The 71010-nt window shown below is 44.3% G+C and overlaps 3 protein-coding genes across 11 annotated transcripts; 2 read left to right on the plus strand and 1 right to left on the minus strand.

The window, feature by feature from the left end:
• Positions 1-9604: 9604 nt before the first annotated feature.
• On the plus strand, positions 9605-19474 carry SLC24A5 (solute carrier family 24 member 5). The gene is made up of 8 exons (XM_044438774.1): positions 9605-9781; positions 11425-11508; positions 11600-11703; positions 12409-12509; positions 15460-15740; positions 16367-16573; positions 18527-18628; positions 19028-19474. Exons 1-8 carry the CDS (start codon positions 9715-9717, stop codon positions 19348-19350), a joined length of 1269 nt encoding a protein of 422 aa, XP_044294709.1. The 5' UTR covers positions 9605-9714; the 3' UTR covers positions 19351-19474.
• MYEF2 (myelin expression factor 2) lies at positions 15676-43331 on the minus strand. Of its 7 annotated transcripts, none has more exons than XM_044438768.1 (18): positions 43092-43330; positions 36650-36879; positions 35424-35476; positions 34160-34167; positions 33970-34063; positions 32655-32846; positions 31716-31869; positions 27251-27300; positions 27108-27171; positions 26805-26906; positions 26215-26265; positions 26065-26136; positions 25890-25985; positions 24808-24906; positions 24190-24261; positions 22803-23017; positions 22669-22720; positions 15676-16146 (listed from the first exon to the last, which is right to left on the minus strand). In XM_044438768.1, the coding sequence occupies exons 1-18, from the start codon at positions 43241-43243 to the stop codon at positions 16040-16042; spliced, it is 1863 nt and encodes a 620-aa protein (XP_044294703.1). In that variant the 5' UTR covers positions 43244-43330; the 3' UTR covers positions 15676-16039. The 7 variants fall into 7 exon arrangements, with proteins under 7 accessions (XP_044294703.1, XP_044294702.1, XP_044294701.1 ...); XM_044438767.1 differs by lacking the exon at positions 15676-16146 and adding an exon at positions 19671-20212 and having other exon boundaries at positions 26065-26109; positions 43092-43329; XM_044438766.1 differs by lacking the exon at positions 15676-16146 and adding an exon at positions 19671-20212 and having other exon boundaries at positions 43092-43329.
• Positions 43332-54394: 11063 nt separating this feature from the next.
• Positions 54395-60899, plus strand: CTXN2 (cortexin 2). Of its 3 annotated transcripts, XM_044439035.1 has the most exons (4): positions 54395-54521; positions 57255-57462; positions 58330-58380; positions 60462-60899. In XM_044439035.1, the coding sequence occupies exon 4, from the start codon at positions 60510-60512 to the stop codon at positions 60753-60755; it is 246 nt and encodes an 81-aa protein (XP_044294970.1). In that variant the 5' UTR covers positions 54395-54521; positions 57255-57462; positions 58330-58380; positions 60462-60509; the 3' UTR covers positions 60756-60899. The 3 variants fall into 3 exon arrangements, with proteins under 3 accessions (XP_044294970.1, XP_044294969.1, XP_044294971.1); XM_044439034.1 differs by lacking the exon at positions 57255-57462; XM_044439036.1 differs by lacking the exons at positions 54395-54521; positions 57255-57462 and adding an exon at positions 54930-55221.
• The last annotated feature ends 10111 nt before the right edge of the window (positions 60900-71010 follow it).

Genomic DNA, 71010 nt, shown 5'->3' on the forward strand with positions numbered 1-71010 from the left:
GTGGGATGGTAATATAGATACTGTCAGTTATGGACACAACCAGTAACGGGGGCTGAAGGGCAGCAAATCTTCAGGTTGTCAAAAGGCTACAAGAAATCAGTAAGTGAGCCAAATGCCACAGTGGGAAGGGTCACTGTCCTTTCATCAGGGGCCTGGATGGGGCTGTTTCAACAGGTACAGTTTTTCTCAACCCTGCATGGCAAAGCGCCCCCTTCCGCCCATCTAGTAAAGACTCTCGGGGCCTACAGGAGGGCCAGTTATAAAGCGGTCGAGCATCCCGAAAACAGAGTACCGAAGAGGGCACTGATCTACCCACCTTAATTCCTAAGCCTAGCTGTGGATGGAGGAAAGCCTCCTCATCATTCAAATCAAAACGCGCGGCATCTCATCATGGCCTGGAAGATGCAACCCGGGGGTTTCTCAGTCTGTTGTGCCGCTGCTCCTGGTAGGCCACTCCAAGGCTCTGCTGGTCTTCCAGGTGCTTTTTATTTGTTCTCAATCTTTCTGCTGGGCTTGGACCAGGAAAGGACAGACTTTGGGCTGCTCCTCCCATAGAGGTCTTCCCTCTGTAAAAGAGGGCATGTGGCCCTCCTAAACCTTCCAGGAGCTTCTTGGAAGTTTCTTGTGCTTGCTAAACAAAAGAACTTAGGAAGATCAAGGACAAAAAGAAAGCGACGGGCAGGGGCATGGAGAACCAGGGGAACCCGCTGCTCCATGTGGGCAGCTGCAAAAGGGCTGCCTGGTCAGACCTTCCACAGTTCACAGTTGGGAGTGGCTAAATGCATGAGAAGGGGGCTCAGGGGAGGGGTGTGTTCTGAAGGAGAGGCATGTGCCCTCTTTACCAGTCACTGCCTCTGGTGACACGAGGCCCTAATGCTCGGGGGCTTTCTGGATGGGAGAACGGTGGCTGAGAGTCGCTAGAGGCACGGCACCCTCAAATGGCCGGCAGTTGGTAGAAGGGTCCACAGCATGGGAAAGGGAATCTAGCCATATGGGAGAGCCGAATGGGGTCCTGCAAATACCATGTCCCTTTTGCTTTTCAAGTAGGAAAACGGGCTTGCATAAGGGACCTGCAAGGTCACACCATGGCTCACAATCCTTACTGATAAGGTGACGCAAAGTTCATTAGAGAGCCTGGCCATCCTCAGAGGAAATTGGATATTCTGGTGGATGTATTCCGCGTCCTAATGAACACAGCATCTATCCTTCCCTGATTTAAAGGATGCTATTCAGAAATACTCCTGTTTGCATAATGCGGCGTGACAGGAGTCCATCCAGTGTTTATGTGTTCCACCTATGATCAATTTCCGTGCTTTGTCCGCACCCTCCCTTCCCTGCATGAATTAGCGCTCCCGTGCATCCGCTTGGCTCGTCGCGTGCAGTTGTTGGCTGAACGATTTTGTTACAGCAAGTGGTGTCGGCTCCACGAGCCCAGACAATTATGACACCAAAGTGACAATGCAGAAGGCTGGGGCCGTGGCTAATTTTAGTGACAGATGGGAGGCTCTGCAGAACCTGGAGTGTGCGTGTGCTTCTGCTGGCAGAGTGCCATTCCTTGAGTCTTGGCCAACAACCAGATTTGTTGCTAATATATAATGATTTAAAGCAGCAAAAAGAGCAGCTGCACTTTGATTTGGTTCATGCTCACACCTCAGCTTTCACAACAGCCTTTCAGCCGCCCGGCCTCAGTGCTGAATGCAAAGCACTCTCTTTCATGCAGGTGGCTTTATTTATGTGGAATTAGAGCACGGCGCATTAGGATTCTGGAGCAACAGTAAAAGAGACATAAAGTACAGTGGCTGGAATGGAAGGCTCGGATCCAGGAACTGCCAAATGGCCAGGCCACCCTAGAGAATGGTTGGATGGAATCCTTTCTTCTCCAAGTGCTGGGAAATTTCAGGGAAAGCAATAGGAATGCCTGGCATGTTTTAATACCTTGCTTTGTTTGCAAAAGTAGGTCATAAGAGGAGACAGTGAGCAGCACACTTTTGTACAAGGTAAGAAGCCCGCTAACCCACATTCACCTCCGAGCAAGAGAGATGGTGCGCCAGGAGGTGTCCGCGATCAACTCCCATTGGTTTCCCAAGCAATGTAGACGTGGGCAAGGCAGTGCTAAGGTGCATGTGCAGTGTTTTTCCCACTAGGGAAGCTGTTTATGAATCTCCAGGCAAGGCAAGGCAAGGCAAGGCAAGGCACATCACTAAAAAAAACCAACAACAACAGGATGGGCAGTTGCATAAGAGGTGCATGGCTTAATTTAACTAATTATTTTGATTTAAAATAGTGTGGTTCTCATTAAAGTATGAAAGCCGGTGACCAGGCAAGCGGTGCGCTTCCCTGCTCAACCTGCTGTCCAGGGGCTCAGAGTTGATGGGCAACAGTTCTGGGGGTTCTTTATCTTTCATTGGACAGCACAAGTCTTTGCACAGAGGCGATCTTCATAGAATGACACAGCAGCAGCTCTGGGAGGAGCCAATAAGCCATCAGGTCCAACCCTCTGCTCAGTGCGAGGCTCCAAGTCCAACCATCCCTAGCAGATGGCTCTCCAGCTGTATCTTCGATGCCTCCGATGTGAGAGTACTGGTTCCATTGCTCTAACAGCCAGGAAACTTTTCCTGATATCTAGCTGGAATACAGCTTCCTGTAACTTGGCTCCATTAATCCGTGTCCTGCTCTCTGGGATGATTGAGAAGAGATCCTGGCCTTCCTCTTTGTGACAGCCTTTCAAGTTCTTGCAGAGTGCTATCATATCTCCCCTCAGTCTTCTCTTCTCACAGCTACACATGCCCAGTTCTTTCAATCTCTCCTCACATGGCTTTGTATTCAATCATCCTCGTTGCCCTCCTCTGAACCCCTTCCAGCTTGTCTACATCTTTCTTCAACTGTGGTGCCCAAATGGGACACAGAACCACAATGGAAGTTGTGGGCTCTCCCACACCAGAGGCGTTCAAGATGCAGCTGGACAGCCATCTGTGAGGGATGCTTTAACTTGAGAATCCCACTCTGAGCAGGGAGTTGAGCCCTGTGACCCTCTGGCCTTTTCCAGCTCTCCTCTTCTATGATTCTAGCATTCTAAGATTTCTCACTCCCACCTCTGAAAGTGCCTCATTTGAGAGGCTCCCAGGAAAGACAAAGCACTGCTCTTGTTCAGAGAGCTTGGCTGGAGTACAAAGGCATCCCCAGCAGGCCTCCTCCCCTGTCAGCTGCTCCAATTTAGGGTTCTCTGGAGCCAGCCCTAACTTCTTAACTCATAAAGCATCTGCAAAATTCCCTAGGAACTGCAGAACAGCTTCAGGATTTGCCCAATAAGTAAACTTATTACTTACTAAAGTGATAGTGAGTGTAGCTTCCCCTGGGAAGGGGGTAACTACCACTAAAGTGTAACTACCTCTGGGAAGGAGCAATTCCTAAAACGTGAGCAGAAGCGATACGTTTAGTGTCGATGAAGACTTCAAGGTGATACTATCCTGCCTGAGCTTCACAGAGGGGAAAAGAAAAAAGAACCAACCGATTGTTCTTTTACATTCACTTTCTTTCAGCGAAAATGCTTTAAGCTCGTTATCCTTCATTGTCCTCAAAATCAATCCCCCCTTTTAAAACCTTTTCTCTCTCTCTCTGCCAGGGGAGGAAGTACTTCACACACGCCTCCTGTATCACTGGGATTCCTCAAATGCTGCAACTTTCCTTTTCAGCTTTATAGGAGCCATTTCTGGCACTGAATTCCATTCTCAAAATACGTTCACCACCTGTGCAGCTCAAAAGAAAAGCTGCAATGTATGAGCAGTCCCACTGACATGGGAGTTAAAAGCATCCCCGTGCTGGTACTTCGGCAATGGGATTCTGCACCAGCCAGGTTTCAAAGGGGAGAGAGCAAGTGTAGGAAGGAGACCCGGGTCTCCTGTGTATGAGGCAGTTGTGGGGGAATGTGAGCTGAAGGGAGTTGTCATACTCCTATCACATTTGTGGGTTCCCCCGGTCCTCTAAGGTTGGCTCCGAGAGCAGAAAACTGGTCTGATTCAGCATGATTTCATGGCCAGTGCCCACAGATTTCCCAGTCACCATTATGATAGCATTAATATTGCATCAGCCAATGCCACCGAGCGAGAAAGGCTGCACCAGGTGATCTGGCAGGCCCAGCTTGAGAGGAGCGGGAGCCCAACAACAGGGGCTCGGGGCTCGGCTCTGCTGGCCAGCTGCAAAGCCGATGAGAACAGAAGCAGCCATTCCTAATTGCCTGGAGAAAAAACTAGTTTTCCATCAGCCCTGACCCTGGGCTTGGGCCACTCCTGTGCTGGGAACACACAGGAGATGGAAGGAAAGACGGTCTCTCACAGATCGAAGAAAAGCCTCCCAATCGCTCGCTTCTGGGACTGCAGCTGTAACCAACCCAGAGGTCCGTCCCCACCTCCAGCGCTTCCCCAGGGAGCTGCGGATTGCAGGGCCAAGCACACGCTGTAGAACTGGCTGGATGAATGGGGGTGAACCACTTTGGGGCACATCTGGGAAATGTTTCCATGCTAAAAAAAAAAAAAAGACCCAGCCGCTAGAAAAGCAGCAGAGCATGGAGGAAAAAAAATATTTCTTAATAATATGCCAGCTTTGTTTTGGATGGCTTTGTGGTTGTTTCAGTTTCAGGACATCGTTTTTCTGGAAGGATCATGGGATTTAAAAAATGGCAGCCTCCCACTTGCAGTCTTAAGTGGTACAGTCTATTTGCCAGGTGTAGAGTAGTCCTTATTCCACAGCTGTAAGCAATACCGAAGAACGCTTGGTTGGAGGAGCACAAAAAGGTCGAAGAGGGCGCAAATAAACTGGAGAAGTTTAACAGTTTAAAGAGAACCACAGCTCTGTATGTGCCCCCTTTAGATAGCTAATTGTTATTTTGAAGACACGTAAAGCTGGTGCACTGAAACGTCAAGCACATTAGCATTTAATCCTCAATTACATGCATACTTCAGTGTGTAAAGAGGGCATCTGAGCAAGCCAAGCAGAAAGAAGCCTGGAGCTTCTGCTATTCCTGCCAAATACTTCCTGCTTAATAGCACAAGAAGTCCCTCTGCCCCCGAAAGCTAAGACTGCTAGAAGAAGCTGAGCGATGCTTCATGTTCCAAGATTACTGAAATTCTCAAGCATGGGGCAAGCCCTCAGTACCAGTCCTTCACCACAAACTTACCTTTATTTACTTGTTTGAAATATAGATTGATTGCAAAGTCAAACAAAAACTTATCAAGTTGCTACCTAAAAAGATAGAACACTGGTAGCAGTCAAATCTTGTGAGTCAGCGTGCCACCATATGCTTTGATATTCTTACCAAAGACGCTTAGAGAAAAGCTTCATCTGATGACTAGAATACATTTACAGGATGGTATAGGAGGGAGAATCCCCTACAGTATTTGGACCCAAAGCTATTGAAGGCTTCAAAGTTAATTATAGAACCATACAGTGGCCACCAGGTCCGACTGTCTGCTCAATGCCAGACTCAAGTCTCCCATCCAGGCTCCAACCAGGCATGACCCTGCTTAGCTTCCAAGGTTAAGCAGGATCAGGCACTCCAGGCTATATAGAAACTACACACCTAGCATGGGCTTGGGAGCAAGGAAGAAGCCAATGTTCTCCTCCCAGAATTGGTGTGACTTGTTTCCACCCATGCAAGCCAGACACATCTCTGCACAGTTGAAACTTCTACACTATTTTCACAAATGAGGAGATAACAAAGCTTTCAAGTTGTACTATGGCTAGTCAGAGAATGAGGGAAATAGACAAAAAGAGGCTGGATGGTTCTTTCCTTTTCTTTGACGGGGTTCCATTTCACAGTAGTAGTTTAAATGGCAACATGCCTTTTGAGTATCTGATTAAAGGGTTGACTGTCTGGTAAAGCATTGCATTTTACCTTTTGAATATCTGGCAAAGGATTGCATTTCACCTGAGCAGCACAATGGCTAGAATGCTTTTATATTTTATATTTATTTTATATTGTTAATTTTAATTTTATATTGTTATTGTTGTGTTGTGTTGTGTTGTGTTGTGTTGTAAGCCGCCCCGAGGCTTCGGCAAGGGGTGGCATAGAAATGTTCTACTAAATAAATAAATAAATAAATAAAATGCTGGAGTGGGACTAGAGATCTGGATTCTAGTCCCTGACTTGTCCATAAAACTCACTGAATGACTTTGCAAGAGTCACAGATTCTTAGTCTAACCCATCTCACAGGGCTGTTGGAAGGATAAGATGGAAAGTCCTGCAAGTCCCAGCATGCCCTGGGCAAGCACCTTGGCTGGGTCATGCTGAGGCTTGTAAGACCTCCTTTTCATGCATAAGAACGCACAATTTTTGACTTGATCTCCTGTTTTCCTCCAAACAACGGCACTCAATAACAGTGAAGACTAACACTAAAATCTTAACCGAAACATGAGCATGGGGTTCAAACTGGTCAGTACTGAAGCTATCTTTGATGCTGCATCTCTTCTGGGGCTCAGACTCAGCACCATGGAGATTGCTTTGAAAATTCTGTTTCCACTCGGGACAGATGAAGTGCCCCACAGACACCAGTACCACCAGCCTCCACTGGGACTGGCTGTGAGCAGCCTCCTGTGCATCTTCTGGGGAGGGGCTGCTGGTCAGCTGGAGGTCACAGCAGCATCCCCAGTTCCACCCTGGCCTCTCCAGGAAGGCCTTGAAGAAGAGCCATGCCTAAGACCCTGTGCATCTTTCCACTTGACAAAATGAACCGGTCTTCCCCAGCAAGCTTCCAACTAAGACTTTCCCCAGCCCCACATTGGTGGGGGATGCTGACAACATCTGGGAGGCACCAGAGGTAGCTGGACCGGGCTTTTGATGTCTTTCTTTGAGCTTCTGCTGGCTGGAGCATCGCGGGAGGTGTCAGCCTTTCCCTCCATCCAAACATGCCCAGGCCGGCGCCTTTTATCCCTCCGGGGGCAGAAGCCTTCCAGAGCGCAGGGCAGGAATCGGGCGCACCCGGCCGTTCGGTCCCGCAGGCTCGGCAGGAGGCGAGGCAGGAGGAAGGAACTGTGGACGGGAAGGACGCAGGCGAGAAGGGCTCTCGGATTGGGCGCCGCTTCGCACTCTCCCCAAGCCCGGGGCCAGGGAGGCCTGCCCGGCCCGCTCACATGACCCTCGCCCAGCCGCTAATCCCGGCTCTCTCGGCCCCGGGCGCCCAGTGCGGGGCCGGGCACGATGCGAGCACTTTGCAGCCGGAGCAGCGGCCGCGCCCTCCGTGCGCTTGGGCTGCTGCTGCTGCTGCTGCCGCCGCCGCCGCCGCCGCCGCTCGGGGAGGCCACGGCGGCCCCCGGGGCCCTCGCAGCGCGGGACGCGCCCGCCCAGCGGCTCCTCCAGGATCCAGGTAGGCGGGGGGGGGGGCTGGCCGCGGGGCGCCCCCTTGCTCTGCTCCCTTTGCGCGCGAGCAGGTCGCGTGGGGACGTCCGCGCTGCCGTCGAGGCGGCCGAGCCGGCTCGGCTGCGATGGCAGCCCCACGCTCCGGGGAGGCGGGCTCGCTTCCCTGTACACGGCGGCGAGGATCGCGCGCGGAGCAGGCGCGGGCGCGCCCGGCGTTGCCCGGCGGAGAGACGTGCGCTTCTCTCTGCTTCGCGTTCTTTGCTCGCCGCGGGGACGGTCCGCGGATGGCTAGAAAGTGAACGGGACACGCTCCGCGAGACTCAAGGTCGGAGGCGACACGCTCCGCGGGGCAGGCGGGATGGCGCTGCGAGCGGCCGCGGCGAGAGAGAGGAGAGAGGCCTCCTGGAGCGGCCCGAGCCCCATCGCCGCCCCTGCTCTGTCCGCCCAGTGTCCGAGCAAGGCCGTTTCCTGCCCAGCAGTGATGGATACGGGCGCAGTGCCCTTGCAAGGTATTCGCCATCCGGACTGGGAGGACCCACGGGAGCCCTTCTCCTGGGTTGCCCCTGCTTCCCTTTTAAGGCTGCCCAAATGGGTGGCCATCAGTGCTGCTGGCGGGAGTGAATGCTATACTGCGTGTGTCATGGGAAGAACCCTTCCTTTCATCTGCCCTGAGTCCCCGAGTAGCCAGTCCACGCAAGGTTTGAAGTTGCGCGGTTTTGAAATGCATTAGCCTTGCGGGGGCAGTACAGAGGTTTGTTCTTTGCTCTGCCAGGCCAGGCCAGGTGCCCTTTTGGGATTGACATTTATGCTTTGAGCACAACATGGAGTGTTTTTATGTTGTTGGAATTATATATTAACATTACAATTCCAGTTTTTAAACTGAAGCTGGTCTCTTACCTGGAAAGGTAGGTGTGATGACTCACCTGTATTAAAGACCTCAGTTGCTCCTTAAGGAAATGGGAATTCGGGATTCTTTCCTTCTTTGACAATTGGATCCATCGGCTGCTATCAGGCCAGAACAGACTAGGACAATTTTGACCTCCTGCAGGATATACATCCAAATCCTTGGATTTGCAGGGACCCTCCTACCTTCATGAAAGGGAGACTTACTGCACACACAGGCCTATGTAAAGTGGCCTGAAATTGGATGGCATTGAATACAGTTGTTGTTGTTAGTTGCGAAGTCATGTCTGACCCATTGCGACCCCATGGACAACATTTCTCCAGGCCTTCCTGTCCTCCACCATCCCCCATAGTCCACTGAAGGTCACACCAACTGCCCCAGTGACTCTATCTAGCCACCTCATCCTCTGCCGTCCCCTTCTTCTTTTGCCATCTATTGTGCCCAGCATTAGGCTCTTCTCCAGGGAGTCCTTCCTTCTCATTAGGTGGCCAAAGTATTTGAGTTTCATCTTCGGTATCTGACCTTCCAAAGAGCAGTCAGGGTTGATCTCCTCTAGGACTGACCAGTTTAATCGCCTTGCAGTCCAAGGGACTTGCAGGAGTCTCCTCCAGCACCACAATTCAAAGGCCTCAATTCTTCTGCGCTCAGCCTTCCTTATGGTCCAACTTTCACAGCCATACATTTCAACTGGAAAAACCATAGCCTTGACTATACGCACTTTTGTTGGCAGGGTGAGTTGAATGCAGTATTTACTCCCAAATAAACATGCATCGGATTGTGCTATAACACAAGCTTTGGGCGTTATCAAGGCTGCCGTCCAATGGACACTCCCTTGGAAGTGTCAGCTCCATGTTCTGACTTAGGAGAAACATTCATAGGTCTGGGCTCTAAGACTATAACCCCAGTAGTACATTCCCCTGAACTTAGTTGGGATTAGCACAGGAAGACATCACCCAGCTGCGATGCTCAGCACTCCTGGGGCAGAATCCAATGCATGTTTAGGTAAAATCCTCCAACTTGTAATGTGTCTTGGCTAACTGTGCTAGCTGGTGTAATCCTTTGGGAGCCTTGCATTGCACCGTACCCTAAAAGGACTTACTCCTGAGCATCTTGTGAGTATATCAGGAAAGCCTCACAAGATATAAAATCAAAGGAAGAGTAGCCCATGAAATTAGCAGTTTCGGGTTTTTAATCCACAACTGTATCTAAAGGTATTCCTACATTTTAAAAATAACTAGCTTCGCTTTTTGTGAAACTCACAGCACATTGCAATAGTTTACAGACTTTCAGCCACAAGACAAAAAAGTGTTGTGTCAAATTAAAGCTGCCTCACTCTTGCTTTTCAGAAAACAGAAGCCAGTGTATACTCTCTCCATCCTCAGAATTCCCAGAAGGGTTTTTTACACAACAGGAGCGAGAAGATGGAGGCATCGTTATCTATTTCATTATCATTCTTTATATGTTCTTGGCTGTGTCCATTGTATGTGATAATTATTTCCTCCCTTCCCTGGAAATAATCAGTGACTGTAAGTTTTTCATTATTTATTAGATTTATACCCTGCTTTTTTCTTGCAAATAACTCAAAGCAGCTTACATCATTCTCCTACTGCTGCTCTCAATTGTGTCCCCATAACAACAACCCTGTGAGGTAGGTTGAGCTGAGAGTCTGTGACTGGCCCAAAGTCACCCAGTTGGCTCCATGGCTGAGCGGGGACTAGAACCCAGATCGTCTGAGTCCCAGTCCCACTCTCTTAACCACTATGCCACACTGGTCCTTTACTGCTTTTTTATCTGCATGTTGTGGTTTGTTTGTTTGCTTGTTTAAGGTAAATCTCTTCTACAAAAACTAAACCACCATTTGAAATTATTCTGTTCACATGGCAATTGAAGTCTTGAAATAACCCATCTCACTATGCAAATTTATGCAGCATTTTCTTGCTTTTTACAGCACAAACATCCTGCAAGTAGTTTTGAGGTTATCAAGTACCACTAACAAACCTTTGGTATACTGGTATATTACTTCATTTTATATCAATGTTTGAAACCATCATTTTGAAGATTAAATAAATGGCATTCTTATGAGATTTTTATATATGGATAGCAGTATATAAATCTATTAAAGAGAACAATGAATCGTTCACCAAGTCAAAGTGACACTGGCAAACAGCTAGAAAAACAAGTATTATCTTTATTCTATACCACCCAATAGTTAAAGCTATATGGGTAGTTTACAACAGCATGTAAATACTGATAAACAATTATAAATATTACAGTACAAAATGGAAAAACCAAATTATGGACAGGTCTGTATGTACTTCTGCTAAAAGAATATAAGTGTCTGGTACCACTCCTGTACAAACTGAGTTTCCAGGATGAGTTGCAGAGTTTGGCTGTAATTTGTGGAAGAGAAAGTGTGTCTGGGGATCTATCCTGCCATAGGAATTCAGCAACATAGAACGCTGCTTTAAACCAAGCCATGTTGCTTGTGTTCCTCTCTGTCTAGGCCAGCAGTGACTGGGTTCTGACAGTCTGAACCCTGGCCTTATAATGATTTACAACCATCCTTAGGGGTCACAGGGAAAAGCGCTTTCTCCCTTTTTGCTAACCTGATCCTTAAACTCGGGAGGAGAGTGGTTTCGGTCTGGGAGTGAAACAGGCCTCCACAGGCTCCAGATTACCACACTCCATTCCCTTCTTCCAACAACGGCTCCCTGGGTGGAATCCCAGTTTCTTTGCAATCCCCCTCACCGCACCCCAACCCCACAGCCTCAAGGTCATGATGGCCTCTCCCAAGGCACTAAAAGCTTAAAATGAAATCATGCTGGCCTTCTTGATCCTGCTTCTTTCGCCTGCACCCACTCTGGAATGCCTCCACATCTCTCACACCTTTTCCAAGGTGGAGTTCTGTTGTCTGACTGAAAGAATGTCAGCAGCAGCATTTTAACTGGAGAAGCCAAAGGGAATACAACCTGCCCACCCAAGGTGGGAGCAATAAAGCAAGTCCGCCACCTCCATTTCAAATTGACCACGGCCACGTTTTGCCGTATGTTGGTACAACCTGTATTCTAAGCCCTGGGTTTATTGCTACACTTGTTACCTCAGAGTTAGCCGCAGCCCTGATATTCAGAAATATTTCTCTTGCTTTTCTCCTCTTTGTTCCTTACCATAGCCCTGGGCCTCTCTCAGGATGTTGCAGGAGCAACTTTCATGGCAGCTGGTAGCTCTGCCCCTGAATTAGTCACAGCCTTCTTAGGTAAAGTTAAAACACACATTTGAACAAGAGTTCTTTGCATCCCACTTGCTAAGCATCACTCAACAGAATTAATTTCCACTTTCCCTTTTAGGAGTTTTCGTCACAAAGGGAGACATTGGACTCAGCACCATCCTCGGTTCTGCAATCTACAACCTTCTTGGTATCTGTGCAGCTTGCGGGCTTCTAACTAGTGTGGTACATACTGACTTTTATGATTCTCTCAAAACTGTTTTCTCATGGCCTCCTGCCAAAGCAAACTTCCTCTGAGGGCAATTAAAGTTAACATAGTGGCAAAATGGCATGTAATCAATTTGAAGATAGTAAAAACTTTTGGCAAGCCAGTCACTGTGCTTTGCTAACTGTTAAAAAGCTGAAAGCTAGAATCTGAAAGCTAAATACAGGAGTTGTATAATGACATTTCATTATGTGTAAACATTATTTATTACAGTTATAGACTGCACCATAGCCCATTTTATGTAGGTAAGAATAAATACAGTGTTATTGATATTTTTATGGCATTTCCAGATGAACTGGGGTAAGGAAGGGCAAACCTCAGGGTTGCAGGATCCATTTGACATTTTACTAGAACCGTGAGGTCCGTCAACTGGAACAAGATGTTGGCTTGGAAGACAAATCTAGTTAACTACTAAAGCCCATGAGCAATGGACCAAGTTGACCTGCACAGACAAACAGAAATCTATGTCTGAGTTGCTGTAAATCAGATTCTGTAACAATTCAACAATGGAAAATTGAAGAGCCTTATCTACTGTAAATTCCTCAGAGAAATAACCAGGAAAGTCTGATCTACCCAATAGCCCCACCCAATTTAAGAACACATCATGCAGAAAATGCCAAGTATTCGAAAAATCCATAACAGTATGTCTGAATTGTGTTCTGTAGGTTTTGAGACTTTCTTGCTGGCCGCTTTTTAGAGACTGTACAGCCTATGCAATTAGTTCAGCAGCTGTTCTTGCAATGATAATCGACAATAAAGTTTACTGGTAAGTTTACTGCCTGCCTAGTGTTCTGTGAATGGTCACCAGAAAGCTAGATATTTACATGTTAAGTAATGTGTGAATGTACAACCAGAGATATTGACCACTTACTAGTGAGTAGCAAGCCCTTTAACATAACCTACTACAAGCTGTTTGTTTTAATCTGTTGATTCATTGGTTTGATCAAGAATTAGGGATGTATTTAAGTTTGCTTATGTATACGATAGGTTTTTATTCTAAGTTCCTTCAGTATGTCAAAAGCCTCCTATGTTAAAGCTCTGGTGATAAGACTAATTTTATCAACTAGCCAATGATCAACTGGTAGGCAGCCCTAATTGTTAACTGTATTTTCTCAAATGCTTCATCACCAAAAACCAGTGTGGCATAGTGGTTAAGAGCGTGGGACTGGGACTCAGGTGATCTGGGTTCTAGTCCCTGCTCAGCCAGGAAGCCAACTGAGTGCCTTTGGACCTGTCAGACTCTCAGCCCGACCTACTGCACAGGGTTGTTGTTGAGGGAGCAAGATTGAGAGTGGGAGAATGATGTAAGCTGCTTTGAGTTCTTTGTTAAAAAAAAAAAAAGGCTGTATAAAAATCTAATAAAGAAATACATCCTATATATTTATCAATATGCAAGACGCTTGAGATTCCAATTTTGGCATGACTTAAGAGCAGTATAAAAAGGGCTGTGGGTGGCGCAGTGGTTTTAACTGCTGAGCTGCTGGGCTGGTTGATCGAAAGGTCGCTGGTTCGAATCTGCACAACGGGGTGAGTTCCCGTTGCCCTATCCCAGCTCCTGCCAGCCTTGCAGTTCAAAAGCATGCAAATGCAAGTAGATAAAAAGGAACCACTTCGGTGGGACGGTAACAGCGTTCCGTGCACTTCGGTGTTTAGTCATGCCGGCCACATGACCATGGAGACTGTCTGTGGACAAATGCTGGCTCCCTTGGCTAGGAAACAGAGATGAGCACCCCCCCCCGCCCCCCAGAGTCAGACATGACTGAACTTTAATGTCATGGAGAAACTTTACCTTTAAGAGCAGTACCTTGACAAATACAAGAAACTTAACTGTAATAGTTGCACGTACTTTGCTTTCCTGTAGGCAGGAAATGGCAAGAACACATCTCTAGTTGCATGTGATGTGGGACTGACAAAAATCACACGCACAGTATTTCAAAGGGGATACTGTCGAGCTGAGAAAAGTGCAGAGAAGGAAAACCAAAATGATCATGGGTTCAAAGAAACTCCATGAGGAAATGTTACAACTTATGAAGTGATAGAGGTGTATGAAATGTACAGTGCGGATAAAGTGGATGGAGAGAAGTGTTTCTCTCAACAGCCTGGGGCCATCCAGCGAAGCAGAATGAAGGGAGATTGAGGTCAGACAGAAAGTTCTTGTTCACTCAGTGTGGAAAAATATAAAATTCGCTACACTATGTGGTGGTGATCAGCAACTTTAAAAGACACATCCCTGGAGAGTAAGGCCATTGAATGACTTCTAGCAGTAGCAACTCCCCATTGCAGATAGCTTGCGCCTTTGAATACTTAGAGGGATCCTCAAACTTTTTAAACGGGGGGCCAGTTCACTGTCCCTCAGACTGTGGAGGGGCGGACTTTAGTTTGAAAAAAAATTGAATGAATTTTTATGCACACTGCACATTAAAAATTAATTTGAAAAAAAAAAGTAAAAGTAAAAAATGTTTGCTCTGCTCGCTCGGGCTGGAGCAGAAGCCCAAGATGACGCCACGCCACCCACCGAAAGGGAGAGCACGACACGAGGGGAAGCCATGAGGTTGAGGCCTTCCCACTCCTCGCTGCCGCCCTGCTTCCAAGCCGGAGGAAGGTCCCCTCACAGGCGCTCGGCCAGCTCCAGGAGGGGGAGGCTGGAGAGGCGAGCATGGGGTGGCGAGGAGAGGTAAGGGCTGCTGAGGCGGGGGGCCACGGCTGGCCAAGCAGGGCGCCTCCCGCCTCTCCACCGCGGGTGGAAGAAGCATGGCAGCCTCTCGATGGCAGCAGTGGCAGCTTGCCCAGACAAGGCTGTGGCGGAGCCATGGGAGCCACGGCCCCACTCCCTCGACCTGTCCACCCCCGGGCTTGGCGAGGTGGCCACAGCCTGGCCCGCAGCCCGGGGACATATAAAAAGTTATATTTTTCTTACCTTCTACCTTTTGTTATTGTCTTCACCTCTCTTCCCACTGCCCTCCTCTCTTCTGTATTCCCGCTCTGTATTCAGAGCCAACAAATGTGTGCAACAGGGGGGAAGAGCTGGTGCACACAGTTGAAGGGAGCTGTCACAATTTGGCGCATGTGCCAGCTCTCTGCTAGTCTCCAAAACTGAGAGTTTCAGAGAACACCTGCACTTGCTCGTTCAGAGATCGTTTTCTCCGAGCAAGTCCAAAAGCTCTGAGGCGGGCCGGGTAAATGACCATGGCGGGTCGTATCCAGCCCGCAGGCTGTAGTTTGAGGACCGATGACTTAGAGGCTACTGAGATAGGGGGAAGGTTGTTGCCATTCCTACTTGTGGGCTTGGTAGAAGCATCTGGTTAGCCAGCTGTGGAAAATGGGTTTGCCTCTGCTCGTTTACCAGACCCTGAATACCCACCAACTGCAGCTTAGTTGAAAAGACATTCACTTGAAAGAATGTTGAGCTGAGCATTTTGTAGGGTATCAGAACTGATTTGAACTCACAGTCCTTTCACACAAAAACTGTCAGCTTTCTTCCATTCAGCCATCTCTTGCAAATTAGCCAAAGACCAGATCAATCTTCTGCCCACTGTCCTCTCTTAGACTCTCATAGCCAAAGGCTACTATGAGAAATTTTGGAAGCATGGAATGGGCCCCAAGTATAATCCCTGGGATTTGCTATAATCAGGAAAATTTTATAATATAAAATGCTCCAAGTACAGAAAATCTCCTATGAAACTGTCCATTTTTTACACAAGTTATTTTTATTATAGGTATGAATGCACTTTACTCCTGCTAATATATGGAGTGTACATTTTGGTGCTCTACTTTGACATTAAAATCAACCAGTACATCATGAAGAAGTTTAGTCCATGCTGTACCTGTTTCACAGTAACTGCGGAAGAAGCTGAACAGCAGCCACTCATTGGATGGAAGGAAGAAACGGAGCCTCTTGTTCGACGACAGTCAAGAACAGACAGCAGAATTTTTCATGAGGAGTCCGATTACTCACAACTTTCATTAAGTTTACATGTACTCGATACAATTTCTGAAGGTATTCATGCACACTTACTAACAGTTCCTTTTTTTAAAAAAAGGCTCTTGTGGATACCGACAGCTTTAGAAATTCTGGTCCAAAATTAATTCTAGGATATTCCTAAGTTTCCTCAAGTTAGAATCCTGGGAGCTGAAGTGTTTTAAATCTCTGTGTGGCTCAGGTGAGACAAACTGAAACAGGAATGCACAGGTCCTGCATCAGGTAATACTCTCTCAGACATTCACATGCACAAGACACCTGGATTGCTGGTGGGACATACATGGTATGATCTTCCTTTTGCTTCCTGTTAATTGTTTTTAAAGAGAGCTAAACTTCACGCACCATAAAACTTGTACGTCATGTTTAAGTAGTAATTTGCAGGGTTTTTGAGAAAACTTGGGAGAAAATAATTTGGAGAAAAAACCTGGGAGAAAAAAAATATTGGAATGACTAATACGCCCTATAAATTTCATATGTAGGTAACCACGTACATGTCCAAACTGTAAAAGTTATGTTTCTTGCAAGAGAAAAAAGGCAGGATATGAAGAACATAAATCACAAATGCCATAAATATCATGCATTCTTTAAACCGTGGCTTAGTCCCCCCACCCCCATTTCAATTCTTGAATGGTTCTCTTGGGCAGATCCCCCAAGTGTGTTCACCGTGCCTGAGGCAGATCTGAAGAGAGTTCTGTGGGTGCTTTCCCTTCCAATAATTACCGTACTCTACTGGACAACCCCTGACTGCAGAAGACAGTTTTGGAAGAACTGGTTCATGCTCACATTCCTCATGTCAGCAGTGTGGATTTCTGCATTTACTTACGTTCTTGTATGGATGGTAACAGTAGTAGGTAGGTATTCAGCCCAGCAGTGTAATCCTCCCTTAGACAACCATCAGTAATGTTACAATGGAAATCTGGGTTTCAGTGATGCTTCTGCTTAACTATCAAAGATGACCTGTCTACACTCTTAATCTCTTGCATTTACCCAAGGCCAACTCATTCTATGAAAGGAAGTACCTGGGGCATGTCTCACACTAAAGAGTAGTTACAAATAAAGAACACTTCTGATTCCCCAGCACGCGTGCCAAGACGCTCCTTGGCAGGTAGCAAGGCACAACGCACTGTGACGCTGCCAAGCGAGCCTGCGTGGTCCAGCACAGGTGGCCCCCACTGAGCACTTTGTAGGAAATGATCCAGAGCTCACTCCTCTCTAGAAAGGAGGCTGCACTCACTGGACCTGCAGGTTCATTCTGTGCACAGCACAGCAAGGAAGGGCATTTTGCTTGAGATGAAAGATTTTTACACAGAGACTCAGACATCTCTTATGGGAAATGAACCATGGACCCAGCACTCTTGTTTTTTAGACAGACAGATGGGGCACAGCCAGAACATGTAGCTAACATTGCTATCTAAGCAGGAAATTAATATCTTAAACAATTTAACACAGAAAGCTTTAAGTCAGACCTGGTTTGCACATGGCAATCCATGGTTTAACTAACTATGGTTTGTTGGAAACCTGGGTTACATGCAAACCCAGAACTAAAGGCAATCATTATGTGCAGACCTAGATGCACAGTTTCTTTCACCTGACTAAAAGGCGGCAGGCAAGGGCTGTCAAAAAGCCCAGGCTTTTTACATGCCAGTACTGCAGTGCCACAAAGGCAGCTGGGATGAAGGAACTGGAAAAAACAAACCATGGTTTGTTGGATCACCTGCCAGGCAATCTTAAAGCAGGACAACAAACTGTAGTTTAAATAACGTATGTGTTAGCGCTGCATACAAACTAGATCTATTTATCTAGTCCTGCAGTATCTACTCTCAATCTTCTGTGTCCTGCTACACAATGCCTTTCACTGAAACATGGGAATGAGTATGAGCAAGGCATGTAATCCGCTATTGGGTTAGGGGCCCCTTCCTTTAAGTCATACTCACCTGTATTTATTATATATCAAAACGGAGTGTTTCTAAGGATAATCCAACAATCAACCTCTTTGGACTGTACTAGACTCCTTTCTTATATTCCATTTGCCAGTATGCAATTGCAAGATTAGAACAAACAAATGACAGTCATAATGTTAAACATGTGAATCTAACCTTTGATTATACAGCAAACTATTGTTGAGAAAGTTTAGTATTTAATTCATTTAATTTCAGGTGTCAGAAGCACCAGTCAAATCAGATCTGACATTAGTATTCAAATTTCAACAATATTAAACAACTGTTACAGTGATAAAGACTGTGCCCTTTCATCAGTTTCTGGAAACAAAAGGCTTAAAGTTGATTTCCCACATCTGAGCTTTCATAGTAATGCCATTTGAAAGTTTCAGACTAAGGTTTATCAGCAGACTTCACACCCTTCCTCCCATGGGAACTTGTGTTTCTTTCAAGAGTTGATCATTAAAAGGGGTTAGCTGTTCATATGACTGACTTCAAGAGCTCATGTGATAAATATACTGAAGTAACAGAAGAGATTATACTTGCTTGCAGCCATTCCAAAAGAGGGCTGCAACTGTCAAGAACAATCTGCTGCTGCATTTAAAGGAAGATTTTGCAGGCTTTCACGCTGCTTAGTTATTTTCAAACTTGAAAGATTTTAATCTATTATTGCTAGACTGACTGATGCAGCATAGTAACTCCTTCCAGAATATATTTACTTTCTCGATGTACAAATGACTAAGCTGCCATATTTTGTTTATTTTGATTTTGAGTAGTCATCCTTAAAACATTAGTATGACCCCATCTGATCCATTCTTTGACCACTGAAATAAAACTAAGATTTGTGGGGGTTTTTTCCTGCTTTAGGGGAAACTTTGAAAATTCCAGAAAGTGTAATGGGTCTTACACTATTAGCAGCAGGAACGAGCATTCCAGATACAATTGCCAGTGTGCTGGTGGCCAGGAAAGGTAAGCCACCGTTCATCACTTTCATACCCATACCATCAAGAAGTCACAGAGAAGACTGGAGAGGGGGCATTTCCCCCTTGTTGATATGTCAGCATAACACAATAAAGTCCCATATGCTCTCAGGGTTTGACATTAAAACAAACTCCTAAATTGTTAGCTTTTGGAATGGAAAGGAAGCTTCCCCCAAACTTTTTATCTCAGGTGCTAAGAAAACTTCTAAGAAGCCAGCTGGGTGGCAACCATTGCAAGACAGAATACTAGATCACCTCCAGGTGTTGGGTTTGAAGAACTGCCCAGACATATTATTACTAAAAAACAAGGCAGCCGTTCTTGTGATCAAGATATAGGAAACTTTAAAAATTGAGTATAGTGTTTCAACAAAATGTTTCTATCTTGCAGGAAGAGGCGATATGGCCATGTCAAACATTGTAGGATCCAATGTGTTTGATTTGCTGTGCTTGGGATTGCCCTGGTTTATAAAGACAGCCTTTGTAGACACATCAACTCCTGTGCAGGTGAACAGCAGTGGTCTGACCTACACTGCCATCTCTCTGGTTTGTTCCATTGCTTTTATTTTTTTGGCTGTTCACCTGAATGGCTGGAAGCTAGACAAAAAACTAGGGGCAGTCTGTCTAGTCATGTACTTTGCATTTGCAGTATTAACCATTCTTTATGAACTTGGAGTCATAGCAAACAACCCTATCCAGATGTGTGGTGACTAGTTTTGTTGCTGTTTTTAATACTGTAGTCAGCAATTAAAAAAATCAAAGATTAAAAGTCTAGTTATTCATTTAGTCAAATGAGAACTCCAGAATTCCTTTTGGGCTCTAAAACTTATTTACAGAAATTCCACATCATGACTGAAAAATCACTGTCAAGCTCAAAACTATCAAGAACTAATGAAAGTGTTGCTTTTCAGAGAAAGAAGCGGCAGCGGCCAGCAATGCACGTAAAACGAACGGAAAGGGAGGGAAGGCACACTATTTACATTACAGTTGCAATGTGGGGAAGTCTGACACAAAACAAGTCTTACTATACAGTCTTTGTTAAACAGAGAAAATGGCTTGTTTTATTAAAAACAGTAGAACCATTCATTTAAACTGAATGACTAGAGACACCTAGCATGATTTTGGAGAGGCACAAATCGCCACAGCTTCAGGACCTCGTGAGAAGATGTGGCCATTCATACCACCGAACAAGTCAGGAAAGTTCTCTTCAAAAACCAAAACGTAGTAAGAGTCAGTCCACAAGTTCACAGTATATTAAACACTATACTGTTAAAGGCTGGTGGGTTTTAAAAGTTTTGTTTTTCCAACTCAAGTAAAGCTTACAATGTTACTAAAATGACCTACTGGGGGGAGGTGGGGAGAGAGGGAAGCTAAACTGACAAAAGGAATGTTCCTTAACAGGTACTTATAAATTACGCAATGCGATCCAAACGTACGTCAATTTCTCTGCCACTGATTTTTATGCCGTTCATTATTCTACAAGCCTTTTCTGCCGATTCTGGTGAGTCAAATCTGACTGTTCCACAGCCTTTGGATTTTCCATTCTCCATTTTAATTTCTGCAAACATTACATGACCTGAACAAACAAAGTTAAAGTTTAGTTTAGCCTACAATGCACTCATGGACACAGGAATCCCACAATCTCTATACATAACTTTAAATTATCAGTAAATTGGCCACACGTGTGGGCCTCAGACGCACCACATGGCCTCGTCTCAAATCCCAGTACTCCAGCGGCCTACCCATCATTTCCTCCTATACATTAGCTGCCGACTGCATTTACTTCCCAATCCTCTGTCACTTGTCTGCTCCTTGAGTGTGTGTCCTATCCTGGAACATCCTATTTCCTGCTTACCCTCATTCAAAGTAAACTTTCTCTTGCAACGGTTCTGACAATGCTGGATTTCTTTACATACTCCAACATTTCCCCCTACCTACTTGAGTACAGCTGAACTGACAAATTGGATTATTTACAAGAAAAGCAGCAACAGAATAAGCTCAAGAAATGCTGGGGGATTTTCTCCCACCTGGACAACCTCAAGCAATAGAAACAGTAGTCATATTCATCAAAAACCTTGGACGGTTTTAAAATTACCCTTGAACGGTTCAGTGATATTTTTTCTTCAAACTGTGCTTACCGTTCCCCCCTTAAAGGCCCTTAAAATCAAGTGCATCCAACTAAAGCTCTCCTCATACATTTTTTGATCAGCCTTGAAGTTCCCACCTTACACTAGAATTGAACTCTATACTAAATTATAAAGAAACATAAACCTTAACTCTGTAAGCCACATACAGAGGTTAATATAAAAAGCACATTTCACACCAAATTATTTCTTTCTGTTGTTTGATTAAAATGGACAAAAACACAAAATGGACAAAAACACAAAATAGTTTCAAACAGATATGACAAGACACTGAAAATTGATGTTTTAAAAATGAGACATTTTTGTGAAGACTATGATACATCTAAGACTGAAGAAGTATGCAGTTAAGGAATGAAATTATAGCTTAAGCGAAGGGTGAGCAACTTGCAGCCCTCAAGATATTCTGGCCTAGAATACCCATCAGTCATAGCCAGCATAGCAAGTGGTGAGGAATGATGGAAAGCGTAGATCAAAACATCTGGAGTTATGGAACTACACATTGCCTACCTGTGACTTAACCACAGGCAGGCTTCCCTCTTCCCTTTTAAACAGATGGTTCAAACAGTACACACAATAATTATAATGATGGGAATTATATTCCCTTTAGAATTCTGTGAAAGCAGACTTTGAAGTTGTGAACATTAATTCAGATAATCATTTGCTTTGCAGAATGTAAAAACAAAAAAGCTACACTCCAAAGTGATTCTATACTTTAAAAGTATGCAAGCATAGCATCAAGCAACTTTCTGACATTACTAAAGAAAGACCCAGTTATCAAGGAGTATTTTATAAAATGCAGTTTACAGAATGCACGCCATGCTTTTCCTCTCTCAGGAAAAAAGAGACTCAAAATATATAAACAACAAGGTGGGGGAGGGGAATCAAGTTTCTAACTGTCGATGTAATATATTGTGGTCTCAAACCTAGGTGGGTTGCGATGTAAACCGAAACCATGGTTTGCTGTGATATAGACATAGCAATCAACACCATACAACCAAAATAGTATCTGAAACCATACAGTATGGGAAAACTGCTTTTATCACAAGAGGTCACACAAAATAGTTTTGGGCACTGCATCACCATGTAAGGCCCCTTTGGAGATTCTCAAGGAACATACACAAACCATGGTTTACCTCTACATGTGAGACACAATTCATGGTTTAGAGCAGCGGTTTCCAAACTTTTTCAGTCATTGAACCTGAACATGGCATTTGTTCCCACGGAACCCTAACTCTATCCCTGATTTTTACCGAGCATTGTGAACCCACAACATTCTTCCTTCTTTCAATCTGCTCCTATTGCCCGAGTGCTTTGCAAAATGTAGGTTTGGAAATAAAATCATTTTAAATATAACAAATTATATGGCAATGTCCCAAATGAATTCTTTCAGTTATTCCCGACACTACGCAATTGAGTCCTAGGAACCAAATGATGTGATGCATTTCCTTGTGTGCTGCTTGGACGCCAACTGACAATCGAATAGTTGGCCTTGTGAAGTTTCATTTGAAAATCAGTTTTAAATTTGATTTTTGAGATTTTTTTGCAGAACCCCTACAAGGCTTTTGCGGAATGCTCGGGTTCCGCAGAACACAGCTAGAGAATCACAGGTTTAGAGACTAAGCCACAATTACTGCAACATTTGGTTTGGTGTTTATGTCTGAACCAATGTATTGTATTCTGGGAAACCCTGGGTTTTCCCCCAAAAAGGACAAGTCCACTCAGTTCATGCACAGAGATATTAAGTCCCAATAAACCTGGTGAATTCCCTGTATGAGCTGCAGGACATTCACCAGCAATAAATCACTGCCAGACTCATTTCACCCTGCATCTCTGTTGTGGCTGGTTATCTTTATTTGAGTGGCAGCTACATTTATGCCCTAATACTTACCACACTGGCTGAATTTTTCCTTAAGCTTCTGCCAGGTCAAGTCAAAAGGAAGCTGAAATGAAGATAAGCATATAGTAACATAAGAGAAGAAGCAAAAGAACTCTGCTGTTAATTAGTTTAATTCATATGCTTACATTTCTGACAAATATTTGGTTGCCTTTGGAGCCTACACGATCTCTCACACCACTTCCCATTGGACCAGGCACAAACCCTCGATCCATATCAATATTTCTTTCTAGCCCAGTCCCCATGGTGGGGCCCATTCGATCAAAACTGGAGCTCATCCGATCCATTCCTATTCCCATTCCCATTCCTCCAGTCATGCTATTCATGCCACTTATTCCACTACCTGCCAACAAAAGAGAGAAAAAGAAGGGGTGGGGAACACACAGGCAAAGTTAGGAATCTGAGAAAAAAATGGGTAACCACCAGCAATTTTGCTTAATATTCTACATTGATAAAGTGATGTTATGCATGGAAAATGCAGATGAGGGTCAGCAGAGAAGACTAACTAGATTCTTGTGAAGAGGCTATACATGTGGCAACCACATTTTCCAGTTAAAAACTACTGGGTGCTGCCACCGCCAGTAGCACAATATTGTTTTCCAAGCATGGCAAGCTTTTGGGATACCACTGCTAGACCCAAATTTAGGGCAGCTCAAACTGACATGCCAAAAGAAATTCAATATGAATGACTATGCCACTGCAGGCTCATTAGGTCATGATTATCATTTATTGACTGTGTGATGGACTTTTGATATTGTTAGTTAGTATCAGATCCTTCCAAACAACTGAGAGATATTAAAATTATGGGATGTATTTGCTAAGACACTCAGAGGAGGGCCAGAGCTTGGGGGAAGGTACTTGGTTTGCAAGTTAAAGGCATCCACCTTTGACCACCTTATACAAATTCATTCATCCAAAACCTGATTCCTCCACACACAGCCAAAAGCATGATGTCTCATGAGAATAAAAATGCCTTATTAAATGGCATCAAGCCTTTAGAAGACAAATGGTAGTATATTCTATAGTAAGTAGTGGAAATATGTATTCTTACAGTGCAGAGAAGTTAGCATTCTTAACACATGCTTCCATTTATTTTGTAGCCATGCATGACTCTGTGAATCTCACTTCCACTAACCATTGTGTGAATTAGTCAGCAGAAATTCTGTACAGCTAATTACTGTCACTACAGTTTTACTTGACTCCAATTCCAGGATATGCTATGTTTATAGAAATACTACACCCCAGACAGTCTTAAAATGAATCTTAAGCCACAGGAAACACTTTATTCCTACATCTGTAACAACTAAACATACAGGAAGTTGGACAAGATACAAGTATGTATGTCATAAAAGAGCACAACTTAATAAGCTTCAATTAAAACTGCAGCAGCATAACCAGCGAAATACTGAAATAAATTGCTTTTTCCCTGTCACTGGCAAGTTTCCTGAGTTCACCTTAGTACTCAAAACCCTACTAAAATCAGAATTTATATTTGGTTGAAACAGGTCAACCTACTCATTCCAGATCCTACTGGGCCCATATTAGAAGCTCCCATTCCTCCTGCAAAACCACCAACCATTGCACCACCTAAACAAGGACAGAAAAAAAGTAGAGTTATATACTCTGTTTTACTGTAAGCTAGGGAATTCTACAAAACCACTTCCTTATGACCGCACCATTATATGTGGGTTTACTATCTTCTAAATATATTCATCTAAACAAGAACTAACCTAGACAGGAAAAAGAGCAGAAAAAAAGATGTATTAATGTTCTAAAAAATGCTTCAGTGTCGGAAGAACTGCAATGAAGCATCAAGTCCACAAGTTAGCATTAACATCTCTCAATATTCAATAAAGCTGTTAATTAACAGTCGTTAGGAATTAATTATACCACTGCTTCAAGTTACTTGTCAAATTTTATTCAATCTCAAAAAGTAACCTAGGAAAAAGCCCTGCATCCTGTTATTCTCCAGAAAGACAACACAGGAAACTCTCTTTGAGTGGGAAGGGGAACGATTATGAGTATGAAGTGATAATGTTGGTTTGCGCAAGCAGTTTGCTTGCTACATGCTTGATAATCAATTCCATGGGAGATACAAGTTTGCCAAGGAATTGCCAAGGAACGCAAGTTTACCCATTCTTCCAAATGAGTCTCCAAAGCCACGGTTCATAGCCATATCACTTCGACCGAAATCTCTATCGATACTGCCTCCCATTCCACCACGGAACATTTCTGCAAGAAACACAATATAAATATTTCCCTTTATAGCTTGGGTTATCTGTTGATGTTTAGGTCAACCATTTGGAGGAAAACAATAGCTTTAAGTAACTACTAGTAGGGGATTTCTTCCAAAAGCAAATTTCATATTCAAGGAGATCTCACTCAAGACTGAAAAAGGAGGACTATAGCCCTCTGCTTTGCTCCTTAATCACTAACCCATCAAACTGATTCAATTGGCTTTTTAAAAATCAACATCTTCTAATTTGACTTTAAGTATGTGCATGAGAAAAACCAACTTCAATTTTTATGCAGCAGTTTAGCAGAGTTTGACAGAAATTCTGATCTGGAATTTCATGATTTTTAAAGCAAGCTGTTTTAACCCTTAATTTTTATGTTGTATTAAGCTCGATGCATTTTCAGCACCTTTTAATAAGAGTGGATGTTGCCATCAATCAAGCTGCCTGGCTTATGATTTAAGTGAACCCTTAGGCATTCCTTTTGAAAGTTTGCTTTCCAATCTGTTTTGTAAAGTAGGAATTTCAATGAACACTGATAATGAAACTGAATTTCATATGCACACCCAGAAGAAAGTTCTGCATTACAAGTACAAACTTCAGTCCACAGACCATATTTCAAAGGGGGACAACGTTTCTAATAGATTCTGTGGCATTTGATGGAGGATCTCAACTTTCAGGCTTTATGAACTTTAAATAGCAAGTATGCAGTTTACTGATGTTTTTTTAAAATATTTTATTTATTTTTATTTTATTTATTTATTAAAACATTTTTATGCCGCCCCATTCGCCGAAGCCTCGGGGCGGCTTACAACATTTATTTAAAATTGAATCTGTAACCTGCATTAACTAGGCAGGAGGACTGTCCAGGAGGACTCTCTGGGCAGGTTAATTAAAAGACAAGACAACTTCCATGTAATTTTAAGGATGTCACTTCAAGGAGCAGTGGCAAATGCAATACAAAGCAAAAGCAAAGCTTACCTCCCATCCCTGTGGCCATGGCCCCCATGCTTGTCCCAATTCCACCAGTCATTCCACTGCCAATATTCCCTCTGAAATCATCCACACTGCCCATTCCTAGAAACAAATGCATTTATTTTGCTAACATCACAAGACACATTAAAGCAGTTTTACATTTCAACAGATGTTCCCCTACCTCCCATTCGACTGACTCCACCAAATCCTCCCATGTTGGCCATTCCTTTCATGCCACCAAATCCACCAACACCTGAAATATAAGCAAAGAGCTTTTGACTAACTTCATAAATTCTGCACAGCAAGAAAGTTAACTGGAAGAGATCCTCACCTCCGGTCATTCTGTTTATTCCTCCAAAGCCTGGACCATCCACTCCCATTCCTTAAAATACAAATACAGATTTACAGGTATTTAGCATATATATTTCAGCCAAATGCCTCCCAGTGAAGTTCACAATATAATCAATACAACACCAACAATAAGTATAATAAAACTGACAGTAAAACAGCTGTTAAAATAGCTTAACATATGTAAGTATAAAAGTTTGAAAGAACAAAGTAGTCTTTGGTGCCTAAAAGGTAATGGAGTAGTCACCAAGCCAGCCTCCTCTAAGAGGGAGCTCCAAAAGGGGAATACCACCACCAAAAATGTCCTTTTAAAAGTGCCTTTTAACATTTACTAATTCATTTTCTCTCCATCTGGCCAAAATTACGGGCTTTGTAGGAACTACATTTACAATGCCAACCTAACACATGCCTACTCTGAAGTAAATCCCATTAAGGCCAATGGGACCTATGCCAGTTCAATACGTATATGATCACAACATTAAAGATTTTTATATGCATCTCCAGAAAAATGCATCCCCCACCTGAGGGCAAGACAACAGTGCTTAAAAGATTTAGGATTAGAAACATACTGACCTCCTGGAGCCACACTTCCCATTCCACCACCCATACTCAGTTGGGTTGCACTTATGGGCTGGCCACCAGGCCCAAGTCCCATTCCAATGCCTCCAAGGCCACCTTAAAAAGCAAAAGATCTTTCTGTAAGTCTTTGAGGTGTATGTTGCTCTGTGGCCACATTTAGCAGAAGATGGGGCAACACTAAGGCAGTTTAAAATGGTATCAACATTCACATTACAATCGATCAAATAATCTTTATTGTACTGTCACAGACCTGACAATACATCTACACTTATAGGCAGGACAGAAAAGGTCACTCACGGGGTAACTGCGGTGTTTTGCTGTCTGCCACACGGAAATCATCATGAGGAATTGATTTGTCGTCCTAACAAGAAGACAAAGACTTGCATAATGCTGCCACAGTTTGTTTCAGGCATCATGGGCAAAGTAAGTGGACAACTCACCATTTTCACATGCATGGGCCTATCAAACAGAAACTGTCCATTGAACATAGCTGAACACATTAGTCAAGGAATTTTGCTTATACCAGTGACAGATGTTAAATTACTTTTTGGACTATATACACCACACACCAGGCTATCATGAAACTATAATATTCACTAATTCATTATATTAGCTTATCAAAAAAATCTGCATCTGCATACACAAATTAGTTCAGAAAACAGTATTCTTTAGGCACCACAAACGCAATCTTAGAAGAGAAAAATTTACCTGAGTATGGGAAAATATGGAATAGCTTTTCTAAGTTGGTGATCTTTGCCTATGGTTTCAATAAGGAATTACATTAACAAATAATTAAGAATTTCTTTAAAATCGACTATGTTAAGGGGTGGAGAGATAAAGTTTTTATTCTATCAAGCAACTGAAAGGAACTAGTTCTGTAATACCATGAACAGCTACTCTTTCTCTGAATTTAAGCAATGGTCTTCGAACTCTACAAATTGCACTCATTTTTATATATGCTATCAGTTAGGATTTTAACAGGAAAATTCCATAAAAACAGCACAGGGCAAATTATCTAACATTTTATACTCTGCCTTTTATTTGTGCAATATACTTCACAGCCTCCTTTCAGGACTGCAGTTGTCAAAGTATATATACTTATTTTCAGAAACAACAGCCAAAAAATCATTAGTGCAGCAGTCCATATCTTTCACAGGGAGTAGTTTATACCCCCAAAGGTTTTGCAAATAAATCTTCACCAGCTAAGTTAAACTTGCAACTGTGCTAGCCTGATGAGTCTCTTTCAACAAAGAATTCTACGGAGTAGATACCAAACAATCAAACGTTAAGCTCAGATGGCATGGAAACAGGGACAGAACGCAGGATTATCTATCCCTACAAAACACACAACAAAGCATGCCAAGTTACATATGGAAAACAGAGTTCTTTCTAATGTTTCATTTATTGAAAAATTAAAGAAATGAAAACAAACATTTGGAAGCATACATTTAACATTATCTATATTCCTTTCCTGTCCTACCCCTAGATCAAGTTACATAAAATAAAGTCTAGAAGTCCTTCAGTATGCTTGCGGGTTGTACACCAACCATGTTGATTTATAACTTTGCTGGTACTGTCCCCTCCCATATTCAATTACATTAGTATATTCAGTAAATGGTAATCAAACAGTCTCAAAATAAACATTCTTTGGCCTCTCCTAACCTGTAATTTGTATGAGAGTTTCTCCATTATTGCTGTCTTCCATACCAAATTATGCCAATTATACAAATGCATTATGACACTATTACTTTGCTAGCAGCAAATAAAAGATATGACATTGGCTCCTTACGTTTCATATTTGTATTCTTTTCAACAAATACATTCAACAGGGCCAATTCAGAGTCAATAGGTACATCTACTTTTACAATCTGAATAATCTCAGTAAAACTGCAGTCCAGAATTTATCAATTTTTTTCATCACATTCCCAGCAGTAAAATGGGATTCGTACTAACAAGGGGATGACTTGAGACCTGAATACACCCTATCTCAGTCCTGCTCAGCAACTGCAGCAAAGAAGGGGAAGCCAGTAAATAGTCTATCCTGGACTGAGCTTGATGACTTGCAGACTGGTAGGTGAAGCATTTATCTCTAAAGTTCAATTCATCCCACACATGTTTTAACCCCACACCTCAAATCCTTTTATGAACTTCAACTAATCCTTAAAGTATCATTCATCACCCTATAAATGAGATTCTTGTTTCTATTCATTAGAATACAAATCAGACCCTGCATGTTCCAATTTAAGTCCCTCCCCAATATCAAGTCCCCCTCCATAAAGCCTCTCAACTTTTTAAATACTTTACCAAGGAACTTAAGCTGTCCAGTTTGGTGACGCTACTGATCCCAATGGGAGTTGCTGTTGTACCTTCAAATACACCTTTAGCAGAGATAAACCTACTTTCCCTATTAATTCTTTCTACTTTGACATCAAAATTTGCATGTAATAGAAACAGCTGCATCCCTTGATTTAGCAGTACCAGACAGAGTTGTTGACTAAACATGGGGTGCTTCAAAACTCTCTCTCCCTTTTTCATCTTATGAATTTCTTGCAAGAAACAACCCCTAAACCATTTACATTTAGCATAAAAGCTCAAAGTGCAAAGATAAATAATTTCATTTATTTATCTACCTATCTATCTGATCTGATTGTATGCTGCCGCATTAGCCATAAGGCTCTCTGGGCAGATTACATGTTATGGTGATTACATGTTATATGTTTACCAAAGCAACAACCCCCCGCCCCCCAAAAGCATCCTTTTCCCAAGGCCATGCCTCATAACTTTCCCAGTCTTTTGTTTTCCCTCCCTTTCCCCACTCACGAAAGCCCGCTGTGCTGAACCAGTGCACCCATTGTCACAGATGCACTTTCTTGCCCCAAGAACAATAGGAAATAAATCAAACCTGGACAGGAATGCCCACCTAGTAGCATTCATGTCCTCAGGTGGGGAAAAATACTGCTAGAAAAGAGTCTTAAAAAAAAACTCCTAATATACAAAGCTCTCCTGTTACCAACTTGGAGCATTTGACTAAATATGATACAATACACATACAAACTTCTAAATTTAACAGAAATTGCTCATTTATGTTTCCATACCCTTCTCAGATACATTAATTCGCAAAACCATAGATAACGCATCAAGGTATTCCCAATTCCAACAACGAGGGATCAAAATTAAATTTATTGCTTTCAAACATTGTAGAATTATTTTTCATAAATCCAGACTGTCTAGAAAGGTCATACAGTCAACGATTTCTGGAGGCTAGGGTGTGTAAATTCCTATATGGCCTGGGGGCAGAGGAGGATTCCTATGCACCCCTTTTCTTTCCCCCGTGACTGGAACTCCCCCACTATTTCCTATCCTAGTTCTAAGATAATAACTCCTTCTCCATTATTGCCATCTTGATGCTCATTCTTTGGTGTACCTTCTATCTCTAATACCTTTAGTATATCTGCTTATTCGTAGCTGAAAATGTTGTATTCCCCTGAACAACTGTCAAAATGGAAAGTCCCATTGATACTGACCTCCTGCTTCCTGCGATTTGCTAGTGTATGGGCACAATTCTCTTCTTTTGCACAAAGGCTTGGAGGAAAGATCTTGCAGTACCATAACCAGCTGAGTCTCATAATTGTTACTAAGTGGTGAAACCCTTGAATAGCCTCCTTTTTCCTGTGAGGCAAAAGACAGAAAAACGTCCCAAGGCAGGGCTGGTTCTCAGCTTCGTCAGGATGATCTGCATGTTCTGTGTCATCCACTTCAATCACTAAGTCCAGCATTATGGATCTGAACCATTCAATTAAAAAGAAGTAACTATCTCCACCTTCCATGACTTCTTCTACCCCTCACATACCCAAATTAAACCTACAGATCCTGTTCTTAATTTGCTCCATTTTGTTCTTAATTTCCATGTTCTCTTTTGGTCATAGCTTTATCATAAGCAAAACCCAGGCCCATAGCTTTCAAGGCGGTCTCTGAGGCTTCATCTAGCTTTGTTACAAGAGTAGCCAACTTCTCTTCCAAGGTACTCATCAAATCTTTTGGTCTCCACTAATGTTTTTATTGAGAACAATTGTGCCTCAAACTGTACATGCAGCTGTAAATCCTCTCCCCTACCTGATTCAGTGTTTTCCTCTTCTTGAAAAAAGGCCTCAGATATATGACAATCTTTTGGATGTAAAAAACGCAGTTAAATCTCCAGATTTTGATTTAGAGGCCGCAACAGGCATTTTACTCCCTCAGTTTGGGAGCAGAAATGGTTTAAAATTTTCAAGAGGCTGTGGTATAAAAACAAACTTCTGTGCTGGAAAACAGCGCTCTGAATTCAGGTGGCCGTTTCCTAGCTCACAGCCTCCCACACCCCCACCCCAGCTCTGAGGAAATAATTCTGTGGTCCCTTTTCCTCAAAAGACCAAGCTCTCCCCATGCCAAGTCTATTTTTAACTTCTCCCTCCCCAGTTCTCGGAAAAAGACTTGGTAGTTATTAAATCGGGACCCACATCCCCCATGATTAGGCTGGAAGGTTAGTTTTATCTCCTAAGAATCAATCCCAAACTAATATGAGCTACTTTGTTTCAAAGGAAAAAAACAACACTAAATATTCTCCAATGCTGCCACAATTTTATAATCACCCCTCCCTATAATAAATTACAGTACAATAGTTACAACTGTATCAAGTGTGCACCACTTCAAATATTTTAGAAACAGAAAGGGTTATTCAACAACTGTTGCAGAATCAACTGTTGCAGAATTTACCTACCCTCAGGAAAACTGACAAGTCAAATACAGTGAACAAAGGGTTCACTGGAGATACACATGAACCCTTTTATGGTTGTCACATTTAATCTACATTTGACAAAAGATTCCCTTAAATTGCATCCAGGTACCCTCCAACTCTTGCAAGGATACATATTGCCTGAACAGCTTCAATTGGCTGCTCAAAAGTCACTGTTCCCATTCCTCGACTTTTGCCATCTTTGTCTTCTTTAATGTCTGCACGTTTTACAGTCCCAGCAATGCTGAACACTTCTTTTAGTTTCTTCCAGCCAACTTTGAAGTCAAGCTTGAAAAACACAGTTTCCATGAGACAAACCAGCATTCTTTGGCCTTGCGGAATAGTGGGAGGATTTAGGACAAGTCTAAACTCTAACACAGCTTAAAAATAACAAATCTTTGGATTATGTGCACAGATGCATAAAAAGCTCTACAATGAAATATTTGGATCTAATACAGCTAAATGCTAAATCATCGGGGGGGGGGGGCAGTTTAATATATTAATGAACCAATTCATTCTCACAAAAAGAAGAGAGACTTGACTCACACATTTTAGTTAGAAGCTTCCAGAAGAAAGACACTTTGAGTGCAATCTTATGAATGTTTAGACAGAACTCCTGAAACACACAGCACGTCCCGGCCAGAGCAGCAGTTTCTTTTCACACATGTCTAAACATGCAGGGGTTGTGCTTTTAGCAAACAATTTAAGATTTGTTTGTTAAGGAAGAATACAAAGTTGCTATGGCGGACAAGTCCATCCATACAAGTAAGCAGCTCTCAAAAGCGCTTCATCAAAAAAGTGTTCAAGAACTGCAAAGCAGCATAGACAATTGAGCTCTTCACTTACTAAAGAATTCTGAGAAATGCTTGCATCCCACTTTAGTCACACAAAACCAGTATCAAATGAAATACAACAGTACTTAAAGCCCCATCAAAATATGTATTAGAAGACTAAAAATCCTTCAGAAGAGTAACCCATGAAATATGTTTTACTCCCTTTATTCTGTCCCAAGAAAACTTGATGCTGCACTTTAAAAAATTAGTAAAGTAAATCCTGTGCATTTTCGTACTTACATTGGCAACAAATATGGTTGACCCAAGCCTGCCGGCTTGCAGATTGCTGATAATCTCAGGAGGAATGTTTGGATTATTAAGAATGGAAGGTGGTAAATTAATCAAGCCAGGTGCTATGTCTGGGCCATGTCCTCCTGTGAATGGCCCACTCCCACGCTGCAATGCTCTGCGAGCATGTTCACCGTCTGGATCCTGCAACACATTTAAGAAGATAACACGCACCTATTAACATAAGCTCAGCTCCAGCAAATGATACAGCACTTCTGGAATTCCACAGCCCCCCAAAAGAGCAGTTAGTGTCCTTATCCGTGGCAGCAGAAGGAATAACTTCATGTGCATGGAGACCTAGCTCCCTCACCTCCAGAGGTGGTCCCTTCAGATGGAGGTTGAGACAGTGTGCACTGCCACTTCACAAGCTGTTACCTAGCCTATGAACAAGTAGAAATCTGTCAGACTAACAAGTTCTTCCAAAAGCTGAATTCAATGTTCTTGGCATTATCTCTTACTATAAGCAGAAGACATTGTGATAGACCCATGCAGAAAGCAAGCTACACACCCAGGGAAGACGTTGACACATTTATTCTTTCCCACCAACTCCCACAGCTCATTAGATGCAGGTAAGAATCATATTCTGATTCCACAGAACTTAAATTGTTTGTCCAATATAGATTTAATGTTGCAGATAAATAGATACACTAAAGTCTCACCAAAGATGGATAAGGCATATATTCACTAATGCAAACACTTCTGAATCAGCACAGAAATCTTATTGGCATTTATTACATATCTTATACCACCTTGCAGGGCTCTCTGGGCAGTGAACATGTAGAGAACAAGTTTATATAACAGGAACATCTATGACAGAACTTTGCTATCCTTGTTTCCTCTCTCCCTCTCCCCACCACCACGCAAAATCTTGAACCCAAACTGGTCCCAAACAGGTGATGCCCTTTGGCACCACTGCACAAGGCCACTGCCCTGTGCACCAGGCCCTTAAGTAGACCATGTGAGATGGAAGGCTTTGATTTAAAGAAGCCTTGGAAGCTTCCTAGGCCATCTGACTATGCCTACAGTTTAAGCAATCAGTCAGTTTAAAAGCTACAGGTAAAGTAAATGAGAAGTAATAAATGAATATATTTGCCATTTTAAGAGAGAACTGGGATTTTTTAAATAGAGCTTGTCTGGGGAAATAGTAGGATTGCTGTTAGTTAATAAAAGTATCCCTGAGGGCATTTATACATTCTATCAGTTTCTCTCTTTTTTTAAAGTAAGAAAATATGTTTATGGTAATCACCTGAAAAAATACAATCCATACCTCTTTTATGTTCAATGGTCTTCCATTAAGGTCATATTTATTCATAGTTTCCAGTGCCTTCTTGACAAATTCTTCATCTTTGAATTCAACCACACTAGATGAAAATAAATTAGATTTTGGTTTGTTTTTCCAAGTATTAAAATATGTTACTAAAATATCAAGTATTAACAAAAAAATCCCACACACTTACCCACAACCCTATATCCATGTGAAGATTTGTCAACATGGGAGAAGGAAAATATAAATAAAACGAAATCAGTAAGTGCAATTGTTGCAGTAAATTATGTTTTTAGACAAAATGAACAAAGAATAAAAGTTCTGGAGTGGGAAAAGCAACATTTAACTAGTAATTTCTCCTACAACCTTTCACACAAGGCACAAAGTTTACTTACAGTTAATTTAAACACATAGGTGATTCTTCAAATTTGTGTGTATTTGTTTTTAAAGAATCCTTTCCACTATGTTTTCTCTGAGCCAAACCAGAATTAGGATGTGAAAATGACACACAGATCCCCCATGATCAACTAAAGGAAAAAACTGAGCAGGATAACCAAGAACATCACTGGATGATTATCTTGCCATACAGTACTCAGATTTTCCATAAATATGACTACAATTAACAATTACTTAACAATTGTTGGTTTCCGGTCCATATTACAAGTTTAAGAAGGAACAGTTTTTGATGGGGTGGGAAACACATTACTATTCAATAAAAATAAAGCAACCAGCTTAGGTCTAATTTTATTGTATTCGTTTTAAAAAAGAACATTCCCAAAGGGCAAACAAAAATAGCATTTAAATTCAAATCTTAAGGGGAAAAAAATCAAACACCCAACAGGTTTCATTGCTTACGTTCGATTCAAACCTGCATTTCTCATGTTCACACAGCAGGCTCAAGACTTACTATAGTTTGAACATTTGACCTTTTTAAGAAGAAAGAAACAAAGCAGCTTTAACATTGTTTGCACTGAACTGCCTCCCTCATTGATGGCATCCACTGTCTAACAACCAACTCCTTCCATTCCTTTTTTTTAACCTAACCAAGTTCAATACTCCAGAAATAGTCCTGCAATCTTTAGGCTCATCAAAACATAGGTTTATACCCAAACTCTAATTAGAATACTATACTTAAATTTGTCATTTCAGTGATTTTTTCCAATCCTCAACTTAAAACACATCTGAACACAACAGAAATCCTAAAGTGAGCTGCTGTTTAAGTGAATTAGGTACATGCCATTTATTTAAAGCACATATTAAAAGAACTTTTCCCTTGCATCCAGCTACACTGATTTATGGACATTGACAAACTTTAGCTGATACAGAAACCTCAGTCTGTAATAACATCAATGTAAAAAAATGAAACTTACTTTCCAATTACTGGTACAAGTATTATACAAAAGTAAAACTGCTGAGGAACATTAAACCTCTAGCAGATGATTGCCCACAGCACTTACCCTTGATTTTCCTTCTGCATCCTTAAACAGCTCCACGTATGTAACCTCACCAACTACATAAGACATACAAAGGGAAAATACCAAGAGACAATGCATTTAAACACCAGTGTCTTGCTTTGCTGTGTCCCTGTGCACAACTCTACGAAGCACCTATTATTCACCAACAATCAAAACCAGACCAACATACCTCCTGTCAAGGGCTATATAATTTAGCTAGTTTTCAGGAATATGCAGCAGCCACATTCTCAAAAGCTAAAGAAAAACAACTATATTTAACCTAATTCATACTAAAGATCATATTTTGGCCAGTATGATATAGTTGGTGAACAAATTCAGATATACAAATAGTCCCTTCACCTCTCAATTAGGGCATCAACGATAGCACTTTTCAGTGACATTTGTCGTCCTGCTCACAACAGCTGTTTTAAGGTGACTTTCTACCTGAATAGCTTCAAATAGTAAAGAGGTTGCCTTCAATAGAATAACCAATTTACAAGCATCAAAAATTTCACAGCAAGCCACACACTTTCTAAAGTAAGGTTTCATTGCATAAACCCAATCATATAGTCACGTCACCTTACAACAGATACACCTAGCACAGTTAAAGATTTGTTTTGGTTTTAAAAAACCTAGAAATCATATGTTCTTTGCATGATTTTGAAGCAATCATTTTTCCCAAGTTAATACAAAACTACCTTTTGACAGTTGATGATTAGGGTTTCTCCTGCCCCAGACCTGCCCATGGCAAGACATTTGGGACAAATAGTTCTGTCAAACTACAACTGTAGTAACACACTTGATATAGAGCTCCAGACAGACAAGTCATGGCAGAAATGACAATACAGACAGAAATAATTCCACAGCCAGATTCCACCAAGAAGAATACAGAAACATCTTTTGGAAGACATCCTTTGTCATTAGAACACACTAAGTATTGCTGATATTCAGAACTACAGCTAGACGTAACAGTCCCTTTAAAAGTTCATGAGGGCATGCATATTCTCTAGGCTATCTACTGTCATACTAGAATGGAAGGAGACTGTGGACACTTCATTCATTTACCCATACTACCCTGCAATGCAAACAGCTCCAGTGAAAGAGAGGGGGGAAAGTAGGTATCTCAAGCAGAAGTCGGAAAGGACAAACCAAATCTGTATGGATCATAATACTCCAGACATTTGTGTTTGTCCCACTCCTTGTGAAGCAGGCTGTAAAGAGCGAGTTACCTTTCTCTCTCATAAGATCTTTAATAGACTGCCATTTCATGTCATATGGGATGTTGCTAATGAACACTCGGTTACGGTTAATGGTCTTCTTTTCTCCAGTGCCTGCACTCTTCTCCTTTGCATATGGATGAAATCTATTTCTGTGCCCAAGAGATGGGATAGCCTTCGGTTTTGAAATGTACTTGGCTTTCACAGGCTGTGTCTCATCTTTTACTGTTTCATCGTTTTCCCTGCATTTGGAAAATAATAGGAAGGTTATTTTTACTCTGAAATGTTGTTATAGCATGACAAACTCATAAGCATGGACATTGCCCTGTTAACACACAATCTTCTGCCAACGTTGGAGAATGTGCCTAAGTGAACTGCCCTAGTAAGGCAGCATATGCTGCCTGGCCAGTGCACCCATTCTCTGCTTAGTGACAATGCATGCTCCCTAAACAATGCACACTGAGGGCTTATCCCAGGTTTGTTTTTAACTACCCATCCGCAGCAGCCTTTCTGTGCTGGTGGGAAGGAGTGTAATTTGCTTCCTCCCCACCCAGCAGAAATGCCAAGCAGACTTCGAGATGAGACATGGAACACTAAACCCCTTCTCTGGCAGCAGTTGTGCTTCCATTTTCCTACGAAAATTCAGAGGTCGGTAGAGATATGAATACTCCTTCCTTCCCTGCCACTCTGCTGAGTTCCTTTACTAGACATACAGAAGAAAGCTTCCTGAGTGCCTAGAACAGAAACCAAGCTGAGGGAGGAGAGAGGAATAAGCCATGCCCTTTGCCAGCCCACTTTTTTTAATACCATGCAGGAGATCATTACGAATCTTCCTTTTGTTTGTACAATTGCTGGAAAAGGAGAGTGCCCAATCCATCCTCCACCAGCTCTTATTATTAAATTAAAATTTAAAATTAATTTTAAAATGTCCCATTTTTAAATTAATTAAAATGCCCCATTTTTTAAGGCTTGTAACTTTTTGGAAAAACTTGCAAGACTTATACATATTTCCTAAGCAGAGTGCAAGGCATTTCTGATAAGCATATTCCCTGACATCTGCTTGCAATTATCCAAGTTATCTGGGAATATACATAATCCCCTGCCCATGCTGTCAATCTGCACACCTTCTCCACGGCTTCCTGTAAACATCCATACCAGGCAACCCATGTTAACCCCATCATGTACACATAAAGAACAAGTGCTCACAGGAGAATATTTCTGAGTAACAGCATGTGATTGATAAGAGAGTGACAATCTGGAAAAGTCTGTTCCTGCCTGAGCCAGAGAGGATCAAGAGGAATTTAAGCAAAAGGAACAGCTGCAAACAATGTCTAATGGTGAACATAAAATAAGGGCCACAAACCCACAAGAAAGTATCATGTCAGTAACTACTGCTTTCCCACTGTCAGGTAGGGAACAATGTAGATTTATGGTGGGGGACAATTTGACATCCAGCAATAAGCCCAGATTTTTCATGCAGTTAACTGGGCTACTGCTGAAATTAAAATCCATACAGATAGATGCTCAGAACATCCTAGTAACTATTTCTGTCCTACACCTGAAATAATAATTTCAATATTTGTAACAACTGCATGAAATATAAGCCACATTTACTAAAATGAATAATGGTAAGGGAGGTGAGTTAGCTATCCAAACATTCTAAAACTTGGGAATCAGGGTCAGCTTTGAGAGCTTTAAGTGATCTCAGTAGTTCAGGAAATAATTGCCCACTAGACATATTATATGAGGAACAAACTACTGTAGTGCAACTGTAGTTTCTGTACAAGAAATGTACAAGGCAAAGATTAACTGAAAATGCTTTATGCACACATTAGCCAGCAAGAAAAGAAGCACTGGATAACAGGTTACATAAAATCCTATGTAAAATTTCCTCCGGTATTATTGGAATAATTGAATAAAACAGAGAAAACTCAAAACCCAAAAATGTATAATTCCTGAGGTTGCTGTTCTCTTTAATAGTAACTCCAAGCTAGGCAAAAGATGCTTTGACTATATACTCATTGATATCTGAAGGAAGAAGAATATTGGTCATTATGTCCTGCCCTTTTCCCTTCCAAGGAACTCAAAGTGGCTTACACATGTCTCCTCCTCTCAATCTTATTCTCACAACAAGAACCATGTTAGGTAGGTTTCACTGAAAGTCTGTGGCTGGTCCAAAGTCACCTAGTTAGCTCTATGGCTGAGTGAAGACTAGAACCCAGCTCTCTTGAGTCATATTAACAAAGTGCATAAGGTTTACTGGAGCAAATACTTAGAAATTAGCAAATAGTTTTTAATGAAACCACAGTATTCTTCAACAGAGAGCACTATTAGATTCATGCCCTTGTTTGAGGACTTCATACAAGCATCTGGTTGGCCACTGTAGAAATAGAATGCTAGACAAGATAGGCCTCTGGTCTGATTCTGCACTGTTTCTTATGTTCTTAAAAGAAGAAAAGAAATATTAACCAAAAAACTCTTAAGTCTTTTAGACTTCTTACACAGCATTTGGCTAATAATTGTGGTCAATTAGGTATAAACTAGGAAAAATCAGATAGATTATTTCACTGGGATCTAAATATTCTCATAATTACCATAGATTAATTAAACATAAATTGACCAATACTTCAATGACACAAATCATTTAAGCTTTTTATAAGAAAAAGCATGTCCTAACATTTTATATTTTAATTCAGTTTAAATCAAAATCGGATACCAACTGGGTTTATGCAACACATTAAACAAGGTGATTCATAAGCCGTGGTGTTTTAGAACATTGTTTGAACCCAACACTCTGCTTGAAGGGTGGCTTTTAAGCTTATAGTGTTATGTTAGTCGTGAAGTCGTACTCAACCCATCATGGCCCCATGGACAACATTAAAGGTAAAGGTAAAGGGTTCCCCTTGACATTACGTCTAGTCATGCCTGACTCTAGGGAGTGGTGCTCATCTCCATTTCCTAGCTGAGGGAGCCAGTGTTTGTCCGCATACAGTCTCCGTGGTCATGTGGCCGGCGTGACTAAACACTGAAGTGCACGGAACGCTGTTACCTGCCCACCGAAGTGGTACCTTTTTATCTACTTGCATTTGCATGCTTTCGAACTGCAAGGTTGGCAGGAGCTGGGACGGAGCAACGGGAACTCACTCCGTTGTGCAGATTCGAACCAGCGACCTTTCGATCAACCAGCACAGCGGTTTAAACCACTGCACCACCTGCAGTCCCTGGACAACATTAGGGTTTAATAAACATGCCATTGCTTATTCTGCTCTGTGAACGCAGACAATAAAATAAGCCATTGTCAAATTAAAAAGACAGAAAGGTCTTTGGCAAGAGCAGCAAAAAAGTGAGAACCTTTCCCAGGTACCTGAAAGAGCTAAAGTAGCCCTTAGGAACAGCTAAAAAAGGCTAGTAGCAGTGGAGAAGACTTCAAATCCTGAAGGAACCCACATGCAGGGAATTAGGCTTTTCCCTTTAAATCACAAGCCTCAATCACAAAGTTTTGCCAAAACTTCCAAAAATATTTCACATTTGCAGTAAACTGCAAGCCCAAAAGGGCAGTTGGGGCTTCTTAGGATCCCCCCAAATTTTAGGGGTACTTGGGAGGGATTTATGCCTCTGTGATATCTATACTTAGGGAAGCCCTTCATACCCAGTAACTTGTGCGCTGATGCTTTGTCACTGCAGCTTCTCACACCGGGGAGTTCAAGGGCCAAATGAATTCCACCGAGGATTCTGATGCAAAGGGTGCTTTCCCCTCACATGCCAACCCCTCTAGGAAAATAGTTAGCCCTGGGCTACAAGGCTGAAATTTGACATTTGGACACTTTGTCCAAACAAACAAGAATCCATGCCAAACTGCAACTCCGTAGCCCATTGCTAACTATGTGTTTCTTTTCTTTTCTTTTTTTTAAAGGTGAGATCTGTGATAAGCACGCTTTACAGCAGAAGCCAGTGGGTTGGGGGAGGGGTCATTTGGTCCTATGTTGCCCTCATTTTTCCAAATGTGGATAACATGAGAGACATTTAAAAATGTCAACCTGCAGCCAAAACTAAATGGTTAGCCATAGTTCAGAGGACTTCTCAGCTGCTGTGTGGATTGTATGCAAGACACTGAGGAATTTGAACCACACTGCATGGAAAATTCCCAACAGGGTTAACGTGTTGTGCAAACCCAGCCATTTAGAGCAGAAGATAGACCATAGCAGGCAGCAATGTAAAGAAGCCCACACAGTTGCCAACCCATGCTTTTTTCTTTTACTAAGTTAACTATGTATGCCATTCTGTGTTTGAAGAACACAAAACAATACATTCCTGGTAACAGAAAAAATATCTGCCTGTTTCCTGCTTAGAAGCAGCCTTACTTACCAAAGATGATAATGCCTCAATCCTATGCACTTAGATAAGAAAAAAAGCCCTACAATTCCCACCATTCCCCAACCAAGGAATTGTAGGACTTTTTCTGTCCAAATATGCATAGGATTACACCCTAAATTATTACCAGGTAGTAGTTATTTACAAGCCTGAAAAAGTAAGCTGTATTCTAAGAAGCCATCACTCTAAAGAGGAGTTGAGGGCCAGAGTCAATCAAGTTTTCTGGAAACAAACAAGAGCAAATATGAATTTCCATGAACAATGCAAACACTGGAGTACTTTATTCTAGTTTGCTTTTCAACATAGGCATTGAAAAAGTGACTTGACTGGCATACAGACATTCCTTTTCAGCAACAAGTTATACACTGGTTAATGCAACAAGGCCCCTCCCTGGTGGATCAAACTGAATGGTCCATCTGGCCCAGAACAGCCTTTTCAACAGTAGTAAGACAGATGCTACCAGAAAGCTTACAAATAGGGCATGAAGGCAACCAGGACACCATCTGGTATTCAACTATATGCTGCATTCATATCAGGAGATTCCATGGAGATATCACAGCCAATAGCATTCAGCAGATATATCCTCCACAAATGGATCTTTTTAAAATCCTTTTGCATTACGCGGCAATCAATGCATCTTATGGTAATATATTCCACACAATAATTGTTTATTCAAAATGTGTCTGTAATAAACTTCTATCCAAACAATTTTATCAGGCAGCCCCAAGCTGTATGGTTACAGAAGAGAATTTACAGGTACATAATTCCTAAAGGAATTGGAAGGGCACAGTGACACAGCGAACTCTATTTCATCATAATAGTCCTGCAACAAACTGATACAGGTGAATATTAAGTGCCTTGGAAGGGCTCTGTGCTTTTTTTATATTAAATTTATATCCCACCTTTTTCTACTTGCAAAGAACCTAGGGTAGTTTACATAGTTCTCCTTTGCTTCATTTTCTCCTCAAAAACATACCCCCTGAGTTAGGCTGTGAGTGGCCCAATGAGTTTCACAGCCAAGTGTGGAGTAGAACCTGGATACTCCAAGGCTCAGTCCAACACTTTAATATGCCACACTGGCTTTAACCAGAACTCATCCAAAAAAGATTAAAAACATGACCAGAACATTAATATCTTGCTCTGCCACTGAATAGAGGAATAGGCCTATTAATTCCCAAGTGACCCTCATGAAGGAATCACTGAGTCCCTCAACAAGAAGGAGCAAGAACCCATGCTGACAGACTGGTGTAAATGCCAACTGTTGCTGTTAGGAACAATTACTGTGTTTAATACACATCTGACCTTTTGCAAAGAAATGCCACACAGCACACCTTATGTCATAAGCAAAAGGCCCCACTTTTTACAGTTTCTTTGGATGTGTATTCACAAACTAAGAAGATTGCTACGCATGGGCCTGTAGTCCACCAAAGCTGCTGTAGCAATAAATCTGTCAAATTTAAAGTGCCACAAACAAGAATGGATGAAGTAAGAAGACCATAACTGCAACACTATGCCTGCCTGCTCCAAATTAACCCCCCTCCCCAAAGTTCAATGCAGCTTCCTTGCACTTATGCATAAACAAGATTGCAACCTAACAAAGCCATGCCTGTGTAAACTAAGAGTTGCAAACTTCATGCATCCACCTAATCCATTTCATCTTTTACTAGCCAACAGCGCAGCCTCGGAGCTCCTTCCGTTAATTCTAATTGCAGTAACAGTCATAATACTAATAATCATTGCACTAACCAACATACGAGGGCCTCAAGAGCCCCCGAGCGGCTTCCCTTCCCCCACTCATGCGCGCCTGCACAGCCCCTCCCCCATCAGGTGCCTATCGCTGAACAATACGAAGAGGTGATGCGGGGGGGGGGGGGCAGCGAGCTCCCACACATCCCCGTCCTCGACCCCAGGAAAGGCCTTTCGCCCCCCAACCGCCGGCGCGGGCGGCGGCGTGGGCTCGCCAACCGCCTCCACGCGGCGGCCTACCCAGCGCCCCGAATCCCCGCACTCAGGTAGCAGTCCAGGCGCACCGCCCACGCCCCCTTCCCGGCCTGACTGCGCGCGCGCGCTCGCCCGCACACACATTTTAACACCGTTGGCGCTGCCGTCGCCGCTGTCTGGCATGGGCAGCCCGACACCCGCCTCCTCGTCGTGGGGCCGCCCGTGGTCGTTGGCGACCGCCTCGTCGGCCTCCCCCAACGGCGCCGCAGCCTCGAACTTGTCCTCCTCCGCCATCTTCCCGCTCCTCGCCGGGTCCAGGAGCCGCCGCCCCCTCCGCGAGCGCACTCGCCACCAGCCGAACCAGCGAGCGCCTCGGCCTCGGCTCGCGCTGCGCACCGGCGACGCCGCGCTCTCGCGAGAACTTAAATGACGCCGGGACGCGAGAGTGCCTGCCCGGAGAGGCGAGGGCCCGTTGCCATGGCGACAGCGACTCTCGCGGCGGAGGAGGCCTCGGCGGGCGCCTCGCCGCTCCCCCGTCACAGGCCTGGCCCGGTGCGGGCAGAGGAAGGCCGCCGGGCGAAGGCGCCTGCTCTTCGTTGCTCGCACTCAGCCGTAGGGAGGCGTGCCGAAATCGCCATGTATAAATTCTGCTGCTTCCACAGCACGCCCTGCTCTTCGTATTTCTGCCCTGTAAACAGGAAGTAAATATAAACAAGGTATTGGCTTATTGTACTACCTTCATGCCCTGCTTTCTTTCTTCCAAGTAGCCCAAGGTGGCTAGCATGATCCTCCGCATCGTCTTCATTTTGACCTTTCTGTAAGCGACTAGCCCAAAGCCATCCAGGGAGCTTCATGGCTAACGGGGACCAGAACTGAGATCTCCTGAGTCCTCCACTCGCATTATATAGAGAGATTCAGGGGGCCATTCTGGTTCATTAACCCCTTCCCATTCTTTCCTCACAACAGCCTTGTGAGGAAACAGGCCAAGAGATGGAAATGGTTCATGGAAATGGTCCATTGTCACCTGGTCAGCTGGGGACTTGAATCCAGGTCCCCCAGTCTAAATCCAGCTGTGGGTAAATTTCTGCAGATCGATGTCTCAGGCATGCGTAAGATACCAAGGACGATCATGGGCATGGGAGGTGGGGAGAGAGGGTAAGTGCCCAACCATGACCCATAATCGCCAATTTCCCAGCTTTCATTTACAGTTTTTAAAAAGCAAATATTGAGCCATTGGAAGAAGTAGATGCCAAATAAAATGTCCAAACAATGTATCCTGTCTATTCATTTTCTAAGGAACTAGTTTGCTGCAGTCTCAATGTTTTACTAAAGTCGTAACGATTATTAGGCTAGCCAATTAGACACAGTCGTTCTCTGGAAAGGAACTGCCAAACACTTAAAATCCATTTTTAGGACTTATCTGGCATGATGCATGCATGATGCTTCATTTAAACAAATTGGGGGTGGGGGCGGGGGTTGGCTGGAAGGATTTTTAAATAGTTGAAAATTCAGCAGTGTATCTGCCCAAAGACAAAAGTTTTCCGCAAGGAAAAGGGTTTTAACAAGCGGTTTATTTCATACCTGCACAAATGTGTGTGCTCACTTGCATACATTCACACATTTATAAACATTTAACAAATACTATGCCAATGCAAATAAACTCCATAATTATTATAATCGTATTTAAAGGCTGTAACTGAGCAACTGCAAAGTACATCAACCCTACAAAGTAGCCCAATATTGTTGCATCCATTTTGTGGGTCAGGAGGGGATTGAGAATTATACTGTTATGACAACTACTGTGCAGTCCAGTGTTGTCATTCTATCTCCTAGGATGTTGCTCGTCTTTAGAGGAATACACGTGTGGTCAGTGGGGATGGGGAAGAGATGTTGATTGTAACCTCACCACACACCCAAAGGGGTGAAGGAGGCCAGGAAAACATTTGAGGGTTCTGACTTGCGTTATGAAGTCAATCTATCTAATATTTTTTTCTTCCCCTTCTTTTGCCTTCAACTTTCCCTAGCATGGTGAACGTGCTCTTCCCGTGTCCTCCGCCGGGTACTATGCGGGATCACTGCAGAAGTAAGCGCACTCTCCCTCGCTCCCTCTCTTCGCTCTGGTGCAGGGCTGGGGCAGCATTGCGCGGAGCCTTGCGCGGGGGCCGCGCTCCAGGGTCCGGGGGGACAGGGAAGTTCAGGCTTCTCATGATGTGCCTGAAGTATAACAGTTTCAGTTTTGTCAATTTTAAGTCTATATTTGCCCCATGGAAAAATCCTTGTGGACATCCATGAATCTTGTGTCAACAATGCTCCTGACCTTCTGCAGATGCCAGCACTACAATAGCCACAATATTTGTTACAGTCTGGAACAAGCACAACTTGGTTATAGATTAGTATGCAGCCAATGTAGACTTAACTTATAGCACAGTATAAATCAGCCAAGACAGTAGCACATCAAACCACAGCAAATGCAATGCTAACTTGAGGATTTGTGTCCCTGCAAACACACTCCATATACTATTATTGCCTATTTGAAAGAAAATGAATACTTCACTTAAAATAGACAAGAGTTCAATTTCCCCCCGCTACCTTTAGAGATGAATTATTTTCTGAGAATCAGAGAAAATACTAAGCAGCTACTAGGAGCCAGCTGAAAACCTCCTCTCCTGCTGACGTCTAGCACATATTGGTCAATTCCAGAGAAGGTTAAGTTTAGCAATAGCATGAAAGAGGAAGAGTAACTGCTGACTTAGTAGTCAGAAGTTAAGAGATATGAAAATTATGCCCCATCAGTTTTCTAGGCTCCTTAAATTGAGCAGGATTTGCAACTGTTCATGGAATAAAATCAGAAAAGCAGGATGTTCATTGTCTGAAAAACTACAAACACTTCACAGAAACAAATTACAAAATCTATTGGCTCATTCTTAAGCAGGGGCTTTTCAAAATTGGCACAATGGCAGCCAAGTACTTTCAGAACTGAAATTCACCAACAGGAAGAACAAAGGTAAGAATGAACTGAGTCTAGTGAGGGATGATAAAAGCAACAAAATAGCCTTCTTCAGATATGTCCAAAGTAAAAGACAGAGGAAAGAAATGGGGGTCAAGCTACTCATGTGAATGGCAAATGATAACAGATGACAAGGAAAAGTGCTTAATTCCTACTTTGACTCAGTCTTTTCCCAAAAGAAGATCTATGACCTTCCTGACGAAGAAGTACAAGCTGAAGAACCAAGATGGCAGTTTGAGATTGAAATGCATATAGTCAAGGATCATCTAATTGGGTTGAATGAATTCAAATTTCCATGGCCTGATGGACTCCTTCCTAGCTTCATAAAGGAGCTGGCAAAATAACTCTCAGTACCACTGTCTATTATCTTTAACAAATGGAGGACAGGGGAGGTACCAGCTAACTGGAGAAGGGCTAATGTTGTCCCCATCTTCAAGAAAGGAAAAAGGAGGAGCCTGGAAATTACAGACCACTCAGTCTGACATCAAGAAGCAAGATTACAAGAAGCCAACATGGTTTTCTCAAGAACAAACTCTAATATGATTAATTTTTTTGATTGGGTAACCTCCTTGATGGACTGTGGGAATGCAGTGGACATCATCTATCTTGACAAAGTGCCCCATGATCTCCTGATTAGAAAACTAGCTAAAAATGGGCTAGATGGAAACACTATCAGCTGGATCCACTGTTGGCTACAGAGTCAGACTCAAAAGAGTGCTCATCAATGGCACCTTCTCAGACCAGGGAGAGGTAACAAATGAGGTACTGCAGGATTCAGTCCTGGGTCCAGTGCTCTTTCAATTTTTTTTATGAGGAAGTACAGGGAACACTTATCAAATTTGCAGATGACACAAAACTGGGTGAAATAGGTAAGGCCCTGGGAGACAGACTTTTAAAGTGATCTTGAGCACTGGGCTAATAAAAGAATGACATTCATTTGGGACAAATCCCAAGTTCTGCACATGGGAAAAAACCAAATACATTGTTCTAGGATGGGGAATATTTTGCTCAATAACAGTGCAAGTGAGAAGGAATTGTAAATCACAAGCTGCATTTGAATCAACAAGGAGACAAGGCTGCAAAAAGGCCACCTGCTATTTCAGTCTGCATCAGTAGAAGCATCTACTCCAAATCCCATTTAGTACTAGTTCCCCTTTACTCAGATTGATTATGCCTCATCAGGAGTCCTGTGTCCAGTTCTTCCACAGTTGAAAGATGCAGACGAGCTGGAAAGGGTTCAGAGGAGGGCAACAAGGATGATCCAGGGACTGGGAACAAAGCCCTGTGGAAGAGAGATTGAAAGAACTGGGCACATTTAGCATTGAGAAGGGACGACTGAAGGAATATATGATAGCTCTCTACAAATACTTGAAAGGCTGTCACAGATTAAAAGGCCAAGATCTCTTCTTGATTATCCCAGACTGTAAGACATGGAATAACGGGCGACAAGTTACAGGAATCCAGGTTCTGGATGAACACCAGGAAGAATTTCCCGGCTGTTAGAGCAGTACAGCAATGGAACCCATTAGCTAGGGAGGTTGTGGGCTCTCTCACTCTGGGGTCATTCAAGATGCAGCCGGACAGCCATCTGAGGAGGATGGTTTAACTTGGAATCCTGCACTGTGCTGGGGGTTTCTAGCCTTCTAGTCTTTTTCAACTCTACTATTCTAGGATGTAGTTCCAGCCACCTGCAGACTTCTAGTTCCCATCCTTATATAGCAATCAGATATATGAGATTGGTTAGTCTTTAAAAATTAAATAATCACTGGCATATGTGGCTGTTGTTTGTTTTTACTATTCCTCACTTGTTAAGTTAGTTTCCCACTTCGTGCCAGTATTATCTTAGAGATTCTAAAGACTCTAAACGTTTCCCTGAGCACATTACTATTGAAAAATGCCATTTTGAAATACAGTGTGCTGGATAAAAAGTATGCCATCATTGTAGCCTGGTCCTGTACATGTTTAATCAGGAGTAAGTATCCTCAGGTTCACTGCATCTTACTCTGAGTTAAGTAAGGAAGAGATTGCAGCCTGGCAGTCCAACTCAACATACCCTTAATCAAAAGAACCTTGCATAAAGAGCAAGGAAACTTACATTCTGGAAAGCATTCATATAAGACTGGCCTGCATACAATATGAAGCATATTGTTTCTGGTAAATGCAAAGGAGATTATTTTAGGAGAGGAACAGTAGCTCAGTGGGAGATCACTTGTTTTGCATGAAAATTTCCCAGGCAGCACCACCATACAGGGCTGGGAAAGCTCCTTGCCTGAAAAGCCCTGTTAAGTTCTTAGTATATGACATTTCTCTTAAAACAGATAATTTCATCTCTTACATATATTCTTGATTCCCTACAACCTGCCTAGCACTCTCCTTTAAGATCTTGCACAGGTCTTGAGTCCAAGATAATTAGAACTAGCTCAATTTCCATCAGTGTATGGAAAGATTTATGACATTTCTCATCCCAATGTCCATCCCTTTGCACTTTTCTTTTATGCTTATGTGCCATTTCATGACCTAGTCACACAATTTAGAGACATTTCTTTGAAACTCTTCACAGTTGGATTAGGAATTTGACCTCTAGAATTCTTCACTGTCATCTGTAAATGTGGCTACCCCTTTGTTTACCTTTTATCCCAGAGCTGTAGGTTACTCTATGGATCCAATCCATCTCATATTTGGCTTCCAATGGTATTCCCATTGAAAGAAATGCAGTGCACATAGATGGCATCTGCATTAGAATACACATTTGAATAAGTACTTAATTATACATATAAATTACAAAGCAAAGTTCCTGAAACAGCAGTGCATAAATTTCCTTAGCTAGTCCAATGGTCTTGGACAACATGAATACCAAACTTCAATTTACCGTCTGTTGTTAAAGTACACTTAAATGCTGATATCACTTTCAACATGCTAATGAGTCCTTACCACAGAAATAGAGAGAGACTCTGTGTGTTCACACCCAACCGACCTTTCAAAACCAGAGGACATTCTTTAAGATCCGAAGAAGGCACCCTTAAAAATATTCAGGGGACATTCTGAAGATATGCAGGACATTATCATTTTGAGACCAATGAAATATCGTAGAGGGTCTTCCCAGAGATGGCTCAAACCTTTCCCCTTTCATAGTGAAGGACACAAAAGGTCCTTCAGTATGAAGGACAAAAGTTCACCCAATTAAACATGACAAGAGTGAGAGAAAAGCAAAACTGTATTTTTATTCTCGAGAATAAGATCAATCACAAGCAAAATGTCAATTGACCCAAAAGGCAGGGGCCCTTTTATACCTGGCATGTCCAGGTTGCAACGGCACACGATCATTGGAACGAAATTCCCACTGCAAGTGCTGATTGACACATTTGAATTCAGGTGGTTTCTGCACTTACCTAGGAGGCTGGGCTACCTGGAGCCTGAGGTGAGGTCTGTTGGTGGGAAATGGCTCATCTCTGGCTGTTTGTGATACCCTGTTAATGTTGAAGATGCTTAGGACATGACAAGCCTCCTCCTGCTTAATGTCAGCCAGCCAAACATGTCCTAAATACATACCATTTGAGGGACATAAGATGTGTATGTTTCAAATGCTTTCTGAAGATGCACTTGTTCACCTTTCTCTGGCTTTTATAATTGATACTATGACAGTAGCTGAAATCATTTTCAATAGCATCTTTTACATGGGATTTTGAATATTTATTTGGGATTTATTATTAAATATTATAAAATTATAATTCATAAACAATTCTATTGTATGAACTGTTCGGAATTTGATGTTGAATTTGATGGAAGCTGTTGAGAAGCAGGCCAGCACTCCTCTGGAATTCCCCATTGTGGGTTCTATGTGTGAGGCGAACCATAACAGAAAGCTGAGAACTGTCTCTGGGTGCTTCTAGATTAACAGCTCTAAGTGCTTCCAATCAAGACCTCATGCAGCTTTTCAGTCTTTCACTTTTTGACAGATATTTTTGTCAGAAAAGAGGTGGGAAAATGGTGGGGAAACCCAAGAAGAAGGCACATCAATGAATTTGATTGATTTTAAGTCACCTGTTAGCAACACGCTCCCTGGGTGGGCATTACACTGTAAAATCAACATATAACATTATTAAATTAATACAATTAAAATGTCATAAACAAAATTGGCACAATAAAATAAATAAAAATAAAACATGCATTAATTAAAAACTGTGCACTAATGTAAATGGTCTAGATGGTGCCAAAGGTGCACCAGAAAAGGAAAGTTTGTGCCAGATGCCTGGAACTCAGTAAGATGGGCACCTGGTGATCCTCCGGAAGAGTGCTCCATAACTGTGGTTCCATAATGCTGGTAGCGTTCCATAATTGGGGTGCCACCACAGAAAACGCCCTCCTCCTCCCCCTTAACCTCCTTGGGGAGAGGAACTCATAGGAGGGCCTCAGTCGAAGATCTTAAAAAATGGACAAGAATATATGGAGCAAGGCACTCCCTGTGATCCCAAGTCATTTAGGGTTTTGGGTAAAACCTTGGGTTTGGCAGGGACAGGAAGAGGCAGCCAGTGCAGCCAACAGGACAGGTGTGATACGTTCATAAGAATTGGTCCTTGTCAGCAGCCACACTTCTGGATCCAGACCATCTTCAAGTGCTCTGCAGTAGTCCAGTCTGGGGTTACCAGTGCATGAATGACTGTGGCAAGACTGACTTCATCCAAGAAGGGGCGTAGTCGGTAAATTGGCCCAAGCTGATAAAAGACATTCCTGACAACTGAGTGCACCTGGGCAACCAGGAGAGTTCAGGGTCTGGGAGCACCCCCAAACTACGAACCTGGTCCTTTAAGGGGAGGGCAACCCTGTCCAGGGCAGGTTGACAATCTCCCAGTTGAAATGTTGGTTTACTGACCAACAGTACTTCCATCTTATCAGGACTGAGCTTGAGTTTATTGGTCCTCATCCAACCCATTACCGAGTCTGGACACTGATTGAGGGTAAAGACTGCCACACCTGGGTCAGATGAAAACAAAAGTCAGAGCTGAGTATCATCAGCTTATTGATGACACTTCAGCCCAAACCTCCCGATGACCTCTCCCAGTGGTTTCACGTAGATGTTGAAAAGCATGGGGGATAAAATCGTACCCTGTGGTACTCCGTGACACAAATGCCATGACACAGAGCAATAATTCCCAGCACTGTCACCTGGAGATGGTCTGCCAGGTAGGAACAGAGCCAGCACAATGTGGTGCCTCCAACCCCCAACCTGGCAAGCCAATCCAGGATACCATGGTCAATGAGCCAGGAGAATCTCAAAAGCCAATGAGAAGTACAGGAGAATCAACAGGGTTGCACTTCCTCTGCTTCCCTCCCAGCAAAGATAATCCAACAGGGTGAAAACCAGGCCAGAAACCCAACTGAAATGGGTCAAGATTACCAGTTTCCTCCAAGAAGGCCTGCAGTTGCTTGGCCACCACCTGCTCAATCACTTTGCCCAGGAAGAGAACACTGGCTATTGGTCTATATTCAAGTTACCCAGTTCCGGATTTGGTTTTTTTTAGGGGCGGTGTAACCATGGCCATTTTTAATACAGCCGGCACCACACTTTTTCTCGGAGGCATTTACAGCCTTGAGGGCCCAGGGGCGGAATCCCTCCCTTGATCCTCCATAAGCCAAGCTGGGCAAGGATCCAACGAGCAAGTGGAAGGGTGGACTTGACCAAGCACCTTGTCCGCATCTAGCAAGGATGAACCAGATGGCACCTGGACACCTCCAAAGGCAGTACTGCAGTAACTGCAGCATCCATGCTGGAGTGATACAAGCAATGTTGTCCTCGAAAGGCCAAGCAGACTTGTCACAGCAGGCTGCCAAGGGCTCAACAGGATCTTTTTTGGGGCTCACAGGTAAAAGGCTCTGAACCACCTGGAAAAGCTCCTCTGGTCAGCATTCCAAGAACACGATGCAGGTGGTGTGAAAACACTTCTTAGCTGCCTTGATTGCCATGGAATAGGCTTGACCTTGAGCTCTAAGCCATGTTCAGTTGGAGTCATCCTGAGTTTTCTGCCACCTGCGCTCTGGTCATCCCCCAGCCTGCTTCATCGCCTGGAGCTCTACCATACACCAGGGAGCTGGAAGGGCTCTGCAAGGAGGGAGAGGATGCTTGGGAGCAATCATACCAGCCACCTGGGGCATCTCCATGTTCCACAGGGCAACCTGAGCTTTGACAGGAGCACCAGCCATGTCAGCCAGATAAACCCCCAGAGCTCTCAGGAATCCATCTGGATCCATCCATCTCCAGGCAGACAGGTCCCCCACCCCTGCAGAGGGGAAAAGGGTCTGAGAGTTCAATCCTCAAAAGGAAGCAATCTGACCATGACAAGGGGGTTAAAGAAAGACCCCTGACCACCAGCTCACCACCTTCCAGGCCACTCAAGAAAAGCAGACCAAGAATGTGTCCTTTTCCATGTCCTGGGCCAACGACATGTTGGGAGAGCCCCATGGCTGACATGGCCCCTTTGAAGTCCTAGGCTGCCCCAGATTGGACAGCCTCAGCATGGAAATCGAGTCCCCCAGGACCAAGGTCAATGACCCAATGAAAGAGGATGATGCCTCAACTTCCATACGTGTCCATAATTAAGGCAGGGCATTTTCCTAATATACGTTTCCTCTGGAAGCACCCTTATTGTTTTTTATTATCTTTAAAATATTTCTTGGCCGCCTTTTAGGGCAGGATGAGAAGACACATAATAAGAAATGATGCAGCAATAAAAGCAGTAGTATAGACACAATAAAACAGTAAAAACACAATAAAAACAGCTTTATGAAGGGCAACAGCAGCAAATATTCTGCAGAAAACATCAAAAATAAAATAGAACTATGTAAGCCGTCCTGAGATATTGTCATAAAGAATGGCATATAAATGTTTTAAATGAATGAATGAATGTACTATATTTTCAAGGCCTTTACGAACCAGCACTGATTGGGCCTGGTGGGCCATCAATAGCTTCTTGTCCCAGAAGTGTGGGGCCACTGTGGAAAAGGCCTTCTTCTAAAATATATATTGATGATGATTTTGGTTCCCATAATCATGAATATAAGATTAGTATGGGCCATTTTCAGGAAGTCCCACAGGAACTGGAAGTCTGTGTTTTCTCACATTCTTAGCAGCAATCGCAAAAGACTGGGGCAGAATTAATAGCAGATAAATATGAATAATGGATCTGTAATTTCACCCTGCACATTAGTGATGCCACAATCACAGCAAATGGTTCCCCAATGGGTGGTTTAACTGCTAGGCTACTGTGGAGATTAAATTGTCATTTAAAAATGTGTCTGGTGTTTATTCACATTAATATATAAATTGACTTTGCAGAGAGCTTCACTTGCCGCTTGCTTAGCTGCAAATAATGATCCATGTCATACTATAAAAGTAAAGAAAATAGGCTTTTTTTTAACAGTACAAGGAAATTTTATCTGAATGTGCTACAAACTGTAGGAGGGTTTCAGCCCAGGGCATGGATGCTGAAAAGACAACTTGGGTTTTCATAAATTCATGGCAGAAACGAAGCTTGGTGGAAGCGTGGGAGCCGAACGGGCCCGTCTACATCCCATTAAACTTAATGGGGAAACAACCACTGACCCGACTCGCGAGTTGCATCCACAATAGATGGGCGCGTGTGCGCGCGGGAGGGGGCGCCCCTTGTGCAATGGGTAGTGCACCGGAGCGTGTGCAACTTCACACCCCCACCTGGCGTCGACGTAGCGCGGGGGCTCAACACGCCACCGCGAGGCGGGCAGCCCTCCCGGGCCGATCCGCACCGCCGTGCGCGCCAGGCATTCCGGCGGCTTCCGCAACCGGGGCGCGCAAACTTTCGCAGCGCCCCCCGCGGAACCGCCTCCGCGCCCGGAAGACGGCGTGCTCGTGCGGAGTGGCGCCTCTCGCTTGGCCCCCAGGCCATTGCAACCCCCCCCCCCCAGCCTTTGCTGGCCGCTTGCAGGGACATGGGCGCGGGAGCCCCGCCCCGCCCCGCCCCGATCGCCGCGCCCGCTGCCCCGCCAGGGGGCCTGTAGCGGGGGCGGGGGGCGCGCGCTGCAAGCGCCGCTTTGCAGGGAGAAAGGCAATCGTCGCAACCGAGCCGCCGCTGCCGTTGCGGCGGAGGCGGAGGGAGCGCAGGAGATTTGGCGATGCCTCGCACGTAGTGTTTTGCAGGAAGTTTCCACGCGCCTCCCGAGGAGCCTGAAGAATGGGAGAGGAGCCCTCGGCTGCACAGTAATCCCGATTTCCTCTGCCTCCCCCGGGCCCCCCCCCCCGCCCCCAAATTACCCCCCCCGTTCACGTTTCCAGGGGTTCCTCCTTTCGCCACGCCACCCGCTCCCAGGCGACGCAGCCGCCCCGGCTGAAGCGGCGCCTGCAGGCGGGCCGGGCTCTCGCGGGGGAGAGGCGGCCCGAGCATGGTCGCGCTGGGCGTGTGCGCGATCCCGAGCCGCCGCCGCCGCGCGGAGCAGCGTCGCCCGAGCCAGGCTCCCTGACATTCGGGACCGACCTCCTGGAGACCTTGCAACTCGGACAGGTCGTTAGCATGGGGACGGAGGCTCCGGCGGAGAAGGGTGGGTACTGCGCGCGTCTGCCCGGCGCGCGGGGGGGAGGGGTGTGCGCCCGCGTGTCGGGGCGGGGGTCGTCTGGATGTGGCATCCAGGCGCGACGGGCGCAGGACTGCGGGGCGGGCGCAGGACCTCGCGCAACAGGAAGCGCTGACCTTGGCGCGTGCCGCCTCGGTCTTCCCGGAGACATGGCTGTCCCCGGCCGCCCACCTCCGCCTCCTGAGGACCAGGTGAGCCCGACAGCGGCGCTGGACAGGCAGCGGGAGGGGCCGCGCTGCCTGGCATTCGCGAGCCTTCCAGCACTGCGCCTCCATAGACCCTCCGAATAAATCGTGCAGCTTAGCCGTTGCTGGAAGAGGGATTTCGGCCGCGGCTGACCCCTCTGTGCGGCAGCCTGCCCCCTCCCCCGCAGCCTGTTTACTCGGAAGGCAGCTGCGCTGGTTTCAGAGGGACTCCGCTCCGGGGCGGGGGGGTGCAGATTGCAGCCACTCGTCTCCCAAGAGGCTTCCCACGGAGGCAGGAATCAACAATTGGTTTGTTTTTAATGCCTTGCACGCTGCTTAACGCGCCCAGTCTTTGCCCCCTAGTGTGTTCCTGGCACACTGATGCTTGCAGGATGCATGATCATGGTCCTGTTGCTACCAGATGGACAGTTGATGCTAGGGCACACTAATCTCGAAACATACTGGACAAACCATCTCATCAGGTAAATTCATCATTCAGGTGTTCGGTGCATCCTGCCAAGAGGGAAGAGCTGCTTTCTGTAAATGTGTCTGTGAGGGGAGGAATTGGTGGTTCACATTTGCTGGGTGAAAAGCAACCTGCTAGTGCTTGAAACAGCAAAGAGATAAAGGAAATGCAGAACCCAGCAGCATCTCAGAGGGGTACCTTGAAGGCCAGATCTTCAAGATGGCTGTTCGTGCTCACGACAGCTGTGCCAGCACAGGGCTGATTCTGTCGGTGTTCGATGCTTAACTGTTCTGCAACGGAGGATTGTTCTGGTTGCGATTTCTACTACTACACATTGCAATAAAGACACTGTTATCATGCATTGGTTGCTGAAGATCTAGACACCTTTCCTTCAGGTAACATGTTCATTGCAGAGGCTGTGCTTTTCCCCAGCCCTTAAATCAGACCACTGGCTGTCATTGGCAAAACTCTGTTTGTCCTACAGGAAGCTCTAGGTTGGAAAGGGTGATTGCAGTAGGAAATGTGGCTGCCTGAGTGCCACCGGGCAGCACCGGTGCCACGATATGAACTTGCCTCGGTCCTTTGCACGCACCCTCGGAGGTGAATCCCGTGGGCTCCAGCGGGGACTAGTTTTGGACAAGTGGGTGCAAGACTGTCATTAACGGCAGTGAATCAGACCCTGTTACAGTTTACCGTACCCAGTGCCATTTTGTACGGTTACGGTACTTGGCATTGTTTTTGTTAATGCATTTTAAATGTGATGTACATTGTTATTGCAATTTTTTTATAGTGAATGTTGATGAGATTCTATAATATCTATATGCAGTCTGCTTTGATATTTTGTTATATTAAGTGGTATATAAGAATTACTTTTTTTAAAAGGCCTGAAATAAGTGAGGCTGGACATTCACCTGCTCCAGCACTGAAGCCCAAGGCAGTATTATGGGATGGCCCACTGGTGCTGAAGCCCCAGATCTTGCACTTGGAGCCCCTCATCACTGGGGGACCATCTGCCCCACCCCTGGTGACCATGGAGATTTGTTGAACTAAAGGGCCACCTGCCCTGAGGTCTCTGCTGCACCTGATCCCCCTGGATCTGCCATTTTTTGCCTGGGTGGGCTTCCCCTCCGACTCCCGTGCCCTTTTAAATAGTTCTGCCGGGGTGTTCTTCTGAAATCAAATGCTCATGTTAAATAGGGACCTCCTTAGGAGACATGTTCTTTTGCAGATAGATACAGAGGGACTTTAGAGCACATGCAAACCAGCATTTGGCCCCCCACCATGGCCACCCCCTCCCCCATGGGCCTGAGCACCAGCTCTTCTTGGGGCTCAGCACTGCCCCTTAGCGCATATACACGTCACGTAGTATATACATGTAGAGTTAAGGCACCCGCTGCAAGAAAGGCTACCCCACCCTGTTTCATTACGCAGGGAACAGATGTAGCGCTATTAATGCAGGTTCAGGGCTAACAAACAACAGTTTTTTTTTAAATCCATGTATGATTTCCTCCCTCTGGTTTTCAAAGCATTTCATGCACATCACCATATAAATCCTCATAACACCCCTGCAAAGCAGGTCATTATCATGGTTATAGATTGTAGCTGGGGCGGTGATGGTGGAGCTGAGAGATACTTTCTGTGCATTCATGGCTGAGCTGTGGTTTTCAGCCCTGCGTTTCACATGCTGCTTATTGTTGCAGCCCCTCAGCTAAAGAAAAGGTGTCTGTGTGTTTTCTTTCTCTAGAAAGGGCCGTAATGTGTTTCTTTTGATCAAGCTATAATATACAAAAGAACCAAAACAAAGGGTACAGTGACTGCTTTTGACCTTCACAGTCACACAGCCTCATTTTCACCAACTTTTCTAGACTAAAGTGATAGAGAAATATGAGGGCAATTATAAAGACATGTTTTCATGGCTTTATCCCAAGTACCCTCCCATCCTTAAGAAATTCAGAGAAGTCTTTCCCAGGTCTTTTTGAAGACATGGCATGACTGGAGGCTTATGAAAGAACCTTCTTTTGTAAAAGAAGTCTTGCTTTATTTACCAAGTCAGAAACTGAGAGAGAAATGACAGCTCCTAGCAGAGGCAGGTTGCTCTGCAGACAAAGGCGATGAGATCATTCCTTCAAGCCTCGTGTTGTAGCATCTCGGCGCAAGACACGGTGATGGCTGTCAGCACAGACCAGGGACAGGCAAACCTGTGCCTTCCAAATGTTTTGGACTACAACCTCCATCAGCCCTGCCAGCATGGCAGACGGTAAAGACTTGTGGGAGTTGTCATCCAAACCGTGTTAGTTTCGCCCTAGCACAGAACTTAGCTTCAGAAAGGACTGGATGAACTCAGCAGAGGACTGGTCTATCCATGGCCCATGTCCTTTGGTCCATAAGTGGTTCCTCTAGGTGTAGAGGTAATATACCAAGTGCCGGGGACAGACGGTAGAGGGGAGGCATCAGGTCTCTGTCCTGCCCTTGACGGCCCAGAGACACCTGGTCAGCCACTGCTGGGAGCGGGTCTAAGTGTGCCCTCAGTTCCCCCCCTCCCAGTTCTCATCTGTTTTTGCATGTTGGGACGATATCAGCAAGGGGGTTGGGCAGAGATGAAGCACAGTGCTCTGGACCAGCGGGTTGTGGAGGGCTTGGATCGCCTACCTGCAGTTCTGCCGTGAGGTACATAGAGAATTTGCTTGGGAACCTGCCAAGCAAATTCTGCCATCTCAGAGATGATGGCTTGCTAGGACTTTCTCAGTCACACTGGCAGGACTGAAGGCTAGCCAGAAGGAAGAATGTTAGAAACTTATGTTAAGCTGTGATGTCCCCTAGGGTGGGATGAGACAAATTAGCAGCACTGTGTTAAAAAACAACAACAACAACCAAAAAACAATACCCAGGTGTTGAAACAAGTTGAATATAATATCCACAGTCATAATTGCCCATTAAACAGATCATATGGCTCATAACTTCCCAGCTGTCTATGGGTTTTTGTCTGTCATTTTATCTTTTGCCTAAGACACAAAGCATATCCTGTTAACTACCTACTTGTTTTGGAAAGAGACTGAAATCCAATCCAACATCCACATACTTGTATCACAACTCAGACATTTCATGTCCTTTTATATCTTTGCAGCTGTTCAAACTTCCGGAAAACCTGAAATCGTGCCTTACTTGAATGCATCAGGTAGCATTTATCATATATTTTTTTTTAATTTTCCATGGTTGTTTGCACCCGCCATCAACCTACTTCCTTCTCCCTAAAAAATTCTAAGAGAGTTTTCTTTATGCTCTGCACCATCACAAACAGTATCATTATGTCTACTATTTATGTATTTATGTTTCACTTTCATTGCATCTGTAGCATCCTTGTATCCCTGTTAGGTCATGGCCCTTGTACTGCAGGTACCCTTTGCATTTCTACTCTCCTGACAAAGCAATTAACATTTTCTTCCCCCTTTCTCACCTTGTACATATATCTACAAATCTGAGGGTAATACTTCCTGCTTCTGGACAGTGGCCACAAAAGCTTATCCCAGAATAGTTTTGTTAGCCTTTAAGGTACTGCAAAATTCTTTTCTTTGTTGCCATATCTTCCTAAGTAATATTTCCTTTATTAGATATTCCTGCTTAGAACCCAGCTAGTGAAGTACGATCCCCAAAAGCGGACAGACAGTGCAAGGAATTGTTCTCGTGCCTTGCCGCTTGGACACGATTGCCCCAGTGCATGAATGGAAGATGGAAGGCAGGACTCCAAAACTGCTTTTCCTTTTTCCAGAAACAACATTTCTTAACATGGTGCTTAACTCCTGGCAGAAAAATATGTGCTTCTGTTGGCCAATCGCAAACCAGTAAAATAACGGGTGGCCCCTGAGGCCACCAGTCAGAAGCAGTCGGGTGGTTATTCCATCATTCCCTGCTTGGTAGATTCTTGGATGGCGAGAAAAATACAGACGCCGTCATGGGAAAATGCAGGAAGGTTGCACAAATGAAAGACAATGTTGTCTGGACCCCTCCCGCCCCCCCCCCCACCCTGTAGAATTACATGAACAAGTCAGAGCCTCTTCTGCAAGCATCTAATTTGATTAGCCAGTCATTTGTCTTTAATTGATTCAGCCAAAGAAGAGTAAGGCGCACCCCCAGAGGGGAAAATCTTATTGCCCAACAAGGGTTAACAAAAGAGAAAGCTCTCTTAGACTCTGTCCTGTCCAAAAATCGGCAATGGCCAGTCTGGGCGGACAGGGTCAGGCCCTGGCCAGAAGGTGCATCCCCGAGAAGCTGCCAGAAAGGGCAGTAATTAACCACAGGGGGGAGCTGGACACAGATCCTGCCAGGCCCATTCCAGAACGACTCCATCAGCCATTGAAGGATGCCAGAGGCCGACAACACTCAACGCAGAAAGGATTTCACAACAATTTCCCTGCCTGCCTCTGGTGTCTGCTCCCAGACACCAACAGACACCTCTTTTGGCACCTGGAAGGCCTCTCTCCCATCCCCTGCCATCCCCTCCCTGCTGTTTATTTTATTTAAGATTTTCTAGCTCTGTTTTTTAACTGGAAAGCTGCAATCTTGCAAAGCAAAATGGTGCCCCCGTGCCATTTTTGGGTTTGAGAGAGAGTTTTTGTCTTTTGAAACTTACCCCCTTCTAGGACTTTCACTTAGATCCCTGGGCAAATTCAGTTTTCTTTTAATCTCTCCAGATTCCCATCTGGAAAATCTGGGTTTCCTGACCCTCCATGGCAGCCATTTTACGAATGGCCAAGCCCTACTCTCAGGAAAGCCATTTTGTGGGAACACTTGGAGCACTTGCTTAAAATTCCAAAAGTGCCCACCTACCCAAAAGGTTTGGGGACCTCGTCTGTTCAAATGGTTTTGAGGCTCTCACAACATTATGTTGAAATCTACGGTCCGGGGAAAGAAATCCTGATCAGCTACTAATATCTGTCTTAGCACCACAATGCGGAGGAAAGCTGATGCGAAAAGCATATTCCCTTTGGTTGATTGAGATGACTTCAGTCGGGTGCCCCCCAGGTAGGGTGGGCTACATCATCCCCTGCCATCATCCCCTGCCAGGGGTGGAGCCTTTGGGCTAAATGTTAGGAGGAACTGTGTAACAGCTGACAGATGGAGGAAGGGGCTGGCCCGAGAGCCCTCCTTCATGGTCAAGGATGCCACCCTTGCAAACTGCAGCGGGTTGGGGCAGTCGAGCCCCAGGGTCTCTTCCAACTCTGCATGTGACCAAAACCATCTCCTGCTTTGTCCGTGCAGGCAACGGAGCAGAAATCCTGAAGGCCCAGCAGGATGTGAAGGCCAGAGATGAGCAGTAATTACTGCAACAACACCTCAGTGAGCATGAGTGTCAACGAGGTCTCCACCTTTCCCCTGACTCTGGAACAAAAAACCGGCTTTGCCTTTGTAGGGATCCTGTGTGTCTTCTTGGGACTCCTGATTATCAGATGCTTCAAAATCCTCCTAGACCCCTATAGCAGTATGCCGTCTTCCACGTGGGAAGATGAGGTCGAAGGGCTGGACAAGGGGACATTTGAATATGCTCTTGCATGAAAACTCCTACAAGAATATCCTGCCTTAATTCTGATATTTTTCATTTTGAGGACCCTAGAATGGAGGCATTTGTAACAGATATGATGTTTTGAAGATATGGTGGCAGTGTCTTTTTGTTAAATAAAGCTTTGTTGCAGATTTAAAAAAAAATCTTTTCCTTGCGGTTTTTGCTGTGGGTTGTTGTTTTTCAAGTGAAAGGCAAAATGATGGAGGGGGAAATGTAGAGCATGACTGACATTTACTCTGTGGCTGCAAATCATACACATTTAAACTGAAGAAAAATCCGACAGTTTCCAGCATTTCCCAGCCAGCAGGAGTGCGCCTTTGAAGACTTTGACTGGGCAGTGGTGGCCAACTTCTTCAATGGCTCTGTGCTCCCAAGACAAGCAGCTTGGGGTGAGGGAGGCCTTTCGCTCTGCATCCCAAAATCAGCTTGGCCTCCGGACACCTTTCCTGGGGATGGTTAAGCCCGGCTGGCCATTTCAGGCAGGGGCCTTGCAAAGGCCTCCTGGAGAACCTCCTTGTGTTGTCCCGGAAAGGGTGGCAGGCAGGACAGAAGAGCCACATGAAGCAGTCCTAGAAATCCCAATTGTGGCCACTTATGAACCAGCCAAACAAGGGAAACGCATCACCTAAACAACAACAACAAAAGGATAGAGGCTCGCATAAAATGTGTCTGTGCAAATTTATACTTAATATATGAACATTTGGAAACAATTGCTACAATTTGAAGGGCAACAGGGCACATCGCACCTTGGTGCGGAAGACTGGCCAGGTGAACGGAGTGCTTGTCTGCTGTCCAGATGCCAACTGTTGACATACAAGGCTTCTTCAGGTGCTTTATCTTCAATCTGGCATTGGACATGAGGGGACTGTTTCCTGTAAAGGGGGACCGACGGCCATCTTGCTCCCAACCTGTCTCAGGGAAGAGAGGGGACACAAGTCACTGCAAAGGCAGCTCAGAGACTCAGGACAAGCTGTAATGTGATCATTAAAAAAAAACCTGGATTTTACTGACTGTTTTCCAAAAGTAGCTCTCCCACTGGTATAAACAATATTGTCTGAGAACAGGCAAAATGCAGTCAGGAGCACGGGGGTTTAAAGGGAAGAGATCCAAATATGAGATGGGTCAGTTCCATAAAGCCTTCAGTTTACAAGGGCTGAGCAGGGCTGCTGAGGGCAGGACTCGTGCACAGGGTCGCCATAAGGGAGAAGACCTGACAGCCGAGACAACAGCAGGTGGATGAGGCAGGGCATCTCCCACAAGAATTCCTCAGGGCAGGAGGAGCAGGGCAGAGACACCGAGAGGTCCCCTCCATCCCAGTGTGTGCCAGTCTAACATGATGCATAACCCGTATCTTCAAGTGAAGAATCCAGTACATTTCAGATGTACTGGATAAAATAAATGCTACTGTTGTTTATTTATTTATTAAAACATTTCTATGCTGCCCCATTTGCCGAAGCCTCGGGGCGGCTCACAACATGAAGTAAAATACAAAAATAACAATATAAAAATAACAATATAAAATAAATAACAATATAAAATAAGTCGCCCTTATTGTTGTTGCCCTTGTTGGGAAAGTAAACCATCCAAATACTGTGTTTTAGCATGTCCTCTCGCTGTTTAGAGATGCTCAGTAAGTCATACGCAACTGATTCCAAATAGAAGCCGGACAGCCCTCTGAGTGTGACGGTGTGAAGTGATGCCCTGCGACAGCACTGGTTGGACTTGATGGCCTTCATGCCCCTTCCAACTCTTCTATTCCAGGATTCGATGATTTAATTCAACTTAAAACCTTCTGCCCTATAAACCAAGTAGCTTCATTTGCACGATTCACAGAGGGGGGTTGGACATACTGAGTGGGAGATGCACTGACAGAGGCACATGTTTTCCCCTCACTTAATGGTATTTGTATCCTGTGCCTGAGATGAAAAAGTTCCTGGCGCAGTTTCCACCTAGTCAATGCAGTCCTTGCCTGCAGGCTTACAATGTGAAACAAGAGGATGCACAAGGAGGACAGAATGCAGACGGAAGAGGAGCAAATTAGGTAGGCTTACGGGGCGCTGCGGAAACGCCTCTGCTCCTGCTCCCATCTCCGTCGGCTCAGTTGTTTCGCTTTTTGAATGGTTGCTTTTGTGACCCTGGAGTGAGGCGGAACCATCATGAGGGAAGTCTTCAGCAGGGATGGTAGAAGGGCCCTGCCTTCTCCCCTCGTTTGACTTGGTATAGCCAGAAATGTGCAAACAGAGGAGAAAGCTGCTCCAGTGACAATATGTAGAATTTGGAGTCACTTTTGCATCACCACCCTCTGATTTGTGAACTTGGAATTGAGAAACAGAGCAAGTCAGAAGAGGTCTCCCAGGCCATCTAGACTGACCCCCAGCTTCAGCCGGCTCCAATCATGACACGCCTACCATGTGCATGTGCAGCCTATCCTTGAACACCCTCATGAACACATTTGCACGTATGTACACAAATTCATTTGTGCATGAATTTGTGCTCCCAAAAATGTGCACATCAGTGAACATGCACAAGACCCCCACCCCCACCCCATATTTTCATGCTTTACCCTATGGGGGAATTTGTTCATTGTTGAATGGAGTTGCTTGTTCTGCATAGTTTTCTGTGGCACAAAAATACTCTAAAATAATAATTAAAAAATAGTCCATGCAAACCATGTCAGATATGTGATGGGTGCCTTGCCTTGAATGCTGGAGAGAATAGTGACTCTTTTTTTGCAAAATACCCAGAAAGATTTGTTTGGGTTGGTTTGTGTAAGGTATTTTTATACTACCTTTTCAGACAAAAGTGCCCCACAAGCTGATTTACACAGTTACAAAGGAAAATACCTTTAAAAAGTTTTAAAGCAGGTGAAATGTTACCAGAAATATAAAAAGACAGGATTAAAAGGTAAAGGTAAAGGTTTCCCCTTGATATTAAGTCCAGTCGTGCCGGACTCTCGGGGGCGGTGCTCATCTCCGTTTCCTAGCCGAGGGAGCCAGCGTTTGTCCGCAGACGGTCTCCATGGTCATGTGGCGGGCATGGCTAAACACCAAAGTGCACGGAACGCTGTCACCTGCCCACCGAAGTGGTGCCTTTTTATCCACTTGCATTTGCATGCTTTCAAACTGCAAGGTTGGAAGGAGCTGGGACGGAGCAACGGGAACTCACCCCGTTGGGCAGATTCGAACCAGCGACCTTTCGATCAACCAGCCCAGCAGCACAGCAGTTTAAACCAGTGCGCCACCTGCAGTCCCTAAGACAGGATTAGAATCCATTAAAGCAGGGGTTCTCAGACTTCTTAATCAGGGGGCCAGTTCACTGTCCCTCAAACTATTGTGGGGCCGGACTATAGTTTGAAAAAAATATGAACACATTCATATGGACAGTGCACATATCTTATCTGCAAAAAACAGGAAAAAAACAATACAATATTTAAATGAAGAACACTTTTAATCAACATAAACTTATTAGTATTTCAATGGAAAGTATGGACTTGGGTTGCAGGACTTAGTGAATATTCAGTGAGTTTCTCTCCTTTTTTAAACCTGTGTTATATTTGCTCCGCTCGCTCGGGCTGGAGCAGAAGCCCAAGATGACGCCTCGCTGCCTGTCGAAAAGGAGAGCACGACTCGAGGGGGAGCCATGAGGGCGCGCTCGCCCCGGTCGAGGCCTTCCCGCTCCTCACTGCTACCCTGCTTCCGAGCTGCAGGAAGGAGCCCTCGCAGGCGCTCGCCCGGCTCCAGGAGTGGGAGCGGGAGGCCGGGGAGAGGAGCGTGGGGTGGCTCCCCCAGCCAGGAGAAGGCCAGGAGGAGGGAGGTACGGGCTGCTTTCTGAGGCGAGAGGAGGTGAGGGGCCGCGGCCGGCCGACCGGGACGCCTCCTGCCACTCCCTGCCATAGGGGGAGGAAGCATGGCAGCCGCCTGATGATGGCGGCTTGCCCAGAGAAGGCCGCAGCGGAGGCGTGGGAGCCACGGCCCCGCTCCTACTCCGCCTCGGCCCATCCACCCCTCCACTGTTTAACCTTGACAGGTCAAGGCTTCCTTGAGACCCAGCTCTGTTGGGACTATCTATCCCCCTACCCAACTGGATTTTCCACCACCATCTTGGACCCAGTTCCCCTTGCTGAAGTGCTGCAGACTGCCCACGTGGACAGGATGTGCATGTTTGTGCAGGTACGAAGCATCCAATGGGATCTCATCCACAAAGCTCAGTTTGGATGGGGATGCATCTTTCTGTCTATCTTGCCACGCTTGCAGAAATCTGCATCCTTGTCTACTATCTCAGGCGGCCTGTAAACAAAATGGAGAACTAAGCGGCATGAAGCAAAGGAATAGCCCCCTCAGAGGCAACAAACAGGCACAAACTCAGTACGAGTCCAGCCATCCAACAATTAACTATGTATTCTGTGTCCGTACACCATAAGTCTCTCCAGACTCCAAGGAAGAAAGAGTCCAGGGCTGCCGTGACTTGAGAAAAGCATTTGGATTTGTTCTGCCACAGTGAAGTCTATGTGGAAAAGCTCAAAGACGGTACAAAAAACAGACAGTACGAAATCGTGCCTCAAGGTCACCTCTCTGCACATACGGTGAGAGCATCGTTTGATTCCATTTTAAGAATTGTTGGAATCAACATTTCATCTTGGCATTGTCACTCTTGTTAAAGGTACGCTCCGAGAGGCAGTGAGATAAAGCCAATTGGCAAGGACAGTTCATTCATTCATCTCTATAATTTCATAGCGTGCCATTTGCTTTATAATCGAGACAGATGACAACTGAGAGAATTGTGGATCTGACAGCTAAATGAAATGCCACTCACACTGCACCAGCTCTTCGGGGGGAAGCTAAGAAGAACACAAAGCCTGGGAAAAGCAGGCTCAGATCTTGAAGGAAACAGAGATCCTATGGAATTTAAGTAAGCCACAATGTAGAGCTCAGCATAGGAGGGACACAAGTAGAAGTAAGGGCTCAGGTTCCATCTCTGGCATCTTTGTTCAGAGGATGATCACAGTAGCATGCCTGGAAAGGATCCTCACCTGGTGAGACACAGTGTGTGAGAGCCATGTATCTGACCTAGGTTAAATTACCCATTCAGACATTGTTCGTGATTCTGTGGGTTATTTGTGTGACACAAGCCATCCACAAGCCAGCCATCTTGTGTCCACCTTTAAACTGTGTTAGTTCTCAAGCCCTTACAGGTACAAAGAGTCCTCACACCTGGAAGTAACAGTGGCAGCTTGAGTTGTCTTCACCATTTCTCCTAATATATGCATCTTTCTCTGCGTTTTCCTGATAAGTCCATTTTTGCCAGCAATTTTCACCCATGCAATTTATCTTGCATCTTAATTGCACTAAGACATGCATGCTAGTGCACAGTTTCTTAATATGCATGCTTTATACTATTTTAACCAAAGTGTAGCATCAGAAAATGTGGGAAAATGTGACTATTGAAGCACAGCAGCACACTGCTTCACGCCTTGCAGCCATCTCCCAATCTGACGCCTTCAAGATGTGTGGGACCAAACTGCCACAGCATCCCTGGCTGGGGATTACTGGGAGTTGCAGTCAAAGCCATATAAATATTTTAAATAAATAAATCCCACCTGGAGGGTATGAAGTTTGGGAGAAATTGACATTGAAATCAAATTTCTCCCTCCCACCTAGAGATGCTAGCAGGACGCTTAAGAAAAACTCAATGTGGCTGGCACTGTATGTTAAAGCTTAGCGAAACCAATGGCCACTTCCACTACCCACTCCAACGTAGGGTTCATGGTCAGTTTCCAAAAAAAGAGATAGGCTGCAGCACTGTACACATTTACCTGCTTAGTTCAGAATATATATGCAGAGCAATGCCGTGTGAGTCTTTTTCTGGTCCACATCTCTTTTACAGACCATCTGGGTACCAATAAAATTGTTAAAGCTGACTTAATTTGCCTCTGCATCAGTTAAGATTTGCAGGGATTTTCCGAGGACAGATGCTATTTGTTATCCTAATGGCAGAACATATATCTGATCCTGCCACTATTTTATTACTGCCATCATCTAACAAATATTATTTGCTGATATAAATTTGTTATGACCATTGGTTGAAGACTGTTTTCGTTCAGCACAGATTGGGTCCCAGGATGGGTAATGCTGAAGCGCAAAAATTCTGACCAGTACTGTCTGCAGGGTATTTTCAAAGCCGTTAATCAACCAAAATGAAATGAACAGCAACACCCACATGTTAGAGAACAGAATTGCTCCAGAAGCAATTGCAATTATTTTGTGTTTTCCCCAGGATGAAGGAAAGTGGTTTCTTTTGCTCCATTGCCATCACTCGCAAAAAGTCTGTTTAACATCTTAGACTGATTAGGCTAGTACAGAGAAACACCAGCTCTTGGCCCGAAACCAGCCTATTTATCCATCCAATCCAGCCTGCGGTGCCTTCAAGGGTTCCTTCAAGGGTTCCTTCAAGGGTTCTTTCAGGGGTTCCTGCAATGGTTCCTGCGATGCCTTCAAGGGTTAGTTCAAGGGTTCTTTCAGGGGTTCCTACAATGGCTCCTGCGGTGCCTTCAAGGGTTCTTTCAGGGGTTCCTGCAATGGCTGCTGTGGTGCCTTCAGGGGTTCTTTCAGGGGTTCCTGCAATGGTTCCTGCAGTGCCTTCAAGGGTTCCTTCAAGGTTTCTTTCAGGGGTTCCTGCAATGGCTCCTGCGGTGCCTTCAAGGGTTCTTTCAGGGGTTCCTGCAATGGCTCCTGTGGTGCCTTCAACGGTCCTTCAAGGGTTGCTTCAAATGGTTGCATTATCGCCATCTCCAACTGGGGGATTTCTGTGCATGCCACCCGTCACTGTGTGGGGTGAATTATAACCATGGGTGCAGCCACAGCCACTGATGTGAACCAGACCACAGGGCACCTGGTGTGTGTGTGGGAAATCTGGCCTGCATGCCATATTAACATCTCTGGTGTAACGAGAGCGACTGATGGCACACGGCAGGCATTTATGGCAGTTTTAATCACGTCCAGTATCTTACCGTAACTGTTGGAGGTGTTTCATTTCATCTTTAAATTGTGTACATTAAATCTGGTATGTTATACTTTTTCATCTTGCATTTTGGCTTATCAGTTTTGTGAACCACCGCTAGAGCTTTGCCTACAAAACCTATTAGAATAATTTGCAGTTGTCCATTTGTATTAAGAAAAGCTTTCCCTTCTTTGTAACTAACATTAGCCAGTTTGCACCTAAAGTGACAGAATGACCTTTTCAAGTGCCAAAGGCATAAATACAAACCATGAATATTTAAGAACCTGTAAATGTTGCTGCATCGTAGTTACTTCAGTAGCACATGACTGCTTGGGAATACAGTCCTCAGCAGTCTTGTTCACACTTGTGTGAGTGCAAATGTGGTAGCAACCTTGCTTTATACACCCACAGGAGCAGAGGTCAAGATCTTGAAGCACATCTAAATGACTTTCGCTAGATCCACTGACTTTCAATGAGAGCTGGGTGCCAAATTTGATGCCTTCCGTCCAAGAAATAATGGGCTCATTACTAGCTAATATTTAACGAGTGGAAATGTTCCTTGGAAAATATGGCTAGAAGTATCAGAGATGCTAATTCTGGGGTTGGCTCTTTTCCCTGGAGTTTCATCCAGAAGGAAGGATCCAGCCACAGAGGTCCAGTTCACTGTGGGAAGGGCCACTGATTTAGAGAAGAAAATAAGAAGCAGTCTGCCATTAACTCCTACTGTTGGGCACCTGGCAGCTGAAACTACTTTGGATAGTGCTAGTTTATTTTATACATAGTTACATATTACTAAAGACAAACAACCAAACCAGATGGATGCCTGAAGATGCACCTTGACGTCCCACAATATCATTCTAAAAGGTAAGGGTTTTTTGTTTGTTTCATTGCTCAGTAGAGTTACGCATTATTCACAATCGGTTATTCAGATTTTGAAAACAATAAGAAATAAAACACTATTTATTTCATATTGTCTCCTAAGAATCCAGCAATGCAGGAATAAATGTATCATTAATGAATCAGAAATGAGACCTGTGCCATTTTCAAAGACTGGATTCAATGATACACTTTCTGTTGATATCATGCAATCTGTGCTTCCCGTAATTTTGCATCACTTTAGTCCTAGATCAGGTTATGCAAAGACTGATATGTGAATGGGGGAAATCTAGAAAGAAGCCGGGCGGGGGAAGATGCCCATATGTTTTTGCTCCACTGACTGATGAATAGATGGTCAAATGACATGTGGCATTTTTTGCCCGCAACTGTACATCTTTACCAGGTGGCGTGTCCATTTTGCTTCACTCCGCACAATGATTGCCCACACTCTGGAATGCTGTAGATGAAGCATCAGAAGCAAACACCATGACTTTTATCACACCATAGCCTGGCCTGATTTGCAGCGTTTTATGGGGGTCCAAATGACAATGCAACCTGCCTGTGTTTTCCCACAAACCCTTCCATCATTTTTTCTTACCGCAGAAAATGGGTGGGTTCACACATCCTACTAAGCCAGTCTGTGAAGAAGCTACAGGTGCATCATGGCAGAACAACCTTTGAATGCACTTGGCAGACGACTGGACTCCCTGTGGCTTGTTCTCCCCCTTGCTCCCTCCTCCAGCCAGTGGGCCAGTGTTCTCCTGGCAGAACATGCCTTGTTTCTTTCTTCTTCATGGCATGAGTGGAGCCGGGGGCCCGACTAGATGGATGGGAGGCCCCTTCTGACTCCCTCAGTTTCTGTGTTCCTCCCTGTGTCTTGATTGCTACCTTGTTTGTTTGTTTGCTGCTGCTTACTTTGTTTTTACGGGAGCCTTAACAAGGGCAGTTAGAATAATGTCTCTTTAATTTTTTTTCTCTTGAAAATTGCACATTTAAAATATGTATTATTTGTTCACCCTTCACACCAGCAGAAATACATACATATGGCTCAATGTAGTTCTGCCCGGTCATTTCCTTTGCCTGTTTCCATGGTCAAAGAGAAAACAGTTAGGCTAATCTGTACACATCCCAGGATAAAATTGTTCGGTTGGGTTCAGACAACACATACTGGACTGAACAGCCCCCAGAACAAGTCCTGTGTTCTCAGAGTGGCTCATTAGAAAATAATCCACACTGTAAAAAGGACAGCATACAAATGTCCTAAATAAATAAATACATAAATAAATGCAAATGCACTGGGTTTGAATGACATGACGACCTATTGGGGCTGGTTGCCCATGGCAGGTTAACCTGTTATACAAACCAGATCAAGGACAGGCATTGTCTAAGCTTTAGCACTAGCTCCCCTCCAGGTGGAAATACCCCACATTACAGCCGATCTCTGTTTAATGAAAAACAGCTGCAGGAGTTTGCGATACCAAGCAGGGAAAGAGTGGAAATAGGTCAGCCTTTCCCCACCAGTGGTATTTGCACTGAAACTGCCGCCGAGCTTCATCCAAAAAAGATAAGGATAGGTAAATACACACCTGTGTCCTCACAGCGGTTAAAGCCATGCGTAAGTTTGATTAGAAAAATTACCAGCAGGGAACGACTGAGATATCCCCCCCCCCACGACCCCCAACCATTCCTTTGTTCTTCTTCCCAAGACTTCTTTTCTTTTTAAAAACATTCTGGAGTTGCTGCATACACTTGCATGTACCCTATAGTTTGTCCCTCATTTCTTTTTAGAAATTTACAGACCTGAGTAACCCTCTTAGTCTTGCAATGAGCTTTTAAAAGAACAAGAGGCTAGATTACAAACCATTTCCATTTAAGGAGAGCAATGGCAAGCTTGAAATGCCCTTGGTTCTCTTTTGGGTAAGTTAATAATGATCTGTCCCTGTTGCCCTTTGTTTTAGTACCTGTCTCCATGATGAGGCCCATTCCCTTGTGAAAAGTGCTACATTTAAACGCAGGAAGCTCAAACACCCCACTGATTGTAGCTGCCACTGCCAGCAATAGAAATGAGCAAGGGACCGGCATGGTCTGAAATGCCTGGTCCAGAGCACCACACTCACAGAATGCACCGTGTGAGGACTGATGGCTGAAAGAAGCACAGCGCGGGTGTCCCTGCAGAGCACCCTTTGCTGGTGCATAGTAAAGATTCCGTCTAGACCATTCACACGACAAAGCAATGCACAGAACGCGTGGCCTGAGAGAGTAGGCAGGGATACAGCTTCTGCACGCGTTGCAAGACAGACGACGATGCACCCCCATCCAAACTGAGCTTTGTAGGTTTGATTCTGTCGGGTGCTTTGGAACTGCACGTCCCATCCA

The sequence above is a fragment of the Varanus komodoensis genome, unplaced genomic scaffold (assembly GCF_004798865.1).
Source record: "Varanus komodoensis strain SLA01 unplaced genomic scaffold, ASM479886v1 scaffold33, whole genome shotgun sequence".
Taxonomy (NCBI): domain Eukaryota; kingdom Metazoa; phylum Chordata; class Lepidosauria; order Squamata; family Varanidae; genus Varanus; species Varanus komodoensis.

What these genes read in the sequence shown, in the direction of transcription:
- SLC24A5 (XM_044438774.1), top strand. Translation starts at nt 9,715, where the DNA reads ATGTTCTTGGCTGTGTCCATTGTATGTGATAATTATTTCCTCCCTTCC. An exon ending in ATTAGTCACAGCCTTCTTAG is followed by an intron (nt 11,509 to 11,599) that starts GTAAAGTTAAAA and finishes TTTCCCTTTTAG; the next exon opens with GAGTTTTCGTCACAAAGGGA. An exon ending in TGTGCTGGTGGCCAGGAAAG is followed by an intron (nt 18,629 to 19,027) that starts GTAAGCCACCGT and finishes TCTATCTTGCAG; the next exon opens with GAAGAGGCGATATGGCCATG.
- MYEF2 (XM_044438766.1), bottom strand. Translation starts at nt 43,243, where the DNA reads ATGGCGGAGGAGGACAAGTTCGAGGCTGCGGCGCCGTTGGGGGAGGCC. An exon ending in CAACCATATTTGTTGCCAAT is followed by an intron (nt 31,870 to 32,654) that starts GTAAGTACGAAA and finishes GTGTTTTTCAAG; the next exon opens with CTTGACTTCAAAGTTGGCTG. An exon ending in ACCAAATATTTGTCAGAAAT is followed by an intron (nt 22,721 to 22,802) that starts GTAAGCATATGA and finishes TCTTCATTTCAG; the next exon opens with CTTCCTTTTGACTTGACCTG.
- CTXN2 (XM_044439035.1), top strand. Translation starts at nt 60,510, where the DNA reads ATGAGCAGTAATTACTGCAACAACACCTCAGTGAGCATGAGTGTCAAC.